General features: G+C 44.5%; 2 protein-coding genes, 1 non-coding gene and 1 pseudogene across 3 annotated transcripts; 1 reads left to right on the plus strand and 3 right to left on the minus strand.

The window, feature by feature from the left end:
- The first annotated feature begins 1,731 nt into the window (after positions 1 to 1,731).
- Rab1a (RAB1A, member RAS oncogene family) lies at positions 1,732 to 29,826 on the plus strand. Its single transcript, XM_038323430.1, has 6 exons — positions 1,732 to 1,961; positions 17,967 to 18,039; positions 20,003 to 20,098; positions 26,908 to 27,003; positions 27,289 to 27,420; positions 27,576 to 29,826. Exons 1-6 carry the CDS (start codon positions 1,939 to 1,941, stop codon positions 27,771 to 27,773), a joined length of 618 nt encoding a protein of 205 aa, XP_038179358.1. The 5' UTR covers positions 1,732 to 1,938; the 3' UTR covers positions 27,774 to 29,826.
- Positions 15,207 to 15,435, minus strand: LOC119810108 (annotated as a pseudogene).
- Positions 29,661 to 58,123, minus strand: Cep68 (centrosomal protein 68). The gene is made up of 7 exons (XM_038323417.1): positions 58,007 to 58,123; positions 46,018 to 46,375; positions 42,637 to 44,142; positions 41,852 to 41,974; positions 39,231 to 39,327; positions 33,214 to 33,387; positions 29,661 to 31,885 (listed from the first exon to the last, which is right to left on the minus strand). Exons 2-6 carry the CDS (start codon positions 46,330 to 46,332, stop codon positions 33,218 to 33,220), a joined length of 2,211 nt encoding a protein of 736 aa, XP_038179345.1. The 5' UTR covers positions 46,333 to 46,375; positions 58,007 to 58,123; the 3' UTR covers positions 29,661 to 31,885; positions 33,214 to 33,217.
- Positions 58,124 to 67,833: 9,710 nt separating this feature from the next.
- LOC119806130 lies at positions 67,834 to 67,997 on the minus strand. The gene has a single exon (XR_005284160.1). It is a non-coding gene; the product is annotated as a U1 spliceosomal RNA (small nuclear RNA).
- Between the last annotated feature and the right edge of the window lie 2,974 nt (positions 67,998 to 70,971).

Below are 70,971 nucleotides of genomic sequence, written 5' to 3' on the forward strand. Positions count from 1 at the left end.
ATGGCTTCCCATTTCCCTTGGGAGCACAGGTGTCTAATTAAACCTGGATATCTTTTAATTTGATCTGATTTGGTTTGATTGAAATTATTTTGCATTGGAGGAGTGACTCAGTTAGGAAATATTCCTAACAATCCTATCTACAATGGTTGGAATTTAGGAGTTTCCTTCTCATGGTCTGTTTCTGGGTGGTGCCTGGGTGGACTGTTTGTGGTCTTTCTTGGAATAAGGTTTACCTTAGGGTAAACTACTGAGACTCAGGTTTCTATTGAGCTTGTCATGGCTGGGTTCCATAGTCTATAGACAGAGTTCCAGGACAGCCAGGACTACAGGAAGAAGCCCTGACTCAAAAAGCTAAAACCCAACAACAATAAAAGCAAAAAACCTCAAAACCTATGTATAGTCTGATGAGGTTGTTAATCAAGGCATATTGAAAGAACTCCAGGGGGTGGGGGAGGGGGAATGTAAAGATGTACCAGTATCAGGTTAGAAATGAGAACAGGCTCTTTGGCATATTTTGGTGTCACGGAAGTTTAAAGAAAGTCAGCCTCGGGAGATAATATTCTTCCTTAGAAAAAGTTGGAAGATAAACTTTGGACAATATATTATACTATGACCTTTGTAATAAATAACCCAAGATAATGTGTTAACGTTTAGTCGAGATTTAAATTCCTGAGCTGATTAAAGGTCTAAAAATGTATTAATATTAGTTCTGTAGTCAGTAGTGAAGAATTGTGTGGCTTAAAAAAATCACTTATCACTGCCCAAATTTGCAGACCGATACAGAATTAAGTACTAACTAATAAAACATGCAAGCCAACAAACAACAGCAAGACAAAATCTCCAACAATTCAACTTTAAGTCCAGGCCTCAAGTAGGCAGACTGGTTTAGGCTGACTCTAGCCTGTGTCTCAACCACACAATGCGGATCCTTTGAAGGTTGGGAGGTCACGATGGAGGTGCAGTTTCAGAAAGATAAATCTGGCTGTGTGTGCAAGTGGACGAGTGGGGGGGCGTCAGAAAGGAGACTGAAGTAGGGTTCATTAGCAGCTACCGCAACGTCAAGTTGCTGGAGTAACAGGGTTAAAAAAAAAAAAAACAAATCAGAAAAGAACAGGAGGGGTCGGGTGAATGAGAAAGGGCAAGGTCTGTAGAGCAAGGTCTGTAGAGGCGGCTTGACTTTTCCGTCCTTAGAGCTGTCCGGAGGGATCGGGTGCTGATGGCCCCCTGGGGCGTGCCAGAGCAGGGTCCGCCAGGTTGTCCTCAGACCTCCCTTCCAGTCCCAATTGCCCCTCCTCATTCCGTGCTGGCGTCCCCAGGAGCCCCCACCCCCTCGGCTACGGCACCGCCCTCCTCCGGGTTCCTTCCCCTCCCCTTCCCGTGGGGCGCCGACTCGCCCAGCTGCCACGTCTCACTGATGACATCAACACAGTCCGCTCGGCCTTAGCCAATCCGCTAGGGGGAGTCCGAGCGAAGTCCTAGCCAGCAAGCCAGCGGGGAGGGGAGCAGGAAGGGCGGGGTGTGGGGTGAGGGAATGGGGACGGGGCGGGCGACAAGCTCGCGAGTGCGCATGCGTACCGTGTGCGGGGCCTAGTGGGAAACTGAGTGCAAGCTGTCCTCGGCCCCGTCAGGCTGCCCGGGCGTGCGGTGCGCTCACGACTCAGTTTCCCGGCGTGCCGCGCGACGCGGCCGCCCTCTGGGCCGCGACAGGCCCCTTGGCCTAGGCTTCCCTAGTTCCTGGTTCGCCGGCGGCCATTTTGGGTGGAAGCGATCACTGAGTGGCGGCGGCTGCTGATTGTGTTCCAAGGGTCGGAGCGGGGTCGACGTTTGTTCTACCGGAACAGCTTAGCTCACTCCTTCCCTTCCATAACCCGTGGCGCGGAGAGTTGGGGCGGCGGCTGCGTCAGCAAGGGCGGTGGCGGCGGCGGCAGCTGCAGTGACATGTCCAGCATGAATCCCGAATAGTGAGTGCAGGCGAACCGGGGCTGGCCGGGGGTGAGGGCGTCCGGCCGTGGGGTGAAGGCCGCCGGGAGGCTCGCTGCGCGGCCGTGGAAAGGTCGGCTGGGCGGGCGAGCGAGGCGGAGCAGCCCGAGGGCCCCATTGTCTGCCGGCCGAGGGCCGCGGCGGGGAGGGGTCGGGGCTCCGGGCCAGGGGCCGGGGCCGGGGCGCCGCCGGTGGGGAGCTGCTGGGTGTCGCGGCCCCGGGCGTTGGGGAGTCGGCCTCGGACGGCGGCCAGGAGGGGCGCGTCGCGGGGAGGCAGTGACGGCTGGAGGAGGACTTGTTTTTAAGGGAGGTAGGTGGGAGAGCTCTGCTAGAGGGCACTGTCAGACCCTGCGCCCGCTCTGCGGAGCTGTCAGCCCTGGCAGGGAGGAAACCAGCTTTAGGTGTAAATCCTGAGCTTGTTAGAGCTCTCTCCCCGGCAGGTGTCAGGCAGTACGGATGCTCCTCGGGACTGCGTGGGCTGGGGGGAATGAGGAGATGGCGAAAAGCTATTTCAATGTTCAGTTTCCTTTTGGGCTCCTCTCCTGGAAGAGTTCTTTAAGAACTGTGAGCCGTGGCCCTTCCAAAATCCTGAGCATTTGTGAAATGTTTTAGAGGACACCTAAGTCTCCCAGTCACCTTTTGTCTGCAGTACGTCAACAACAATAACAAAAAACTAAAATAAAAAATATCTTTCCGGTACCACCAAATTTAAAGTGTGCGTTCACTGACAAATTGGAAAAGAAACGAGTGGGACCTTTGATATAGCTGTAGGTTTTAGATTACCTGGTTGAAAGCCTGCAGATAGGGAATGAGGTTCCATGACGTGTCATGAAAAGTTAATGCATTCCTTTTTCTTGCTTACTCAAGAAGTCACAATTGCAGAAGTGACACACCTGGCACCTTTCATGGGAGCGGGTGATCTCTTTTCTTGGGTAGACTTTGTTGGGCTCTCCTGAACCTCAAGTCCTCCTTTGGTTTCCATATATGAAAGTCAATAGCTTGAAGAAATGTCCTTTTTTTTCCCTCTTTAGTGAGAAATCTTTAAGGGAGAGGGATTCTCTTTCTTTGATAAGAGAAATTAGTTTTGCTCTAAAAGCTGAATTTCTTTGTTGCTTTGGTCAGTTCCCGCTGTTTCCCCATGAAAGGTCCATCCATCAGTTTAGCTGACTTGTCGTCATGTGGGTGTCACATGGCTCTTGCAAAATGCATTCTGAGTTCAGGTTTTGTAAGACTGTGGTTTAATGCTGAAGTGTTCTTTTTCATTTGTGCTAAGCAGAAGTCTTGGTCTCTCGGTAGGATTTTACACTTTAATGTAGTTTTATTGTGTGTGTGATGCACGTGATTGCAGGTGCACAGGTGGGAGCCACAGCACTTGTGTGAAGGGTCAGGGGACAGCTTTGGGGAGTTGGTTCTTCTTCCTTTGCGACTTCTGGGGATTGAACTCAGACAAGCACTCTAACTGTAGAGCCATCTCACCAGCCCAGGCTTTTGTGCTTCTTGAAGAAGTTTGGAACAGTTCATATAGTGACATACTTGCTGTGTTGGCAGCCCCTCCCCCCCCAGCCATGGACTCTGCAGAACAAAATTTGTTTAGTTGAGCAAAGTTGAATTGGGGTTCCTAGTTAATTTTCCTGGCATCAGTAAAGAGCATGGATTTGCTAGCTTAGGGAGGTTTGTAAACCTGTACTATTTGAGGAGTTCCTGTATTCCACATATATTTAGATAAAGTTCATGCATGTGCTTGAGGTTAGAGAGTGGTTCTCAACCCTCCTAAACGACCCTTTAATTCAATTCCTCATGTTATGGTTACCCCAACCATAAAATGAGCTTGGTTGTTACTTCACGCACTACTGTTATGAATGGTAGGGTTACAACCCCCAGATGGAGAACCCCTGGTGTAGCGGCATCCCCTGGAGCTGGAGTTAGAGCAGTTGTGAGCCACTGGGAATGGAACTCGAGTTCTCTGCAAGAACAGTACATGTTCTTAACCACTGAACAATCTCTCCAGTCTGTGTTACTTATATTTTTTAATACTAAAGAAGAACTCGATGATAAAATTTGATGTTACTCAGACTTTTAATTTGTTTCTACTTTTGTAAAGCAGTATAAAAAACAGTCATTTTTACTACCTATTAAGGTAGCAGTGTGGCTCACGAGTATGTAAAAAACTTGGACAGCTATCCAAAGCACATTGTAGGTGGTGTAAATCATTTTTAAGTAAGCATTTTAGTTGTGCTGGGACTTAGGAGTTTAAGTCTCAACCTCAAGAGGCCTGTAACATAATATACAAATTAGATTTTATACATGTCAAATCTAGTAGAGACAGCTGCATGAATCAGAGCAGTGTGATTTCAGGGTCGAGTCACTTGTTGTGGTTGGCTGTTTTGGAAGACTGTTACAGAAGAGACGTGTAAGAAAATGACCAGTGCATCAGTGGGATCGCTCAGCCGCTACCTTGGTGAGTTCCCTCCCTGGGACCTACAAGGTGGAAGGAGAGAACTGACTCCTGTAGATTGTCCTCTGCTCCACAACCCCAAGAATTGAAATTAACAGTGTGAAAACGAGAGACCCGAAAAAGCTATTAGACAGAAATGATCCAGGGAAGACTTTTCAAGAGGAATGGCTAGTAAATAAATGGCAAGGAATTTTTTTCACCCCTTTTCTGAGTTTTGAGACAAGATTTCATTGTGTTGTTGTCCTGGCTATCCTAAAACATGCTGTGTGGATGAGACTGGCCTTGTGTTTATTTGTCCCAGTCTTCCTGTTTCTGCCTCCCAAGTGCTGACGTTACAGATTAGTGCCACCATGCCCTGGATGAACAATCATTTAGTCATTCTTTCTTTTGAGGTCTCAAATATGTCAATATCTGGCCTTTATTTACATTTTAGACTGTATAAAAAATAGTTCAGGAGTTTGGGGAAAGGATTTATGGGACTTGCATAAGATGAGAGACAGTGATAGTTTGTTGGTGGATATCACAGGTGCAACCAATATACCCATAATGATTAAGTTATAATCTGTCTCATTGCTCTGTGTATGCGTGTTTATGAAATGAATAAAAATCTATTTTTACAGCACTCGGGAAGCAGAGACAGACAGATCTGTGAATTCAAGGCGAGCCTGGTCTATAAGAGCTAGTTCCAGGACAGCCAAGACTTTTACACAGAGAAACCATGTGTCGAACCCCCCCCCCCCCCATTCAGTTTTTAGGCTGACTTGAGAGAAAGACAGGAATCAAGGGTAATGATTGAGTCTCTTGGATTTCAGCTAAACAAAACCCACTGAAAGTGTGATCCTAACACTGGAAGTGGCTGGAAGGGTCGGAACTTGTTCTTTTGTGGCGATCTGAAGAAAGCTCGACTTTATTACAGTTATTATTTCGTGTGTGGGGCGAATACATGAATGCTGCAGTGCATGTGTGGAGGTTAGAGGGCAGCTCGCAGGAATCAGCTCTTGTCTTCCACATAAGTCCTGGGGAGCAACTCTCTGTAAGCACTCAACTGTGGCTGAGATTTGATTTTCACAGATAGGTAGTGAAGTAGGCAGTAATTATTACAACACAGTGATTGGAAATGCTAAACAGTTTCAGGGGTGGAGGGGCTTGTACTCTGAGCACTTGAGGCAGAGGCAGGAGGTGTCACTGAAGGTTTAGGCCACACTGGCCTACAGTAGTGAAGAGAGAGGGAGAGAGTGCTAGCGCGTGCACACGCATGTAGATATTTCTGTGTGTCATAGAATGTGGTTGTGGAGGACAGTCTGTGAGAGTAACTTCTCTCCTACCATGTGGGTCCCAGGGATTGGACTCAAGTCATTAGGCTTGTTTGATTGTTATAGTGGCAAAAAGAGCAAAGCATGGTGCCTTGTGTGTGTAATTCCAGCACTTGGGAGCTGGAGGTGGGAGGACTGCCTGGAGTCTGAGACTAACCTGGGCTACATAGTGAATTCCAGACCAGCCTGGGCTACATAAGGTTTTGTTTCAAAGAGCTAAACCAAACCAAACCTCACTGTAGACGAGGATGATGCTCAGATTACAAGTGAGCAGTTCCTTTCCTGGCTTCTGCAGAGCAGTTCAGTGATGCTGTTCTTCTCTCCCTCCCTCCTACACTTCATGTTCACTTCCCTCCAAGACTCCATGTTCTCTGAACATGTTACTTTTCTCTAATGGTCAGAGCTGTTTCAAGTAAGTGGCCCCTTCTCCCCCTTGTGTTTGAAAATAAAAGAGTTAATGTTATCTGTCATGGCATTATATTAGTACCATTCTTGGCTTTCATGTAGTTTGTTATTTTTGTCTTTATTGTTGTGTATGTTGCTGGCAATCAAACCCAGGGCTTGGCACATGCCAAGCAGAGTCCTCTGTCACTCTTTACTCCAACCATTCTAAAAAAATTGGAGAAAGAAGAGTAATTAGTCCTCTTACTGTGTAGAATATTATTTTTAAGTGTCTAGAGAATCAGCTCTGTAATCATCAGGTAGAAGGTAGCCATGTAGAATCTTCACAAAATGGGTAGGCTTGCAAATCCCAGTCCCAGGAAGTGGAAGCAGAAGCCAGAGTGGAAGGGCAGTCTTGGCTCAAGGGCAGCCTGGTTATAGACTTGGCTTAGAGAAGGGGTAGAAGGGAGGAAGGGAGAGGGGACTTAAAAGAACAAAAACCTGGAGCCATTACGTGAGCTCTTTTAAATTTGACTTAGTTTTTCGTTACTCTATGTCTGAATTTTACTTTTGAGTTTTTGTAAGAGACACTGGCAGATTGCCCTCCCTCCCTTTTCAGAAAGGAGTGGTCAGCCTGTTCCTGTTTTCCTGTAGAAGCTGGTACTGAACTTTCTGCTTAGATACCTAGACTACGACTAAAACTTTTAAAATGAGTATTTTATGCTTATGGGTGTTTGGCCTTCATGTGTGTCTGTGTACTTAATGCATGCCTGGTGCCAGAGGAAGCCAGTAGAGGAATTTGAATCCCCCGGAACTGGAGTTGATGGGAACTGAACCTGGATCCTCTGGAACATTGTGCAGCCAGTGCTCTTAGCTGCTGGACTATCTCTCTAGCCCCCTAGACGATAATTGAAGGAGGAAACTTAAGTCTTAGTTTTTCTTTGCAACTAGCCTAGATTCTGTTAATTTGGACGTGAGGGAGTGGGCAACAAGCAAACCAAGCATGGTAACAAAGCAAACTCTGAGGCCAGAGGAGCCAGAGAATGTGCTTGTTGAGTGGTTGGCTGACTTAGCTATGTCAGAGATACAGCACGGAAGTAGGCATGGAAACATTGCATGTGTGTTTTTAATTTATTATTGTGTTTGTGAGTGTTTCCATTTTTATGTGGGTTCTGGGCTTTTAACTCACATTTTCAGGTTTGCATGGCACGTGCTTTCACCTGCTGAGCCTTCTTGTTGCCATAAATTAATGAATTTTTTTAATGGAATTGGATGAAGTCCAAAATTGAACCTTTCCAAGAACAGTGATAGATGTAACTTCTGATTGAATTTTATTTTTACATACTAGCTCCAGTTTCCCCTCCCTCCCCTTGCCCCACTCCTCTACTTGCCCCCATCCCACACCCCATCCACTCCTTAGAGGACTTAAGAGCTCTCCTTGGGGAGTCAGCAAAGTCAGGTATACCAAGTTGAGGCAGGACCAAGCACCTACTCCTGTATCAAGGCTGAGCAAGGTATCCCACCATAGGGAATTGGCTCCAGAAAGCCAGTTCATGCACACAGGATAAGTCCTGGTCTCACTAGCATTATTCTTAAGAATTATTCCCTATCCTTTCTACTCTGAACATAACTGTGCTTCAGAGTAGAAAGAACTCTGAATATAACTATATTCCATCATCTTGACTTAGGACAACTATTTTATCTTGTTTGTGTGTGTGTGTGTGTGTGTGTGTGTGTGCGCGTGTGCGTGCGCGTGCGCGTGCGTGCATACATGTGCTACATGTGTGGGAGTGCTTATAAAGACCATAGAGAGTGTTGCATCTATAGAGGTGGAGTTACAGGGATTTGTATGGCTCTTGACTTGGGTTCTGGGGACTAAATTCCTGACCTCTCAAAGGACAGTTAGCACTTAGCTGCTAAACTGTCTTTCCAAATCAGGTCTCTCACCCACGTTGTTGGAAGTGAAGCAACCGAACTGCCTCCATAGCTCTGATTTAGATTTTACAGAAAGCTGTAATTAATGTTGACTATTAACAGGAGAGAACCAGAACATTGAGGAACACACTTTAGAACTTTGGTGCTGATCTTGGAATTAGATCAATAATGGATAATTCACATTTGTGCTACCTGCCCTAAAATGTATGTATAGACATTATAATTTCCGTTAATCCTTATAGTAATTCTATGAAAAAAGGATCCATCCAGGTTTTTTTTTTTTTTTAAGATTTATTTGCTCATGTATACAGTGTTCTGCCTGCATGTATCCCTGCAGATCAGAAGAGGGCTGCAGGGCAGTGGTGGTGCACGCCTTTAATCCCAGCACTGGTCTACAAGAACTAGTTCCAGGCCAGGCTCTAAAACTACAGCAAAACCCTGTCTCGAAGAGGGGGAAAAAAGAGAAGAGGGTACCAGATCTTATTACAGATGGTTGTGAGCCACCATGTGGTTGCTGGTAATTGAACTCAGGTCTTCCCTCCAGCCCCTGTTTTTTTTTTTTTTTTTGTTTTGTTTTTGTTTTTGTTTTTGTTTTTTTTTTTTTTTTTTTTTTTTTTTTTATTTAAGACAGTGTTTCTCTGTAGCTTTGGTGCTTTGGTGCCTGTCCTGGAAATTGCTTTTGTAGACCAGGCTGGCTTCGAACTCACAGAGATCCGCCTGCCTCTGCCTCCCAAGTGCTGGGATTAAAGGTGTGCACCACCACTCCTCAGCTCCAGTTTTGATTTTGTTTGTTTGGGTGCTGGGGGTTGAACTCAGGGTGTCACTCCTGGCTGGAAAGTCCTGGTTTTAAAGACTAGGAAACACACAGGGAAGAGTTAAATGGCTGCACAAGGGTAAGCATCATAATTTAGAGTAAGCAGTATAATTGGAATTGTAACTAGGGGTCTTCTAATGTTTATTTACTTATTTATTTTAATTATTTACTTTCATCTTTATTCTGTGTGCCCATGTGTAAGTGTATATGGCTGTACACCTGTATATTTCCATACACATGTGTGAAGATCAGAGAGCAGGTCACAGGGCCAGTGTTCTTCACCTTGTTCGCGGGGATTGAGCTCAGGTCGTCAGCTGGTTATTTCTTTTAAAAAAAAATTATTATTGTGTGTGTATGGTGTGTGTATGTGGTCATGCATGCATGTTTGTGGGCATGCGTGCAGGCACATGTATAGAGGTCAGAGGACAACTTTGTAGAGTTGTTTTTCTCTTTCCACTTTTTCATGGGTTCCAGGGATCAGACTCAGGTCCTCAGGCTTATGAAGCAAGTGCCTTACCTGCTAAGCTGTATGGCTGGCCAAGACTTGTATTCTGACCTCCCAGGTATGCTATCACTTTCTCTATGTGGCTACTGATTTTTGTGCCACCAGGGATTGAATTTATGGCTTCTAAGTGCATCTCTCTCAAACCTTAAAATTTTTAAATTTAAGCCAGATAACATTTGGATTGACAGCTACCTTAAACATTCACAGAGAGATTTTTGTTATACACATCTGCACACTCAGACTCATACCCTTTTTCTCCTAGGGATTTGACTAGGTCGTTCTCCATGCCAAGCACATACTCTGCCTTGAGCTTTATCTCTAGTTCCTTTGATTTTTGTTTTTTTGTTTTTTGAGATAGGGTTTCTCTGTAACTTTGGAGCCTGTCCTGCAACTAGCTCTTTTAGACCACTCTGGCCTTGAACTCACAGAGATCCACCTGCCTCTGTCTCCTGAGTGCTGGGATTAAAGGCGTGCACCACCACCACCTGGCCTTCCACTGTGCCTTTTGAGAGATTTAAAAGTAGGAAAAAAGGATGTACTGAGTAGCGACTAACCTGTTCCTGCACTCTTAGAGAAGCAGAGGATGTTTGGGAGTTGAGACTTAGTCTCGGATACATAATAAGTTCTGAACAAGAAGGGTTTGTGAAGTTTGCATGGTGGTGCATGCCTGTAATTCTAACTACTCAGAAGGCTGAGACATGAGAATCACAAGTTCCAGTTAGTTCTAAGTCTTAACATTTAAGACACCCCTCTTTATGCAACAACAAAGTATGAAATATATAGTTAGGTCTTTGTGACCTTTGACTTCTATTTTAAGTGGTTTATTGGGTTGATCTTTAAAAGTTTCCCAAATGTTGAAATTAAGCACATCTATTCTGTTTTTCTCATGCCTATTCTTGGATACTCATTGTTGGGGCTTTAGAAGTTGTGGCCATCTTTCTGAGAATAAAAAGCCAGAGAAGAAAGCTGTTGAACTCAGAGCAGCTGTGCACACTTGCACAAGAGCTTCACAAGATGAAACCATGGATGCCGTGGGTTTTTGGGAGAGGCTCTCCAACATAGCCTTCCCTGAGTGTCTACAGGTTGCGGGGGGGGGAGGGAGTTACATTTTCCTCAGTGTAGCCACCGGTAAGGTGCCATGCTCCTGAGAATAACCCTAAAGAAATTTATTGCCTCCACCCACCTCCCATGAAAGTAGAAGGGGACTTGCTTAAAGAGGAATGGGATCAGTGATTTGGGAGTAGGACAAGAGAGGATAGTATGAGTGTGACCAAAATACATACATGTAGGAAATGGTATGCAATAATTCAGTATGTGTAATTAATATATACTAATAAATATTTTTGAAAGAGTCTGTGTCAGTTTCACAGACCTAATGTCAAATTTGTATTCCTAGAGTTTCTTGTAAAGAAAAGAATAATTTGGTTAGACTGACTGGCAAGAAGTCCCCGAGCTGCTCCTGTCTGCTGCCTGTTTCCCCAGTGCTGGGATTACAAGTATCTTGTGCTGTGCTCAGCTTTTTTTTTTGTTTTTGTTTTGTTTTTTGAAGACAGAATTTCTCTGTGTAGCCCTGGGTGTCTTGGAATTCCCTTTGTAGACCAGGCTGAGACTAAAGGTGTGTGCCACCATCACCTGGCTATTTCTGTTTTTTTTCTTTTAATTGAAAATTTTTTTTCATAAAATATATTCTGATCAATTATTTCCCCTTCCCACCAACCTGATTCCATGTCTTTTCTATCTCTCTCTAAAAAAAAACAACCAAGAAAACCCTCTGTCTTTTTGTCCGCCCACCCCCCCCCCCCAGGATGCTAAAACATAGAAACAAAAGACCAATAAGACAGAAAATGCCCAAACAAAGCACTTTGGGAGAAAAAGAAATGCAAAAATACCATTGGGTTGGTTTTGTGTTTGTGTCCAGCTTTTTATGTGAGTGCTGGGAATCTGAACATGGCTTCCCATGTTTGCACAGCAGGAGCTATCCTTACTGAGCCGTCTCTTCAACCCCATGTATATTGTTAGTACAACCTAAGCCACTGTCTTTTGGCAGCACTCAGGATTGATTCCAGCGTGCTAGGCAAACAGTGTACCATTGAGCAATAGCCTCATCTGAATATTTCTTTTCTGGTGCTTACTGCTCTTCCAGAGGACTTGTTCAGTTCTCAGTACCCACATGACAGCTTACAGCCACCTGCAACTCCAGCTTCTCCCCTCCCCTGCCCTCTGTTTTCTCCTCCCCTCAGATAGTCTTAAATGCTTGATCTATCTCCTGCCTTAGCTTCCAGGATGCTGGATTATAGCTGTGTGCTACTATTCCCAACTAGGATTTAGTTCTTTTTAAATCTTTCAAAAACATTTTATGTGTATGAGTGTTTTGCTTGCATGTATATATATGTGTGTGTATGTGTGCCATGTGCTTGCCTGGGGCCTGCAGAGGCCAGAAGAGGGCATCAGATCTCTTAGAACTGGAGTTAACAGCTAATGTGAGCTGCTACGTATGTAGATGTTAGAAATTGTACCCTGGCCCTTTGCATGAGCAACTAGTGCTTTTTAACTCTTGACCTGTCTCTCCTGAAATTTTCTTTTTTATTATTTTTTAAGTGTCGCTCTGGCTGTCCTTGAAGCCTTTTTTTAAATTTTTTTTTAAATTTTATTTTAAAGGATTGATCTCTGCTGTTTGCTGATTTCTTCCTCATTAGTTTTTCTTTAAATCTTTTTTGATACAGGTTTTTTGTTTTGTTTTGTTTTTCAAGACAGATTTCTGTATGGCCCTGGCTGTCCTGGAACTCACTCTGTAGACCAGGCTAGCCTCAAACTCACAGAGAACTGCCTGCTTCTGCCTCCTGAGTGATTAAAGATGTGCACTACAACTGCCTGGCTAATCCTTTTTTAAAAATAAAATATGAATTAAATGTAGATTTACTAAAGAGTTGGAAAAATACAGAATACCAGTGCACTCTTCATTCAGCTTCCTCAAATCTTAGCACCCTGAGTTCCTGACACTGACCACATTCAACATGGAGCCAGCCAGACGTGGTAGTGCAGCACTCTGGAGGCAGAGACGGCGACAGCAGATCTCTGAGTTCCAGGCCTGTCGGGGCCACATAGTAAGAACTTGTCTTTAGATAAACAAACAACAGTAACAACAAAACAGCTCCTATACTTTATTCTAATTGATTAATGTTTCCACTTAACGTGTCCTTGTTCTGGTCCAGGATTCAGTCCAGTTACTAAGGTGTGTTTGTACCATGTTGGTTCCTTTCATTCTCTGAAATCTCTCCTTTTTCATGGTCTTGGCACTTGTTTTTTTTTTTTTTTTGGCGAGACAGGATCTTGCTTACATAGCCATTGTTGGCTATGTTGGAGCATTCTGACATTCTGATGTTGATTCCAGAACACTTGGCTTAATGATCTTGACCAATTATTATTTGTTTTTCTTTTGTTTTGTTTTTGAGACAAGTTCTTCTTACCTATTTATTTTTCATGTGTTTAGGTGTTTTGCCCGCATGTATGTCTGTATATTAATATATGTGGCTGGTATCCATGGAGGCCAGAAGAACTGGTCCCCTGGAAGTAGTTATAGATGATTTTGAGCGACCATGTGGGTATTGGGAATTGAACCCGGGTCTTCTGAAAGAGCAGCTGGTGCTCTTAATATTCGGCCATCTCTCCAACTCTTTCAGTTTAATAGTTTATCTGCATGCACGCACGCACGCACGCACGCCCACACACACACACACACACACACACACCCCTCTACCTCTGTATGGGTATTTGTATGTGAATGCTAGTGCCCATGGAGGACTGAGGCATGGGATCCCTGCTGGAGCTGGAGTTAGAGGTGGTTGTGAACCAACTGATAATGGCTGCAGGGATCCAAACTCAAATCCTCTGAAAGAGCAGTATGTGTTGTTAATCCCCGAACCATCTCTCTCTCTCTCCATCCCCAAAACAGTTCTCTTGTATCCAGGGCTGGCCTCAAGCTCACTGTAGAGCTGATATGTCCTTCAGTTTATGGTTCTCCTTTCTCTACTTTCTGCTGGCTAGGATTACAGGATGAGGATGTGTCTTTAGGCTGGGTTTATGTGTTAATGGCAAGCATTTTGTCTGCTGAGCTATCCTCAACTCTGATTTGGATATCTTTGAAGTGTGCTTAGTCTGTTTCTTTACAGTTGTCTGAAGCTTTTTCTTTATTTTTATTTTATGTGTATCTATTTTGCTTTCATGTATGTATGTTTACCACATGTGTTCCTGATGTCAGCACAAGCCAGAAGAGAGTTTTGGATCCCCTAGAGGAATTGGAATTACAGATGGTTCTGAGCTGTATCTTGGATGCTGGGAACAGAAGCTCAGTCCTCTGCAAGAGCAGTCAGTGTTTTTAACTGCTGGGCCACCTTCCAGTCACTCCCCCCCTTCTTTTTGAGACAAGGTTTTACTATGTAGCCCTTGCTGATCTGGAACTCATTTTGTAGGCAAGGTTGTCTTTAAATTACACCAATCTTTGTCTCTGACTCTGTAGTGCTAGAATTACAAGTGTAATTAATTCATCTAGTTAATTCATTATTAGATTAGGGGAAAATGCCACAGAAATTACAGAAGTCAGTGGTCTGTTCCTTGCATTGTATCAGAAGGCATATGATAGCAATATTTTACTCATCACTCTGGTGATGCTATTACTGGAACATTGTTGCTGGATTTATAACTGGCCATTCTGGTGGTGGCTTTGTTTTGGGAGAATTATTAGCTCCTTTTAACACTAGTGCCCTTTTGAAGTTGCCTTTTTTTCTTCCTCTGCTTTTAGACACTAACTACCAGATTCTTAATATACAGCCCATACTCAAGTTTATGTGCCAACTTTCAGGGGAAGATGGATTTAAAACAATTACTGGATGGAGTATTTTAAAACCATCAGTGTAATGCCAGGTGTGGTGCATGGCTGTAACCCCAACACATAGCAGGGTGATTAAAGTTCTTCAGCCTTTGCTACATATTGAGCATTAGAGACCAACCTGGGCTACATGAGACCCTGTTTCATAGAAGTTCCTCCCAAACAACAACAAAACCCACCACTGCAATAAATACTTGGGGGAATATACTTGAGACCACCCAGATACCTTATTTTTCTCTTTAAGTTCTATCTACTAATTTTAACTTGATTTGCAATTTTTTCTTCTTTGATGATCTCATTTTCTGTTTTTCTTCTATATGTGCATGGAAATACTATAAGGAAGAGTTATTTCTCCAATTTGTTTACTTACCCATTTATACCAGAATGAAGCAATTTCTATATTTATTATTTGAGTTATAATCCAAAATGTGGTTATGTATACTTTGTGACTCAAATTTTTCTGTCTTTGCCTTGGAGAGAGCCTTAAGGTTAACTCTAGTGTCCCCCCTCCTTTGCCCTTCTTTTTAAGCAGAGTAAAGTTGATTGTAAATTTTCTTATTCATTGCCACTGTTTTGCTAGTAAAGTGATGGTTTAGGAGCTAGGCTCTTAAATATTACCTCCATTTTTGATTGGTTGTTTTTTGTTTGTTTGTTTGTTTTGTTTTGTTGTCTTGAGACACAGGGTCTCCAAGGTAACTTAAGCTGGCCTTGAACTGGTGGCAGTCTTGCTTCCTCAGCCTCCAGAGAGCAAGAGGCTCTCTACCAACCTTAGCACTACCAACCTTAGCTTCTCTAATGATTTTGAATTGCTTGAAACTCTATGCTTAAAAATAACTTTTGCAAAACTTTAGACTATGTTAGATGATTTCTTTTTTTTAAATATATATCCAAAATGTGTTTATTGGGCTGGTTCCCACTCATCTCGAATCAGGTGCTTTTCAGTGCTGCTTGCTCCTGAAGGAGCATCCTTCTGTCAGCCTTGCTTTCCCGCCTGTAGGCTGACAGGACAGTGGAGCGGCTGACACACAAGACTACCGTCTGTGCATGGCTAAAGACCGTGGTGATTTTATAGCATCCTGGGCACTTCACATCCATAAAGTAGGAATTGGGGATCTGCACCAGGCGCTCCTCTGGAGAGGGATGAAGGAGATCCTTTGCGAGAGGCATGTTCTCGTAGGGAGGTCGTCACCGCCGGAAAGCGATTTCTTTTTTTAAAAAAAACATTTATTTTTACTTTATATGTATTGGTATTTTGTCTGCACATATGTCTGCGTGAGGGTGTTGGATCTCCTGGAATTGTAGTTACAGACAGTTGTGAGCTGCTGTGTGGGTGCTGGGAATTGAACCCCTGTCCTCTAAAAGAGCAACCCATGTTCTTAACTGCGGAACTATCTTTCCAGTCCAACTCTTTAATTTCTTGATGCTATAGCTAGAAACACAGTTAGGTGTTTATATATGTTCCATCCTTGTGATTGTGCTGAAATAAACTAGAGTAGCAGTGATAGATACCTCAGGCATCATTTGTGGCCCAGTTCAGTCCTTCATGATAACAGTACTCAGTACAGTTTGGGGAGGGTGTGCTTTTCCAGAAATCTCAAATTGGAAATCTCAGATTACTAAATCTCAATTTTAGCAACCTGTTTGCCTTCCTTCCTTCCTTCTTTTATTTATTTATTATCTATCTATTTACTTATTTGTTGAAAGGTCTGCCTAGACATAAAATTTAGGGTCTGGCATTTGCCAGGCAAGTACTCTATTGTTGGGCTATACATATCCAGCCCTCCTATACTGATGAAAAATTTTTTAAAATTATTTTTATGTATGTGGGTGTTTTGTCTGCATGTATGCCTGTTCACCATGTGCATGCAGTACCCTGGAGTCCAGAAGGAAGTGTCAGATCCCCTAGGCCTGGAGTTACAGATGGTTGTGAGCTGCCATGTGGGTGCTGGGAACCTAACTTTAGGTCCTCTGGAACAGCAGCCAGTGAGTGCTCTTAACTCGTAACCACCTAGCCATCTCCAGCCCTGGTAGGTTTGTTTGTTTGTTTTATTTTTTTTTAATCTTCTTGCCTCCACCTCCCAAGTGCAGGGTTATAGTCATGTACAACTATGTGTTGAGTGCTGGGGATTGAACACAGGGTATGTGTGCTAGACATGTATTCAGCCAACTGAACTATCATGCCCCCAGTTCCGATTTATTTGTTTAGAAAACTTTATTTCCTTCTGTGACCTCTGTTTTGTTGATGACTAGCAGTTTGGCTTTATCTTTTTAATTCTTTTGCTCAGATATATTTAGGAGTTAAGTATACTGTGCTAATTTTATAAAACAAAAAAGGTGTTTAAATAATACCACTGCAAGTAGAGATAGGTAATAATTTATCAATAGTCACAAAGGTAATTGTATTTAAAGTTGTGTGTCTAACTTACATTGAAATTATACTTTCTATAATAAAAATTTAATAAATTAGATATTCATTTTTGAAATTAAACCACAAAGCTAAAAATCAGTTGTACTTTCTAAAAATATGTATGTAAGGTCTTGATTGGGAGGCTCCTTTTAAAAGTGCCTAGATTATGGAAATAGTCAGAATTGCGAAGAACTGAGAGGTTCCTTTGGGAAACAGTGGACAGAAACTCTGTTGTCTTCAGGTCATTGAAGACATGTTTTAGTGATGATTTTTAAGTTAGGAGTAGTGGTGGTGTTACTGGAATCAGAATCCCTGTGCCCTGGGTAGCTCCAACAAGCCAGGTTTAACTGTTCATCTTGGGCAAGCCAATTAAAAGAGCCAAATTAATAGCAGGAAACAGAAAGGGGGACATTTATTCAATGCAATCACACTGGGAAGAGGTATAGAGAGATCCAGGAACACCTTAAGATGCCTGTGCACCATGTTATAACAGTGCCCTGAGAGGCCAGAAGAGGGCATCAGATCTCCTGGAACTGAATGGAGTAGAGATGGTTATAAGCATCCTGGGAGTGTTGGAAATCAAACCTGGATCCTTTGCCTAGGAAGCCAGGGCTCTTTATCTTTGAGCCATCTTTGTAGCCCACATGCTTTTCTGTTTTCTAGGAAGAGGGGATGTTAGACTGGATTCTAGGAAAGGGTCATAGACATTATTTCACTGGAGGACTGCTCTGCACCGTGAGTAGTTTGCTCCTTGAATTTGAGGGAGAGGCTTTTGCTGTTGATGAAAGAGGACCTCATGTTTTCAAGCCAGCCCTATTAATATGTTATGTAGCTGAGTCTGGCCTTAAAGTCAAGATTTTCCTGTCTGCACCTCTCAAAGGCTTGCTGAAATCACAGGCATGGGCCACTGAGCCAGGAGAGACAATTTTACTGGCTGGAGCATAACCTTCCCTAGTCTCATAGTGTAGAGGACTGGGATTTAATTAGCAGAAGTTTCCTCAGCCCTCTCTCTCAGAATAGGAATCACGTGTTTTCCTTGGAAGAGGAAGTTCACTCCTGAGAGATTGATCTTGGGTGGCACTGCCTCCTTACTTGACTGGGTAATTCACATGTTCGTTCAGCTACGCATCAAAGGGCTGCTGGTGGATCTAGTTTTGGCTTCTGCTAAACCACATACAGTCCTTTTCAGGAGCTGTAGTCTTCATAACAAGCTGTTGTTAGCTCTGTTTTCTTGTAGAACTTAACAGTACAACATACTGTTTATTAATATGATTTTCTTTCTGTTTTGCAGTGATTATTTATTCAAGTTACTTCTGATTGGCGATTCTGGAGTTGGAAAGTCTTGCCTCCTCCTTAGGTTTGCAGTAAGTTGAAATTAAAGTACTTTTTATAATTAATGGTGCACTTAACTGTACAATTAGTGCATGCTTTCTAGTTAGACAAAAATCAAACTGTTTTATGTCTATTGACTTAACTCTTTCAGAATTTGTACATCTAAGAGCTCCCAAACCCTGCCCTCTGTGGTATCTTGGACTGTTAAATAAGTGTTGTAAGTGCTGTTCTTAAAGGAAATTCATGGGAAAGCTGGGTGTGGTAGTGCATGCCTGTCATCTCTCCACCTGGGAGGTGAAAGGGGTGACCACTTTGGGCTTGAAGTCAGTCCAAAAAATACGTAAGGAGAGAGAGAGAGAGAGAGAGAGAGAGAGAGAGAGAGAGAGAGAGAGAGAGAGAGAGAGAGAGACAGACAGACATGGGGGGGAATGGGACAACAAAGCCAAGAAAGAAATGCAGTGAAGTGTGGTGATAACATTAGCATCTAATGCTCATTGTAGAATTCTGACTGATTCCAATGGAGGTGAACAGATAATGTGGGATATTTGGCCTTAGTGACAGTGACATGGAAAGAAATCTTCAAGCCACATTTTAATAGAATAAAGAGAAGCATCACCAGCCGCAGAGTGCATGGTATCATATGTACTGATAGTCATGTGCATTCAGTAACTCAGATTAAGTTTTACAACCATAGTAACCTAGTTCTCTAGCTTTTTTTTTTTTTACTTTAATTGAAATTTGAAAAAGATCATTGTATTTTAGTTCCCCATTTCATAAGCCACTTGGCTAGTGGCCACCACATTGGCTAGCAGTTTATGTCACAGAAAAGTTGAGTTTGTCATGCTGCTCTTAAGTTCCTACACCAAGGTGTCCGTCATGGTTGTCAGAGAACTTCCCAGGTGTTGCTTTGCAGTTCAGGGATGCTTAGTCTCCATTCCTGTTTTTTCATGAAAGCTTCTTTTGAAACAGTTACTTGTTTTTCTGTGTTTGTGTACACGGGGCAGGTGTGCACATGAGCACAATAGCAGGTGTGAAGGTCAGACAACAGAGTGCATGACTTGTTTTGTCCTTTCACCTGTGGGTCCCAGGGGCTGGACTCAAGTCATTAGGCTTGGGGGCAGGCACTTCTATTCTCTGATCTGTCATAAGAGCCCTCATGAGGTCATGTTCTTTTCTTTTTTGGGGGGTGTGGTGGGGAAGGGAGCTTTTCAAGACAGGGTTTCTCTGTAAAGCTCTGGCTGTCCTGGAACTCACTCTGTAGACTAGACTGGTCTCAAATTCACAGAGCTCCACCTGCCTCTGCCTCCCAAGTGCTGGGACTAAAGGCGTGCGCCACCACCGCCTGGCCAGAATGAACCCCAGGACCAACATGGTGGAAGGAGGAAGCTGACTGTCAAAGATTGTCCTAACACCTCTACATGTACATACTGTGCATACTGTGCTATGCACACATCCACACACATACATACACTAAATAATTTTTTTAAAAAAAAACAAGGTCTCACTATGTACTCTTTGAACTTACTATTGTAGACCAGGCTCGCCTCGAACTCACAGGGATTCACCTGCCTCTGCCTTGAAGGAGGGATTCTTATGTGTATTGTATTTCAATTAAAAACTTCCACCAGGATATAAACTAGATTTTGGAATACATCCCTAAGAGGAGAATGAAATGAGCATTGTTTGTTGGTCAGTGGATCGGGTATTTAAGGAGCAAGAGTTTTACTGATAAAACTCAGGTATCTGGTTGGGTGAGCTCTGACAGTTACAAAATCTTCTTGACATAATCAAAATATTTACCAAGAGATGTATACAAAACAATAAAGAACACTTGAAAAATATTTCAAGGAAAAAAGAAACTTTTTTGCTTTAGAACACAAAGCAAGATGAAATTAGATGTTAAAAACTTCGTTTATAAGCTTTGACTATAAAGCAAGTGAATTTAAAAAAATTTTTCTCTGTTGAACATTGATTTTATTAACTCTTCCCCTTCAGGATGATACGTACACGGAAAGCTATATCAGCACAATTGGTGTGGATTTCAAGATACGAACTATAGAGTTAGACGGGAAAACAATCAAACTTCAGATAGTAAGTGGTCTTGGAAATTGTTTTGGTAAATGTACGGTGTATTTATATATATTTACTATTCTAACAAAGTTGAATATAAAGGTTAAGAGCCATGCATTGATGATAGTTTTTAGACCAAAAGGCATTTCCTAGGTTCACTTTTCTCATTGAAATGCCTTCCTTCTTCCTCATTTTTTAAGAATAAAATTATTTATTTTTATGTGTATTGATATTTTGCCTGAGTATGTTTCTGTGTGAGGTTGTCAGATCTCCTAGAACTGGAGTTACAGACAGTTATGAGCTACCATGTGGGTCTGGGAATTGAACCCAGGTCCTCTGGAAGAAGGAAGAGCAGCCAGTGCTCTTAACCACTGAGCCATCTCTCCAGTCCCTCCTTGTTTGTCACCTGTGTCGAGGATTGAACCCAAGGTCTATAAATCTGCACTGTCAGCATGGAGTTATATCCCAGGTCCTCCGTGTTAAAATTCTACCTGTAAAGCAGAGATGCTCATATTAAGTCAGCCTTAGGACTGATCTCCTTCTCCAGTGAAAGTCAGAAGTTTGAGTTTTTCTTGCCTCACAGTGGATATTTACTTGGTATCTTCTCTATGTCTTTTACTGTGCTAGTGTTATGTTTATGTTAGAAGGAACCTAGGAGAGGCTAGGTACATTCATTAAAGAAAGACAACTATTAGTTCTCTGGGTGTTTCTCCTTTAAGATCATATACTCCAGCTCTGTGGAAACACAGAATTTTATTGGAAGGAAACTTAGTTTTTCTAATATTCTTGTTTTACTCTCAGAAAATGGATGCTGAGAGAATGATTTGCCTAAAGTTACTGGCAAAACCAAGTGATATATAGCTCTCCATCTTCATCCGGGGCCCCTGCGTTATCTCAACTACCTTATCCATCTTTTACCGCTTTAGCATGGGTTTGTGTACGCCAGCTTGTCTGTGATCTTAAAAAAAAAACATCATGGGGTCAGCAGGATAGCTCAGCAAGTAAAGGTGCTTAATGTCAGTCAAGCCTGCTGACCTAAGTTTGATCCCCAGGGCCTATGTGGTAGGAGAGAACCAACTCCTGCAAGTTGTCCTCTGACTCCATGTGTGTGCCATGGCAGGGTGTCCTCAGTGTGAATATCAGTCTCTCTCTCTCTCTCTCTCTCTCTCTCTCTCTCTCTCTCTCTCTCTCTCTCTCTCTCTCACACACACACACACACACACACACATGGTGTGGCGGGCAGAAAGTAAGTAAATAGTTTTGTTTTTTAAATTGGGTTTTAGTTTTTAAAAATCAGTATGTTGTAGAATGGACTTATATAGTATGCAGTAACACTGAAGATTAGTCTTTGTACTCTTTCTTTTCTCCTTCCTTCCTTCCCTCCCTCCCTCCTTATTTTTGAGGCATGATACTCTGTGTAGTCCTGGCTGTCCTGAAAGTTGCTCTGTAGACCAGGCTGGCCTTGAACTCAAAGATCTGTCTGCCTATCTCTGCCGCCCAGTGCTGGGGTTACAGGTGTGAGCCCGGTCTTTTATGTTGACTTAGAATAATAACAAGTTTGCTGAGCCCCAGCCCCAGCACTGTTTTCCGGCTTACTAGTTTATAAGGTAGTTTTGAGGATCACATGATGCTTGCTGTGTGTTTACCTTTGTGACCTTGGAGAAAGCATATCAGTGGGCTCTGTGATGTGCCCTATGAAGGCGAGAAGTAAACACTATTATGAAAAGAGCCACTCCAGCCTGCCACCTGGGTACCAGTTGCATAGGTGGTGATTATTCCCTACAGGATTTCAATACTTGAAACATTTTAATTTTGTCATTTCCTTTGTCTGGAAAGGATCTTGCAGATTGCTCTCTATTGGCCTTTCATCTTCAATAGGAATTTTCTTCCCATATCTGATGCTGTTATGTAAACATATTTGGGGAATTCACTAATTTCCAAAGCGGCTGCTTCCATTTATTCGGGGTTTTAGCTATCTTTTGTTTGTTTTTATTTTTTTTGAGACAGGGTTTATCTAGACCTGACAGTCCTGGAACTTGCTTTGTAGGCCGGGCTGACCTTGAACTCACAAAGATCTGCCTTGTTTGTGCTTCCTGAGTGCTGGAATTAAATCTGAGCAGGAGCCAGTGTGCCTTAATGTCTATGGAATTCCTCTGCATTTTGAAACTGCGGATCAGACTAACTTCTTTCTGTTGGCATCTGCTCTTCAGATTGATGTCATCACATCATCTTCTTGCTCAGTTGATCATTTCTTTTTGGAATTGTTTTTTAGATCCTTTTGAATTTGGGTCAGTCTTGCATTTTAAAGTGCCTTTTCTAATTTCTTAAAAATTTTTCACCCTTTCGTGTGGGGAAACGGCTCAGTGCAGTGATTAAGAGGCAGGGAACTCAATTCCCAGATCTCATGCTGCACAACAGCACTGTAATTTCAGCCCCATGAGGTTCAATGCCACCTTCTTGCCTCTGTGACCAAGAGGCATGCATGTAGTGCACAGGCAAACTGTAGTGTGTGTATGCAGGCAAAACACTCACACATAAAAATGAAATTTCTCTCTCGGACTTGAGGGACTGGTGCTTATATTGTTAACCCACTGCAGAATACAAAAGCAAAGCAATGTAAAGGGTACATATGGTCTGGGGAGATGGTTCAGTAGATAAAGTATTTGTAAATGTGAGAACCGGAATTCACCCATCAAAATGCCATGTAGGCACGGGGTCACCTCTAATTCTAGTCCATGGAAGGCAGAGACCGTGGATCCTTGGAGCTCAGTTATTAGTTGTATCAGTGAGCTCTGAGTTCAGTTGGGAGATCCTGCCTGCTTCAGTGAATAAGGTGGAGAGTAATCCAGGAGGACTTTATTCAGCCTCAGATCTCCACATGCATACACCATACATACACACACTTAAAGGGTGCACACGTGTGTGCAATGTGTGTGTGTCTTTATGAGTGACACAGAGAGAGAGAGAGAGACTTCTGTGAATGAATGGATGTTTTAAAATTTTAAATGTAAAATTGTGTCATTACATTTCAACTTGCTAGACTTCATTTTCCCTTCCAAGTGTTTTTTCCTTTCACTGTTTATATTTAGTGGTGATGGCCAGGTCTTCAAAATTAGTGCTTATACCATTGAGCAAGAGGGGCACGCTAATAGAGTCATGCTGGAAGATCCAGATGATACCAAGTTCCTTAGTGTTGACAGTGATCTTCATAGTCTGGAGTTCACAGTCTCAGTTTGGACCCAAAAGAAAGGAATGAAGCCAGCATTAGTTCTGTTTTTAAGATAAGCAGCTGCTAAACCTTGTATATTATTTGCTTTCTTTTTCTCTCTCTTTTTTTTTTTTTTTTTTCAAGACTGGATTTCTCTGTGTAGCCCTGACTGTCCTAGAACTCTCTTTGTAGACCAGGCTAGCCTTGAATTCAGAAATCTGCCAGCTTCTGCCTTTGACTGCTGGGGTTAAAGATATACACTTAACACCACGCCTGGCTGCTTTCTTTTTCATCTGGAAGTGTGTTAATGTTACAGACTTTGGGGCTGTACTGGAGACAGAGCTTACTATGTAGCCTTGGTTGGCTTTGAGCATGTTGTAATCCTCCTGCTTTCTGCTGGGACTGCAGGCATGCACCACCATGCCCAGTTTTACACCCCCCCCCCAAAATTCATATGCATCTGCATATTATTATCTATTAAACCATTATCATATTTAAAAGAATATTAATGCCTTATCTAGTCTCTCATTTCTGAGAGTTAAAGAACTTTGCTGGGATTGAATCTTACAGTGCAAGGCATTCGACTACCGCTGAGCTGTGTACACAGCCCTACCATTCATTATCTTTTAGTGGAGTAATTGAGTCATCTGGTTAGACAAACCTTTCTTAACAAGAGGTCATTGGGGACTGAGAGGTGGCTCAGTGACTGCTCTTTGAGAGGACCCTAATTTAATTCCTAGCACCCCCATGATAACTCAGAAATGTTGAACCCGAGTTCTAGGGGATCTAGCTTCCTTTTCTGGCGTCCAAGGGTACTGCACATACATGGTACACAGACACATGTGCAAGCAAAACACTCATACACATAAAATGGAATGTGTGTGTGTGTGTATGTGGCTGTTGCTTAGAAATTTAAACAAAATTCTCATCCTCTTGAGCTACATTCTCAACTGCAGCTGTCTTTATTAGAACTAAGACTTTTTAAATTTAAAAAGTGAATTTGACTAGTTATTTTTCATTTTTTAAAACTCAGAACAATAATACAGTGATGAAGCATTTCTTTTTGGTGTTAGAATCTAAGTGGTAAGTGTAATGATCTGTACTGTCTCAGCAGGGGTGGAGGGTGGGTGGCTTGTCTCTCAAAGAGACCAGACAGATCATTACAGTAAGGTGAGGTTTTTTTTTTTCTTTTAGCAAAGAACTTTTTTTATTTATTATGTATACAATATTCTGTCTGTGTATGCCTGCAGGCCAAAAGAGGGCACCAGATCTCATTACAGATGGTTGTGAGCCACAATGTGGTTGCTGGGAATTGAACTCAGGACCTTTGGGAGAGCAGGGAATGCTCTTAACCTCTGAGCCATCTCTCCTGCCCTTTTGTTTGTTTTTCAAGACTGGATTTCTCTGTAGCTTTGGAGCTTGTCCTGGAATTAGCTCTTTGGCCTTGAACTCAAACTCACAGTGATCCGCCTGCCATTGCCTCCCAATTGCTGTGATTAAAGGCTTGTGCCACCACCCCCCAGCTGCAGTAAGGTGTTCTTAAAATGAGTTATGTATTTTTGTCTTTAAAAATTTATTACTATTATCAGACAGGCATACTGGTGCACACCTTTAACCCCAGCAACTTAGGAGGCAAAGGCAAACAGATCTCTGAATTTGAAGCCAGTCTGGTCTGCAAAATGAGTTCCAGGGCTACACAGAGAAACTGTGTTTCAAAAAACCAAAACGAAAACTTATCATGCATGTGTGTGCGTGTATCACTGTATGTCGTGGCACATCTGTGGAGATCAGAAGACAACTTTTTTTTTTTTTTATTTTTGAAAGAGGTCTCTCACTGTTTATATAGCCTTAGCTGGTCTGGAACTTGCTTTGTAGATAAGGCTAGTCTTGAACTCACAGAGCTCCACCTGCCTTTGCCTCCCCAGTGCTAGGATTAATAGGCATGAACCACCACACCTGTCCAGAGGACAACTTTTTATAGTTTTTTTCCCTTCTGTCATGTGTTCTAAGGATCGCTCTCGGGTTGTCAGGTTTGCAAATCGTTTTTTTGTTGTTGTTGTTGTTTTTGTTTTTTGAGACAGGGTGACAGGGTTCCCTGTAGCTTTAGAGCCTGTCCTGGAACTAGCTCTTGTAGACCAGGCTGGTCTCAAACTCACAGAGATCCACCTGCCTCTGCCTTCCGAGTGCTGGGATTAAAGGTGTGCGCCACCACTGCCTGGCTCAGGTTTGCAAATCTTTTGCTGAGCTTTTTTGCCTGCCTTTCCCCACTTTAAGTGTTTAGAAACATCTTCCTTATATTATTTTTTGCTCAGATTAAAATAGTACCTACTTGAACTGGGTGTCATTCTGATTGGTAGGTAACATTAGATCTTTCCATCGCTTTCTGGTATTGTAAACTGTATTAGCCTTTTGTCCTCTGTTCATAGGTCGTGGGGCACTTTTTCCTAGCCCTGTCAACTGGTGTGTGTATGTGTGCGTGCGCACCTAAAGGGCTCCTGGTAGGAACTCTGGTGCCTGGGGATAAGGCCTGGCATGTGCCCTGTGGGTGGGAGGTTTCTACAACCTGGGTCTACTTGAAAATGTGACTTGCAGCTTTACCTTTCCCAAAGCCTTTGGGCTTAAACGTGGTTGAGAAGCAATAGGACTTGCCTGCGTGTCCAGCATGGGCCCTGCCAGGTGCTATCTCTTCACATTCCTAAGGCTTTCGACAGGGTTAGTGCCAGTCCTTGCTTATCGGTCTCTCATTAGTGAAGTGCACCTCCTTGTCGCGCTAGGGCTCAGCAGAACACCCTGGTCTGGGATGAGTGGCTGCAGCCAGGAAGGAGTAGGCTTTGGGCTCTGATTTTTTTCTGACTGCCTGGCATAGCTTCAGTTCTTAAAGAATTTATAATTTTGGTATCAGTACCACCAGCTAAATTGTAGGCATTATTAACATTATGAATAGGGAGGCAGAGGCAGGTGGATCTCTGAGTTCCAGGTCAGCCTGGTCTATAAAACCAGTTAGTTGCAGAACTATCTTAACTACCTTAAGTGAGATCCTGTCTCAAAACAAAACAAAAATTAACATAAAAACTGGTTATGAATAATAGCAGTGTTACTATCAAAAACATACTGTTGGCCTGGGGGTACAGCTCAGGGACTGACAAATTGCCTGGCATGCAGAGAGCCTCAAGCTTAAACCCACTACAAGGTAGGGGGTAGGGAGGAGAGAGCTAGTAAGTAACTTTTGGTGAGGCTTTTTCCCTGTTTATTTTTTTCTCTCATTTAAAAATATTTATGGCCAGCAATAGTGGTGCACACCTATAATCCCAGCACTTGGGAGGCAGAGGCAGGCAGATCTCCATGAGTTTGAGGCCAGCCTGGCCTACAAAGCGAGTTCCAGTACAGTCAGAGCTGTTACAGAGAAACCCTGTCTCAAAAATAAACCAAAAGAGAAAAAAAAAATTCTGGTCAGGAGTAGTGGTGCATGCCTTTTGTCTGTACTTTAACATATTTGATACTTGCGATGCATTTTAATAATGTAAGCATTAAATACTGTTGTTTCAGATCCTAATAATCTGATTTTCTCCTGTACTTTTCCTGCTTTAATGGAATTGTTTGCCTTCCTGATTGTTTCTAATAGTGGGACACAGCAGGCCAGGAACGATTTCGAACAATCACCTCCAGTTACTACAGAGGAGCCCATGGCATCATAGTTGTGTATGATGTGACAGATCAGGTAAGTGCCTAGAGAGTGTGTTGTCAACAAAGCAGGGAGTTACTTTGTGTGTATGTGTACATTTTACACACTCACTGTGTACTTCTGGTTGACCTGCTACTCAATATGTAGACAGGCTGCCCTTGAATACTTTTCTTTTGATCAGAAATTTATTTTTACCATTAGAGAAATTTTTGTAATACATGAGTTTGTTTCTTTCCTTGCATTATAGTTATGGCTAGGGTTTCACAGGAGCTGTTTATCAATCGTTAGTTGCTCCAGAGCTGTATCATTCTTATCTTTTAGGAGTCCTTCAATAATGTTAAACAGTGGCTGCAGGAGATAGATCGCTATGCCAGTGAAAATGTCAACAAGTTGTTGGTAGGGAACAAATGTGACCTGACCACAAAGAAAGTAGTAGACTACACAACAGCAAAGGTATGTATGAGGTTTGACTTTTTAAACTGAATTTTAATTAAGGGAATGAATGGGTCACAGTGGCTAAGTCAGTCCTTCATTGCCATTTCAGAAAGCACTGACAGATCAAGTTAGGAAGGTTTTCCAGTGTTCACTGTTCCTTATTACTCTCTCAGGAATTTGCCGATTCCCTTGGAATTCCATTTTTGGAAACCAGTGCAAAGAATGCAACGAATGTAGAACAGTCTTTCATGACGATGGCAGCTGAGATTAAAAAGCGAATGGGCCCTGGAGCAACAGCTGGTGGTGCAGAGAAGTCCAATGTTAAGATCCAGAGCACTCCAGTCAAGCAGTCAGGTGGAGGTTGCTGCTAAAATTTGCCTCCGTCCTTTTCTCACAGCAATGAATTCGCAATCTGAACCCAAGTGAAAAACAAAATTGCCTGAATTGTACTGTATGTAGCTGCACTACAACAGATTCTTACCGTTTCCACAAGGTCAGAGATTGTAAATGGTCAATACTGACTTTTTTTTTATTCCCTTGACTCAAGACAGCTAACTTCATTTTCAGAACTGTTTTAAACCTTTGTGTGCTGGTTCATAAAATAATGTGTGTAATCCTTGTTGCTTTCCTGATACCAGATTGTTTCCCGTGGTTGGTTAGAATTTATTTTGTTTTGATGTTTATATTGGCATGTTTTAGATGTTGGGTTTAGTCTTCTGAAGATGAAGTTCAGCCATTTTGTATCAAACAGCACAACCAGTGTCTGTCAGTTTCCATGCATAAAGTTTAGTGAAACGTTCTATGTAAGATCTGATTTGCTAGTTCTTCCTTGTAGAGTTATAAATGGAAAGATTACACTATCTGATCAATAGTTTCTTCATACTCTGCATATAATTTGTGGCTGCAGAATATTGTAATTTGTTGCACACTATGTAACAAAACTGAAGATATGTTTAATAAATATTGTACTTATTGGAAGTAATATCAAACTGTATGGTGATAAGTATTGTTTTAATTCTTATGGTTAAAGGGAAATAGAGGTTTGCATTATACTCAACAGCCATTTGTGTGCAGCAAGGGCACTGTAGACCTATCTTATAGCACAGCATCCAGTATTTGCTTTCTAGTAATAGACCTGCTAAGTGACCTAGAGAAGCTTCTGTGCTGTGTAGACTGAACCAGCTTCATTGGTTCAAGGAGCTCAAACTGTATGGAAAACAAGTTTAGAATGTACGCTCCCTAGCGCTTCATCTCCAGTCCTAAAACCATCTGAAGTGGCTTCACTGGCAACACTTTTTCCTGTGTCTGTGGTAGAGCTGGAGAGCAGCACATGCTTCCTCACAGGCAGTGAGTGATCTGGCAGTATGTGCTGGTGCTCCCTCCATGCTCTGAGTCAGATGTCACACATTTTTATTATTATTGTTATTTTTGCTTTTGGAGACAGGGTTTCTCTGTGTAGTCCTGGCTGTCCTGGAACTTGCTGTGTGAACCAGGCTGACCTCGAACTCAGGGATCCACCTGTCTCTGCCTCCAAAGTGCTGGGATTAAAGGCTTGTACCATCATGCCTGGCTTTTTCTCTTTTTCTTTCTTTCTTTTTTTTGAGACAGAGTCTCACTATGTAACTCTTACTGGCCTGGAAGTTAGTATGTGCAACAAACTGATCCCTCACAGTGACCCACCTGCCTTTTCTTTCCAAATGCTGGGATTAAAGGCATGTACTACATACAATACCCAGACTGCACCATTTTTTGAGACAGTGTCTCATGTAGCTCAAGAGGCCTCAAAATCACTTGTAACCAAGGATGGCCTTGAACTCCTAGTCCTCCTGCCTCCACTTCCAGGTGTCAACTTGTTATTCTTTCCAATTGTATAACTCATGTTGGAGGAGAGTTTAAGCATTAGAATAGAAAACAGGAAATGTTGATTGCCCTAATTGTAGAAATTCTATCCCCCGAAAATGAACTCAAAACATGAACGGTAGATGGGAATGATGGGAGAATAATATATTTCGGTGAAATTTTTGCATGTGTAAAAGTTTTGTTAACTAGGAACTTTGAGATCCTAGACTTTGCTTTTGTCTTACAGTGGGAAACAAAGTCTCTTAGGGACACTAGCATTGAAGGTGACAGAGGTCAGAGATTGTTTCCTTCGGTTTAAGCAGCAGCCAAACATTCTTCAATTGGGGGCTTAGGATGTGGCTGCTGACAACACATTTTATTATGGGGTCTTTAATGATAAAATATTAAACTAAAAATAAGTCAAAAATTACAGGTTTCTTTATTTTTCACTAAACAGACAATTGAAATACATGGTACAAAAATAAGTGGTAAGATTATTGTAAAATGAAAAATGGACAGAATATTCAATTTAATTTTCCATCTATGAGAATTTCACAATAAAATCATAGTTTACTTTGTATTATAGATGTGCTTGTTGGGTCTATTCGTCCTTATATAAGACAACTGGAAATTCCTGAAGCCATCAGTATATATGGGCCAAAATATACTTGACCCATATACGTATATATATTTTGTACACTGTTGGGTTTTTTCCTTGTCAATACAAAGGGAGAAAGAGTTCATAAACTGTTTTCTACAATAACTAAATGATACAGAACAATGTAAAACAAAGTGATGCCATGCACTTTAATTTTACAATAGCAAAAACTGTTCAAACTTTTCATTCATTCTTTGTTAGCAGAAAACATTTATTTATAATATAAACAAATTTACAGACTTTGCAAAATTCTAGTTTTCTTTCACCACTGGCAGCAAGATTAGGGCTTACAACACCATTTCAGCACACTTAACTACTATTTGCTTTGATGTATGCACCAATAAATGCAGTTTGGGGGTGTATATCCCACTTTTCAAGTATAAACACTTCAAGACTATTGGGAACTCTAATTGTGCACATAGTAGAGAAATACCAATTATACTAAAAATGAAAAGTGTCTGCTACACAGTAACTTGAAGAGCATTCTGCCACTGCATGGAACCCTTAACAAACAGTAATCACTGGACTCATGCTAACTTCCTATGCTTACTTGAGAAGAAGTTCCCTCAAGCACATATTGGCCATTCAGCACACCACTCCTTTTGGGTTCCATTTAAGTTTCAGAACAACCTGTCTTCCAAGTCTCTGTTTTGTGCTAGAGCTTAACTCTAGACCGACAAGAACCCTGCGTTGAGATGCTACTTTATTGTGGACTCAAATGAACTTTAAAGGACCGTATATAAATTCTAACATGGCCATGTGAACCTACCCTGGCCACACTTGCACATGGAAATAGTGGCATCATCCTAGGCTGAGATAACTTCAGCTCAAAAGTTAACACAGCAGAAGATAAAATTAACAGCTGTGTTGATATTCTTAAGTGGCATTCACAGCCAAGGTCAGAGTTTGCACCCTTTAGTTACAAAAAAGCGTATCTTTTTGTTACAAAGAGGATGAACAAAAGCATAGACCATCTTCAGGCAAGGTAGTACTTTGTTGGGAAACAGTATATTCCAAACTAAACATTGTCAGTTGAAGCTGGTTGTAATTACATTTTAAGAGAACAGGAGCGCTTCATTCTGCATTCAATTGGTGTAACTGGTTAACTCTTTTCTGTAAGGTTCTGCCATCTTCAGGTTTTTTTTTAAATTTATTTATTATGTATATAGTGTTCTGGGCACCAGATCTTATTATAGATGGGTGTGAGCCATCATGTGTTGCTGTTTTGAACTCGACCTCCGGAACAGCAGTCAGTTCTCTTAACCTCTGAGCCATCTCTCCAGCCCATCCATCTTCAGTTTTTATGCTGACTGACTTTCATCCCTGCCAAATGGATTTAATTTCTGAGGGCAGCTCTAACATTAATGAGAAGGCAATTTAAAGTCACACCAGAGAGGTAAAATGTACTGATTTTTAACCAATTCTCATTTGCTAGAAAAGCATTTTCTTTTGCCTTTTGAAAGCACATTATTCACCACGTACAATGTAAGAATAAGCTTGACTTAGAGATGGCAGAATCAAAACAGTTTAATTTGGATCACACCCATAAGCATTGTGGTAAGCCATACTGGGTTGCAGCAGGCATGTGAAATACTGTACTTTATGTCTAAAAAATTATCAGGTACACTAATTCCAAGTACTTAGAACCTTTCTTGAGCAGCTTTCTGTAAATGGCCTCAACATGTTTTATCTGCTAGTTTTTTAACAGAAGAGGTACATGAGACCCACAAATCCTAGTATTTTATCAAAATTGTAAAGCCACGTACTTTTGGTAGAGAAGCACCAAAAGGAAAAGCCTTCGTTTGGAGGGATTCATAATGAGAACAGTGACTCAAGAACCCTTCAGAGATGGGATCGGCATCTTAAAGCAAGTTTGTTCAAAGCTGTGTCTCTCCCTTACACCTTAACTGTTAAATGGCTCTTCCAAGAAGTTCTTGTTTTCTCCCCAAGAACCGATTTAGCTGATGAGTCAGTCTCTGCCTGTGCCTGAAACAGAAAGCAGCAAGGGTGACAGGCATCTGCTCACACTGCTTTGATGCAAATCTGAGTCCCCATTTACTCCTATTATGTTTTAAAGATGTCTTGGTATGTAGCCCAGGCTGGCTTCTGTCACTGAATCCTTTCTGAGATTACAGGTCTGTACAGCCACCCCTCCCACCCTGCCCCAGAGTCTCTGCTCTTGATGTGTTTCCAGCATATGCTCACTGAGACAACTTTATTGGTAAACATTTTGTAAAAGAGGCCATTCCAGAAAAAGTACAATAGAATTGTGTGGTTCTAAAATGCTAGAGAGTAGAGATCCTAGGGTAGGCACCAGGTAACCCTCTTTTTCTCTTGGCCTCTCTTTCCTATTATTCATTCCCAGTTTGACTTTCTAAAAGGTAAGATGAAAGTTGTAGTTAACGAGCAGTATTTGTAAAGTCTCTGGAAGTGCTATTCCCCAGGTCTTTGGGGAAGATATGTGGTATAAGATTTGCAAAGATACTTTGTGGGAAGGGGGTAGGGTAGAGAGCTGGCAATTTATTGGATTTTTGTAGATGTTTGTGTTGTCAAAGATGCTTGGAGACAAGTGCTAAATGAGCTGGGTGAGAAAAGCCTACAGGCCAGGCAGTCTGATTACAGCCCCTTGTAGTGATTGCTTTAACAAAATTTGCCTGAAGATCAGAGTGCAGAGCACAGGAGAGGCCAGAGAGTGGTGACAAACACTTTTAATCCCCAGGACTCAGAGATGGAGATGGCAGCCTGGATCTGTTAGTTCAAGGCCACTCTGGGCTACAGGAGATCGAATCTGTCTAAAGGAGAAACAGCTCACACAAAGGTGACCACACTTGGGAGTCCTAGACCTTTGTTCCCAGCATTAGGGAGATGGAGACAGGAGCTCATTGAAGTCTGAGGCTCACCCCTACAATCCGAGGATTGCCCCTTTGGTCTGAGCATTGGTAGAGGTAAAAAGTCTCTCTAGTGGCTGGCCTGACTGCTTCTCTGACCCTTCAGGCAAACACCAAATACCACTGTAGCCCCACACTGGAGAAGTGCCTGTGGGAAATGAGCACTGGTAAGGGTTACCGTTCCTGTCTGAAGATGGAGTCATGGTGAAGAGAACACACAGAAATGGGGTGCTCCTCAGCAAGCACATGAAAACAGTGGAACCAACTTGAGTTCCACCACAGGAAGAGCCACGCCCCTGGCAGGGTAGCGAGTCCCACAGCACTCCATTACCCCGACTGAGCTGCTCAGAAGTAATCCTTTACTAGGACAACCCTGTGTCCTGGTTAGCAGTGGTTGGACAGCAGGTTCTGGGTTTTTCTACTTACCGAGTTAAAGTCTTTCAGGCGGGTGTTCTTTAGCTGCTGTTAGCCTGTGGTCAGGGATGAGGGTGCAGCCGGCCAACATGTCCAAAGAGGCTAAGATGGAGTCATAAAGGTGATCTGCACAGCTCTCCAGCTCACCAGACTGCTCTGCGATCCTCCCAAGGACATCCTTCAAAACTAGTGGTGGTCAAGTAATAAAAGGAATAGCCATTTGCTCAGACAGGGTTGAAGTAGTTCACAGTTCCTGCTCCCCTACCCAAGTAGGGTCTCCTGTAGAGCAGGCAGACCTCTAAACTTTCTACCTGAATAAGACCTTCAACTTTTGTATACACCATTACACTAGTTTATGTAGCTGTGGGGGCAGAACCCAAGACTTCATGCAAGATTTCATGTTTGAGTAAATACGACCAATTGAGCCACATTCCCAGTCCACCTCTCTCCTTTTAAACAGTGATGCTCCGAGGGGAAATCTGTAGATTTTTAGGGGATAGAGAATCAGTGACCAAAACTGGAGCAAAGGAGTGAGAATAGGCTAAATTCACTCCTACAGGTCAGAATGAGAAGAGGGGTGTGCTGCCGTCAGAGTATGCAAATAGAAGACAGTTGTTTCCTTTTGTTACACACAAATGCTACTTCCTGTGCTTTATCAGCTGTGTTTAACTGCTCCCTAGCTTCCTGCCTTTGGGAACATCTGCCAGCCAGGATAAGAAAGGGGAAGCCTTTGTTCTCTGCACAACGTGGAGTAGATGGGGCAGAAAGGGAAGGAACTGCAGGCTGGGTGTGTTGAGGTTAGGGGGAAGCCACGTGAGGGCAAAGTGCTGTCCTAACAACTCTTGAGAGCTGGTGCCATAGGAATGCTGTAGGGTGGCTGAGCCAAGCTCGGTTCAGTCTTCCTGTGGGATTCTAGGGGCCTTTGACTTCAAACTTTACTGTAAACAGGTCATGGAGGAAAGGCTAGAAAGGTTTGTTTTCCTGGTGTGATTTTTGTGTTGTTTTAACATATGCATATGGGGCTTCATTTGGCTTAATTCCCATGGGGTTCAGTCATGTGACTCAAGCAGTTTGAGAATAAGACAAAATGTCCACCTGTATTTATGTAACTAGGTCAAAATGCCTTTGGCGGGGTGCTGGCATAGGGGCCTCTTGGTAGAGTTAAGGTGCACTCCCAAGGTTATATTTGTAGCAAGTAAAAAAGCAGGATCTGAAAAGGCTGTGTGTACACACTGACAGGATGCTGCTTATGGGAGGAGGAAGTAGGAAGTGTCAAGAGGAACTTGAACAAAACAGCTAAATGATCCAATTATTCCAGGCAGAGGACTGGGAGGAGTTAACTATCATTCTGAAGGAACCTGGATTCACGTCTCAGACTCAATCCAGAAGCCTCTCTGGCCAGCAAAATATCCCTAAGTCTTTTTTTCCCCAGAGTAGGACAAAGAGTAATGTCAGTGGATTTATTTCCAAGTGAAAGTCCAGTCAGTCAGTTTTAGGATGTCTTTTATTACACATGGCCTCCATGAAAAGATACCGAACTCTTCCTGCTCATCCCTGTTTCTTTAGACCCTAGGACAGCAGCTGTAAGTTTCTTCAGCCCCATGCTAAGTGTGTTTGGTTAAAAAACAAAACAAACAAACAAACTGGCTTAGTCAGAGGCAGTAAAGCCTGTAGACCAAGTTCCTGCACCAATATAAAACCTAAACTTGGGGCTGGTGAGGTGGCTTAAGGAGTTGAGGCATTTACCACATAAATCTGGCAGCCTGAGTCCGATCTTTAAAACCCATGTAAGGGCAGTTAACCTGATCTCTACACACACGGTATTGGGCATGGACAGGGATGGACACACCCCCATTCATGCATACAATAAAACAAACCATTCAGGCTTAGCCACAAAATACCTAAAGATTCTACGTAAGACAACATTGGAAGAACTTCAAACAGGCCTTCTGAGAAGCAAGGCTTCACCAGTACACTTTGCTGGAGACCTGTTGTTAGTGGCTGCTTTCCTTCAAAACTTCTCCATGTGTTTGTTCACTTTCCCCAGAGTACAACTGACACTATCTGGAAATGTCTTAGGGCATCAGCACTGTCGGGATGTGAAGCCTTCTGTGCTGCAAAACATCTTGCAAAGCTTTATATGGCAGTAGCACCAAGCCTGAGAAACTTTGTTTTGTAACCTTTCTCCAGTAGGTAGGTACATGGCCATCAGTTCATACAAGGTTCATCATGGCTGTGTTGATGCCATTTGATTCCCCTGTAAGTACTATCTCTCTCTGGAACTAGGCTCTTCAAGCACCTACCTGTGTAGTACTACAGGACATTAGTGTTCACTTTGGGGCCCATCAGTTCAAGGCTTTTGCAGACACAGATGGGATCAGTTCCTGGCATGAAGGCAGTTAGAAATACTCTTGAAGTTCTCACACTTTGCTAAATTTGGAACCTATCCTGCAAATGGGTTTAAGTTTGGTTTGTATGGAAATGCAACCCTGTCCTCCCATCAGTTTAATTCGTTTTTTGTCTTTCAAAACAGGGTTTCTCTGTGTAGCCTTGGCTGTTCTGGAACTAGCTCTAGAACAGGCTGGCCTTAAACACAGAGATCTGCTTGCCTCTGCTTTCCAAGTGCTAGGAGTAAAGGCGTGTGCCCCCATTTCCCAGCTTCAGCTTAATTCTTAAAATATATTTTTAATTTTGTAAATTTCACATAATGTATTCTGATCATATCCCCACTCTTTCCCCTAATGAATTTAATCCTTTTAACTCATCTGTCCCTGAAAACAGACTGTTCACATCTTTTTCCTTTTTTTTTTTTTTTTTTTGACAAAGGAGCCAGGTTGATCTCAAACTTTCTAAGTGCTAGGAAGCAGGCTGGGCAGTAACTGTCTATAGCTGATACGATCTTTGCTTTTTTGACAGAAACCCTTCCCTAAATTAGTAGAATATAAAATAGAGAAACCTGCCAGTTAAACTTGAGCTAAACAGGAAATTTGAGGGCTTCCACTGACTACCCCACCTACAACTAAGGACTGCCAGATCAAATTCTAGTTTCCTTGGCCAGGGAAATGGCTCAGTGGGTAAACCTGAGGACCTAATTTTGAGAGAACACACTCTCAGAAGCTGCCCTCTGATCTCTACATCTGTGCCATGCACACACACACATCTGAACTCACACAATACACACTTACTCAGAACATTGCCAGAGACTTATAAAAGCAAAAGAATGAGCAAAATGGCTCAGAGAAGAAAGTGCTTGCTGGGCTACCCTGACAGTCTCACTGTGTAAAAAGTTCAGCAAGATGGCAGGCAGAGAGGGGAAGAGTCCAGGGGAAGCAAGCCTATGCCCTTGCCTCAAAAACAAGGTAGAAGGGGCCTCACCCGCTACATTAAAAAAAAAAAATCTTTCTGGGCGGTGGTGGCGTAAACCTTTAATCCTAGCACTCAGGAGGTAGAGGCAGGCGGATCTCTGTGAGTTCCAGGACAGGCTCTGTAGCTACTGGAAACCCTGTCTCGAAAAACCAAAAAATAAAAAATAAAAATATAAAACAAACCCAAAAAACAAGTCTCTTTTTCTTGTAGGCTCAATGCCTAGTTTACCTGGGCTTACATCTATGCCCATAACTCTCTCACCATGGGTCTGAAGGGTCTGGAGGATCAGCGATGTGAGGAGCCAGTAGGTGTTCTTTGTGGAAGTCTCTTGGGCAGTGTGCACGTTTTTTCACAACAGAAGAGCAAAACTCTAAGTCTGAAACCTGAAGCATACGGCCGGAGATGCAGCTCACTGGCCGCGTCCATCTTACACCCCAAGGCCCTGACGTGACCTCTCAGCAGTGGATCCAAACAAACAAAAGACCAAAACAACACTCGAGACTGGAGAGATGGTTAAGAATACTTAACAGCTCTTGGAGAATACCAGGTTTGGTTCCTAACACCTACTTGGAAGCTCACAATAACTTTTTAATTCCAGTTTCAGGAGCTCCAACACCCTCTTCTGACCTCCACATGTTCTTGCGTGCATATGGTGCATATACACACACTCAGGAGCACACACACATTTAACAACCAAACACCTCAAGCAAATACACACAGACATCCAGGCTCAGTGATGAGAAGCACACACAGCTCCTCCAGAAGACTTGTTTGTTGCATTAGGCTGCTCACATGCAGCTGTAGCGCAAGGGGAGCTAATGTCCTGGCCTCCAAGAACCTGTTTTCATATCATTACCCTCACATAGAAACACACATAATTGAAAAATAAATCTTTTATTTAAAAGGGCATTGAGCTGGTCATCCCAGCATTCAGGAGGCAGAAGCAGGCACGTCTCTCTGAGTTCAAGGCTAGCCTCAGCTACCTAGTGAATTCCAGGACAGCCAGAGAGCTCCGTAGTGAGACCCTGTCTCAAAACCAACAAAAAGCACTATAGGGCTTGTGAGGCAGCACAGTAGGTCGCACCGAGCCTAAAGACCTGCCTTTGACCTCTGGAGCCCACATAATATATAAGAATTCAAATAAGCCGGACCGGTGGTGGCACGCCTTTGATCCCAGCACTCGGGGGGCAGAGGCAGGTGGATCTTTGTGAGTTCAAGGCCAGCCTGGTCTACAAGAGCTAGTTCCAGGACAGGCTCCAAAGCTACAGAGAAACCCTGTCTCGAAAAACCAAAAAAAAAAAAAAAAAAAATCAAATAAACAAACACAGCAACGCGACCAGGAACTAGGATAGGAGACCTTGTCTCATAAAATAATACTGCAGACGTAAACCTGTAATTCCAGGACTTAAGGCAGAGGCAGGAGAATCCTTGCAGGTTCAAAACCATCCTGACCTATATAGTGAGTTCCTGCCTAGTCAGAGCTAAATAGGGAAACTGTCTCAAAAACTAAGCAACAAAAACAAAACTTCTAGAGTTACTATTAATAGTCACCTGATTAAAAAAATGGATGAATGACCTAGATACTTCAGAAGAGGATATTAGGAAAGGGCAGCAAACCTCTGAAAAAGGGTCACTATTATTAATCAGGAGGGAACTACGTGATATATAATCTTCAGGTAAGATGGCTTAGCTGAAACAGACAAAATGACAGCAAGAATGACAGAAGAGGGATCTCTTACACACTGCTGGTGGGAAGCAGTATGGAGGTCTGTACAAGACTAGAGACAGCAGCAGGACCTGGGAACCCCTCTACTGACTATGAACGTCTGGGAGAATGAACACCACTCTCTTCTTTGCTGTGCTCTAGTCACATCTCTGATGAGATGGAACACGGATGTGGGATGGGACCAATCTGAAAATCCCTGTCCGTCGAAGCTGATGAGAATTCCACATTGAGAAGATAGTGTCACCACATCTAATTCAATTGCTGTAATAGTGACTAGTTTTTTAAATTTATTTTTAATTACATGTATATGTATGCATCTGTGTATGGGTATGTGTGCACAGGCGAGTGGAGAAGATGACACTGGATGTCTTAGAGCTGGAGTTAGTGCTCACAATAGCTAAGCTGTTTTTCCAGTTCCTGGCTAGTTGTCACCTTTGTTTTTATTTATTTATTTAGAGACGGTCTCATTATATAGCCCAGTCTGTCCTGGAACTATCACACCAGGCTCTGCCAGAAATTTAAGAAGCAGCTCTGCCTCCCAAGTACTGGGATTAAAGACATGTACCACTATGCCTGGCTCTTCATCTTTCATTTTACATTGACTAATTCAAACTTTTTAATTATGTATACAGTGTTCCTCCTGCATGTATGCCTGCAGGCCAGAAGAGGGCACCAGATCTCATTATAGATGGTTATGAGTCAACATGTGATTGCTGGGAATTTAACCTCTGAGCAGCCACCTCACCAGCCCAATTTAAACTTTTATATTAAAATTCACTAGTAGGTGAATGGGTTGAATTCCTAAAGGCTGCTCTAAAACACTCAGTGGAAAGGCATGCCTCAATTATAGCTACATACAGTGGATATGTGTACCACACTGGACCCACAGATACATTATGTGTCAATAAACAACCAAACAAAGCTCTTGCTTACCCACCTGGGGTGTTATCCATCAGGCACTGAAGAAGAATCTCCCCCTTCTCCAAGACACTCTCTGTCAGGGACTGATGTTTGTCTACATCTTTCTTAAATTGCTTAAGACATCAAGAAAGAAAAAGAGCTTCAATATTATTGCCTGTAAAAGTTGTCTAGAATGAACTTGACCCAATACTTGACTTCTCTAACATGGAAGACAGCCATCATGCAATAGAATCCCTCAGTGGACCAGTCTAGTGGCAGCTTCTTTGAGTCCATGGGGAATATATTCATTGATTTTCTTTTGTTTTGAAGCAGGGTCTTAATTTAGCTCAGGCTGTTCTAGAGTCCTCCTTCTTACCCTCTCCAGGGCTAGAATTATAACCCTGGGCCATCAAGCCCAGCTCAACAGACTTCTCCCCCCAGACGCTGGCTCTTGAACAGGCTGGAATGGAATTTAATTTTGTGTCCTACTTTATGGTGCTCTCTAACTCAGTATGGGACTGATCACTAGGATGAACATGTTAGGTAAGAACTACAAGCAGAGTTTGCTGCTACACTGACTCGCGGAGCTGTGGCCCTCACCTTTATTCCTCCTCTATGGACCTCTACAGCAACACCTTGGCATCAGGGAAGCTGATGTTTTCCCAAAAACTCTTCCCAAGTAGGTTTTCCCTCACAACTACAAAACAGTGTTGCTGATTTTTATTTTCTTTAAAAACAGTCCTGGCTGTCCTAAATTACTATGTAAACTGGGCTGGTCACAAACTCAGAGCTATGACTACTTCTGTCTCCCGAGTGCTAATTTAAAGGCAAGTGCCACCACAGTTGGCTGTAGCTAATTTTATTTGTAAATCTTTCTTTAGCAGGTAAAAAATTGTATAAAATTAAACTATGACATGGGGCAGACCTCACTGTTTAATATTTTGAGGGTGCTTTTTTATTCTTGGATTTGTTCTCCTGTCATCACTATTACTCGGCCCCCAAACACTTTATTTTCCTGGGCAAGAGGACAGGGGAGGATGAGGGGACAGGGGAGGATGAGGGGACAGGGGAGGATGAGGGGACAGGGGAGGATGAGGGGACAGGGAAGGATGAGGGGACAGGGGAGGATGAGGGGACAGGGAAGGATGAGGGGACAGGAGGATGAGGGGACAGGGGAGGATGAGGGGACAGGGGAGGATGAGGGGACAGGAGAGGAGGAGGGGACAGGGGAGGATGAGGGGACAGGGGAGGATGAGGGGACAGGAGAGAAGGAGGGGACAGGGGAGGAAGAGTGGTAATTAAAATGTAAGCACACATAAATCCAAGAACTCAGTCTGGGTCTAAGTAAGAGCCAAGAGAGCCCATTCCTAAGTCCTGTCCCATTCTGAGGAGGGCGTCAGCAGCGTCATCTCACTGACAAAGCTGTGTTCATACAAGAGGTCTAAGCTTGACTAATATGCAGGAATAAGTCCTGGCTCAGAGCTTAGCTGTCTACAATGTAAGATGGTTGCATCTGGCTACTTCTAAGTTGAGTTACAGAGGGGCTTATGAGGGCTCAAATGCAGAGTGGAGTAAATCTACTTTCACTTGTTCAGCCAGGCCAGGAAAGGCTACTGGGGTAAGTCAGAGAGCAATTTCCTCTTATTGGACTCTCCAAGTACACTCTCCAGGCACAGGCACACTGTGTTTGAACAGAGAGAACCTCCAGGTTCAGCCTTCAGCTCTTTCCTTAAGTTTTTCTCTATCTCTACACTGTATCTAAGAGCATCCCTGCCATGGCGGGACAGCTGGCTAGCCCAGGCTAGATTTTAGTAGACTGCAAAGGCAGAAAACAAAGGCCCTCCTCTCCAGACATGCAGTCCCCAGGATGCTGAGTCACAGCTTGGTAGTAAATCTCACGTCTTCTGCTGACTCAGTGTTAGGGTATATGATCTGATATGGGTTCCCCATTCCCTGAGAGACTAGCAGCAGGTCTGGGCTACAAACACCACCACAATGTGATCAAAGTCAGCCAAGCTACCCAAGGTTAGCAGTTACAGGAATTACCCTCCATTTCAATATACTTTTAATCTGGTATCACTAGCTAAAGTTCATAGGTGTGAAATAATAGACCTTAATAACAAACAGGCGTAAAATAAAATTCATAAAACTGGTGTCAGATTTTGGGCTAAATTTGGCTTAAATCTGTCCTACCACACAGCCCCATCTATGCCTGGATTCAGTATAGTTTCAGCTCAGCTTCATAAACACCAATATAGTCCAGAAGAACCGTGGTGATGTTGATGTGTTCTGTGTCTGCTGTGCCCGTGTGACAGCCACTGCATAGCTGTGGTGCACACCTGACTTAACTGAACTGTCATTCGATTCCCAGGCCTAAGGATCCAATCCTGAGACATCTGCCAAAGTACCATGCAAATCCCCTCGAAAATATTTCTGATTTGAGACAAATATCATTTTCCTCTATCTGGTCTGGAAGTTCAGTCATATTTTATAGTTTTCAAAATTTGGAATTTAAAAAAGGTGTCTTGATTAGATATATTCAGATAAAATAGTCAGCTGAGCTACAAGATTCCAGTTATTTGAGATTTTATTTTGTAAGAAGTGATTTAACCACCAGTTTCATGGGTGAGCAAGCCAGGAGCCAGGACCACACATTACCCGGTAAAGCTGCAGAGAAGACTTGAGACCCGTCAGAGTGGAACTGGGTGGAGCACTGAGGTCAGCAACATCTGTGACATTATACAACCAGCAGATGAGCTCTTCCAGCTGACAACAAAATGTCTGTAGAGATAAGAACACACGTAGCTGGAGGAAGTCTGCCTACCATGCTCAGGGCCCAGTACCACAAAGTCCACATGGTGCATCTGAGTGAGCTGCTGTTGTCCTTGTCCAAAGGCTACAAACAGCAGCATGTTAGGATACAGATGTCCTTCTAGAGTTCTCTCTCACAGGGTCATTTGTCTTCACCTCTACCCCATGACTCCATACTTCTCCCGGCCAGGACAACGAATGCCATACTTGGCTGTGTCTCCCCTCATTCGGCAATGACACCAACACTAACAGGCTCAGAACACAGTCCTGAAGGTGAGAATGGAACTGTGGAGGAACAGGGTGAGCCCAGAAGAACAAGCATGCCATGTGGGCTAGTTCTCGGACCAGAGCTGTTGCCAACCACTAAACTTTCTATTCAAAACAGCTGTTACATGATCAGGATTAGAACTACCTGACCCAACTGAAAACTGCATATCAGCTTCGTATCACCGAGGCACACATAATATTGGTGCTTCATGTTACCTAATTTCTCTGTCACTTTCTTACAACCACTAAAGGAGAACAATACCTCTATTTTGGAGATATGTGTGTTGGAGGTGCTGAGACATGCTGGTGGTGGGCTGGGGAAATAACACTTATTCTAGAAGCTTCTTCTTGCTGAGCATCTTTACCTGCACACATTGCACCAGTGACGCTTTCCCCTGCCCTGTGTTCCTGGGAAGCCTCTCTCCAGCAGCTGGCTCTGAGAACGACCACCTGTCCGACGCAGCTTGCATGGAGGGGTGAGTTTTCAGCAGTCCATAAGAGACCCCGAGGGCCTGGCTGCTCATCACACTATTTTTGCCTGAGGAGTCTTTGAGATGGATAGAGTCCACGAAGCAGGGGTTCTGGACCACAGGCCCTTGGAAGGTAGCACCAGAAGGATGCTGCCTATGGCTGGAGTCCAATGTGGGGGAAGCTGACCCATCACTGTCTGAGACTTCCAGTGAACTGTGCTCCTCAGCAGCCCCGGGGGGTTGGTTCACGAGGGTGGGCATGGAACCTAAGTAGGACATCAGACTAGAAGCCTGAGTCAGCCTCGTGGGCAAGGCAAGGTACTCATCCTCACTTTCTATCTCCTCTTCTGATGTCCACCCAGGCTTCACAAAGGCGGGATGCCCAACGTTCCGGCAGGCTCTCTTCTCCCTCTCTAGTCTGGGAAAGGGCGGGCCCCTCTCCTTTGTTCTCAGCTGGGGAGAACCCACACTGAGGTTCTTGCCTATAGGTGGATAGTTCTTTGTGTCCCTTGGGGCTGCCTCTCTGTTCTCACAAGAAGTATCCTTGGTACCTGAGGCTCTAGGGGTTGATGCAAGCTGCTTCCAAGATGCCAGGCTTATGCCATCCTGTTTCTGGGATACTCCCAAGGGCCAACGCTTAAGGCATGGCTCCCTGGCTCCAGAAAATGGCAGGGCAGGCACTTCTGCTGATAAGCAATTGTGTGAGATGTTAGTGGGTGACTTGAGAGTACTTGCTGCAGAGACAGAGAAACTGTCCAGATCTACACCTGAGTCCTGCATGACAGGGTCAGCCAGTACATGACTCTCAAGTTGCTTTGGGAGCTGAGGCCCAGGCCTCAGTGGGTAAGTGTAGTCAAGCAGATCTTCATACTCTTTATTTGGGTTCCAGAGTGGGGAATCGCGGTTGGGAGAGGGAGGTAGAGAGTTTGGCAGCACACAGGCCCAGTACTCTGCCTGAAAGGAGAGCTGTCTCTTACCCAGGCCAGTAGCATTACCCCCAGGGACCCCAGGCTGTGGTGACCACAGGGACTGAGGCTCTGACCCCACCACAGAGGGGGCTCCGTGGGGTACAATAAACTCCTGAGAGGAGATCTTGGCAAAGGAGCTACTTTGAGGCTCTGCCTTCTCCTGGTGATCTTGGAGACTGTTGCCCACGGAGGAGGCAGAGATGCTTCCGCTAGAGAGCTGAGGAGCACCTGGGCTCACCGTGGTCTTCCATTGTGATAGGAGAGGGAAACTTGAGACGTGAGGTTGCTGGCTAAGGCCCAGAACTTGAGGTGACTCAACTGGGGACTGGTTGTCTTCACTGTCAGCATCATGTCCTGAGCACACAGTTATAGTTCCAAGGACTTTAACCCTCTGATACAGGTCCTGGGAGGCAGGAAGTTTGTTTTCCTCTGTCTACAACAAGGGGAAAAAGCAAAAGCTGAGGTGAAAATAAGCAAAGTTTTTTTTTAAAGACCAGTTAAGGTAGAAGGAGGAATGTGTGTGTGTGTGGGGGGGGGGAGATATCAATGAAAATAAAGTAGGTCTAAGGATCCTATGGTAAAACCTATTACTTAGTATACTTATCTAAGAAGACAAAACAAACAAACAAAAATGGAAAGAAAGAAAGATAGATGGATACACAGATTTGCTTGTGTGCCCAGAGGAGTATTCAGGCAAGATTTCAAGGCTCCTGCTGCTAGTGGTTAGTACCAATACTCATCCTACCCTGGGAACTCTCCGACAACTGATCCTGAACCCATCTTTTCAGAAGTTAAGTCATTAACTTTGTGAGAGCAGAAACCATGACAGTTTTGCATGCTAAGCTGGAAATCAATGCCTCTTCTCTGATGATGGGTCCCCATCAAGCGAATAAGCCCTCCATCAATCACCATCACTGACAGGAGATCCAGCAGGCTCCACCAGGGGGCACTCTTACAAAATGAGTCCCTCCGTTTCTTTACTCCGGACTTTTAATCTCAGGGAATAACTCACTCCAGAGGAAGACAATAACTAACACAAGGACTTCAGAACCAGACTGAACTCCTACTTGTTCCAGAAGTACAACAAGAGCCTTCCCTCCCTGCCCTGGGGAATGGACATAGCACCAGCACTGCCTCCCTAAGGAGGCATTGAGAAAACACTAAGAGCCCCTCATTAGCAGGCATAAGAACAGAAACCACAACCTCTTTTAAGAAACACGCACTTCTGGGCTTGCTGATTTGCTTCTTGACCCACCAAACATGATTTACAGGTGCCAGAGCCCCCTCTTGACCCTTGCTATCAACAGGTGTTGTTCTCTCACAGTCATGCGCAGAGCCTTCTCCCAGGACAGGGCTCCAAGGAGAGAGAGCAGCCAGACACAATGCACAAATCAAAGCTGTCCCTGGACCTCGGTAGATTGAACATGACGTTGCCAGAGGCAGGAGGAGCAGATCACTGATCGTTCTCCTACTACAAGGACTTAAAAGATTCAGAGACTTCTGTGAGTTCGAGGCCAGCCTGGTCTACAAGAGCTAGTTCCAGGACAGGCTCTAAAAAAGCTGCAGAGAAACCCTGTCTCGAAAAACCAAAAAAAAAAAAAAAAAAAAAAAAAAAGGAAAAAAAAAAAAAGATTCAGAGACTTGCCTTTGGCCTTAGAACATGGCTCTCATATAATCTCCAGTCATGGAGGCCAGAGGCACTGCTGCCCATTAAAGGAGCTTCAGGGTTCTGACAAGTCCCAAGAGGATTTAATCTGGGAATCCCCTACCAAGTCCCCTAGAAGCTTTCAGATTACCAAATCAGAAGCAGGATGAGGGTCCCTCATTAAGAGAGCCCTGATCCTAGTCCTCTGGTCAGCAGGCTCCTGATGAACCTCAAACTGTCCTTAAGAAGTCCCCAGTGGGGCTGGAGAGATGGCTCAGAGGTTAAGAGCATTGCCTGCTCTTCCAAAGGTCCTGAGTTCAATTCCCAGCAACCACATGGTGGCTCACAACCATCTGCAATGGGGTCTGGTGCCCTCTTCTGGCCTTCAGGCATACATACAGACAGAATATTGTATACATAATAAATAAACAAATATTTAAAAAAAAAAAAAAAAAAAAAGAAGTCCCCAGTGACTCTGAACAGGAGAGACACAGCACAAAACCCCCTGCTGACTTCAAGGCCCAGCCCTCCAAGTGAACCTGTGAAACAGGATCCCACGACTCCCACCTTGTAGTGGTGGTCAGGGAGTAACCGTCAAGAAAATGCGGTGCACACCCAAAGGATGCCCTGGCTCAGTTTCAGCTTCAACTCCTCAGTACTTACGTGGCCTCCCGCTGAGTGAAGGTCTCCAGTCCCCATGCTGGCAGAAGGAAGTGGGCCTCTGAGGGTAGGTTTAGACCTATCTGCTACTGGTTCTCTGCTGGCAACGTGGGCCTGTGACAAGAAAACTCCAGAGATGCAGTCAGGGCCAGCCTCAGCCCTCCACAGTGGCCCTCTCTCAACTTCCAGATGCAGGGGTTGCTGTGGCTCGAGCCCTGGGGGCAGCAGCTCCTGTTCCCCAGAGTTCCACCTGCCACAGGATGGGACCTTCGTGTTGACAGAGGCGTCTGTCTCAGCCACATCTTCACCTAGAGCCATTGAGTCTTCCCTAAATTGGGTTTCCCCTGAAGCCTTCAGGAACCTACAAAACAAGGAAAGCAGAGAGAAAAATAATTTTTTTCATGTGTCCTGAAAAAAACCTTGACTTTAAGTAAAGACAGACTTTTCTGGTCAAAAGAACAGTGACCACTTCCTTGGGGGAGTGTCAAGGTATGGATTTCCCTCAGCCGAGATCCTTTCACAGAGATGCCTCAGTAGAGACGGGAAAGGTGTGACCAAACCAAAGGCTTGTACAGGCTACTGCACAAGGTCAAAACCAAGGCAACAGAAGACAAAAAAAGTGTTGTAAGCCAGCTGACCTGGGTGGAAGGCACACATTCCTTGCCTAAAAGCTGACGGGAGAGGAGACTTACACGGGAGAAGGGTGAGTGCAGGTCAGCGGGCTCCTTCTCACAAGTGACACATCTCATCCTAACTGCCTGCTCAGGAGATACTTGGTTCTGCAAATCTCAGCACAGGGCATTATTTCCTAGGGCCATTCTTTTCACTGACTAGGTTCCCATGTGCTGTTCTGGACATTACACATGGACAGACCAGAGGGAAGGATGGCTTCACAAAGCCCTCTTGTGATTACCAAGCTCACCCAGGTGAAGCACAAGGCCTTGCTTCAGTGTGCAGCACAGATGTAATTTCAGAGACAGGACTTGGGCCCTGCATATGCTGCCTCTCTACCCAACCTCACTGAGGTGTTCAGCTGGTCTTTGCCATGCACACCCTCCCCTCAAGTGGTTCTTTTATGTTAATGGCTTGTCAGTCAGCAACTTGCGTCTTGTCCCTTCTACCCTGGAGGAGACGAAGTTCAGGTACGCCTGGGTTTCTACTGGGCTCAAGAGGATGCTTTTAACTATTCTTGGTGGGAGGAGACTGTGGGAATAGGAACCACACCCAGACTGTGGACCAGGTGAGGCTTTTGATCCAATGATGACCAATGACCAGAAACAGATCAGCACCCCTTCTCAGGCTGTCTTGGTATAAGCTGATCCTGGCAGCTTCAGGAAGCCATGGAAAGCCAGGTAATAACAAGTTCATGAGAGAAAGGAGAGAACACCAGGCAGAGTCATGGTGAGGGGGCAGCTGAGGAAAGAAAGGGAAGAACCAGCTGCATCTACAGAAGATCTAAGGCAAGCTGGCATCAGCAGGCTTGGGCACTGGTGGGATGATAGACAGAAGTCTGACCTGAATGGACATGGAAATGGGGACAAGTGGACAGGGAGCCACCTGCGGAGCACCAGGACCAACCTCAAGATTCAAACCTGGGCAGGAATAGCCTTATTTCCCCCAGAGACTAGAGGCAAAGTGTGGAAAAGGAAGTTGTGGTGGCAGCATAGGAAGCTCCCAAGTGGGGTAGAGCGGTCCACATCAGGCTCGTCCTGCTTGGTTTCAATACCAGGAAATGCAACCCAGGTAGAATAGGACATTTCTACTCCTCCCTAACCCGGCACATGGGGCTCCGGGCCATTCTAAGGTGACTTCAGAGAAAAGCATGGACTGTAAACGCAATCAGCTTGCTCTTCTAAACACCAGCTCCTTCACTGGTTAATCGGGCTCTGCCCTGTTTTCCTTTTCTGGTAGAAACAGCACCTAACCTTTCATATAACAAGGAAAGTATCGCCTGGCGATGGTTGCGCACACCTTTAATCCCAGCACTTTGGAGGCAGAGGCGGAGGCGGAGGCAGATGGATCTCTGTGAGTTGGAAGCCAGCCTGGTCTAGAGAGTTCCAGGACAGGCTCCAAAGCTACACAGAGAAACCCTGACCAAAAAACAAAACAAACAAAAAACAAGCCAAGTATTTACCACTGAACAGTCCTGCAAACACAGGCAAGCAGTGCTGTTAGTTTTCGAGTATGACTCTTATCATATGCTACATATACAAACACAAATATCCCCACACATACACCTTTGTTATTAAAGTGCTGAACAGGGCAGCTTCTGGTATATCCTGGATCAAAGAGCAGTCCTCTTGTTAAGAGAAATGCATTTTCTTTTTTTTTTTCTTTTTTCTTTTTTTTGGTTTTTCGAGACAGGGTTTCTCTGCAGCTTTTTTAGAGCCTGTCCTGGAACTAGCTCTTGTAGACCAGGCTGGCCTCGAACTCACAGAGATCCGCCTGCCTCTGCCTCCCGAGTGCTGGGATTAAAGGCGTGCGCCACCACCGCCCGGCTGAGAAATGCATTTTCTTTAACCATGATGGACACACGAGGCAGTGAAAAGGGGAGACTAAATCCACTAAATCAGCTCTATTAATGGGGTGACAGGTAAAGCCAGACTGCCCTCATAGCCCAGCCCTAGAATCTTGTGCACGCTGTGGAGTCAGGTTCAGACCCAAGCTCTTGAGGAACCAAACAAGGATCAAGTGAGAAAACAAACCAGAGGGCACCCAGAGCAGTTGAGGGTGGAGAATAGGGAGCAGAGTGCTCAAGTTCAGAGGAGGATTTTCATGGAGCCACATCCTCCCCTTGTGGCTCTTTGAAAAATTGCACATATTATTTTTGTGTACGTGCATATGTATGTGTGTGTATGTGTGTGTGTGCACAAGTGTGGGCCCACAGAAACCAGAAGACATCAGCTCTCCTGGAGCTAGAGTTAAAGGGTACTGGGGATAGAACTTGGGTCCTCTGAAGATTAGCAAGCACTAACTGCTGAATCATCCATCTCTCCAGCCCCGCATCAGTTCTGGTAACTACAGCTGACCCTATCAGCTGGAAAATTTAGGATGAAGACAACCTACCTATCACTTCTGACTGTTACTTCTTCCTTCAATTCTAGAAACTCTCAAGGGTCACAGCTCCATTATGCCCCTAACAAGAATGGTGTTAAGACTTGGTTCTGCAGTGAAATAAAGCTGAGTAAGGCAAGAATCAAATATCTTAAAAAAAAAAAAAAGTACTTCTGCATGTATGGATGCATCATGTATGGATGTGTACAGATGCATATGCCATGCCATGCCATACATGGAGGTCAGAGGACAATATGTCAGAGTCTGTTCTCTCCTTCTGTCGTGTGGGCTTCCAGGGATCAAACTCAGGTTATCAGACTTGGCAACAAATGCCTTTCTTTACCGGATGAGGCATCTCAATGCCCCCACTTTGGTTCAATGACAAGTTTTTAAAATTTCTGTCTTGCCTGGAAGTCATTATTCACAAAGGGTTTCAAACTTGCTCTAGGGAGGGCAGCATGGAGAGCTACGAGAGCTCTCAAAGGCTGCTGAGGAGACGGCAGGAGGCGGAATCCTAAGCAGGCTAACTAAGTAGTCAGAGGCCCTCTGTTATCCAGCTGTGGGGTCTGACTGAGAATGGCCCTCACAGAAGGATCTGAGTGCTTGCCTCCTAGTTGGTGTAACCATTTGGGAAGGATTAGGAGGTGTGGCCTTGTTAAGGAGGAAGAATGTCACTGGAGGTGGGTTTTGAGCTTTCAAAAGTCCATGCCAAGTCCAGTCACACTCTTTCCCTGCCTCCAATTTCTGGTTCAGATATAAGCTCTCAGCTGCTGCTCCAGTGCCATGTTTGCCTGCCTGCTACATGATTCCCACCATGAGAGTCATGGATGTACTTTCTGGAACAGTAAGTAAGCCATCAATTAAATGTGTTCTTTTATAAGCTGCCTTGGTCATAGTGTCTCTTCATAGCAATGGAACAGTAACTAAGACAGCAGGTAAAGTCTGACATTCGGAGCAGAGTTCAAGCCCGAACCACATGGTGGGAAGAAAGGAACAACTGTAAAATGTCCTGTGCCTCCGCACACCACCATGGCATGTGAGCGTTCACACCCACCTCAGCAGTGCTGTCTCACCTTCAAGAGGACCCAAGTTCTCTTCCCAGTACCAATGTCCAGCAGCTCACAACTACCTGCAACTCCAGCTCCAGATCTGATTTCTTCATGTACATGTGCATGCTCTCACACGCAGACACATATACATACATACAAATAATAATATGTGCAATTTTTCAAAGAGCCACAAGGGGAGGATGTGGCTCCATGAAAATCCTCCTCTGAACTTGAGCACTCTGCTCCCTATTCTCCACCCTCAGCTGTTCTGGGTGCCTTCTGGTTTGTTTTCTCACTTGATCCTTGTTTGGTTCCTCAAGAGCTTGGGTCTGGAGTCACACAGCTCTGAGCCTGACTCCACAGGGTGCACAAGATTCTAGGGTTAGGATGTGAGAGTGATCTGGCTGCAGAAAATTAATGTTTAAGAGTTTTCTTTTTAAAAAGGCCTGATGTTCAAGATTTTCACCGAAACAGCACTGTATGGGTGGTTATTGTTCCAGTTTGCAGACTCAAATTCTTTACAACTTCATTTATTAGTCTGCCCAATAAACCATGTTCTCTCCTGCGTTAGTCACTTGTCTTGTTGCTGGGACAAAATGTTTGACAAAAGTGGCCTAGGAGGTTGGGTTTATTTTGGCTCAGAGGTCAAGAGTGTGGTCTGTCCCAGTGGGGCAGGCGGTGCAGGAGAACCCTGGGCTGCTGCTAGACTGCTCCCGCAGCAGGGAGTAGAAAGGAGGAGCAACAGCAGTCCAGTTCCCTTCCTGCTCATCCATCTGGTACCTAGCCATAGTTAAGGGGGCACCCCACCTCAATTAGCCTTATCTAATAATCCTAATAATCCGTATAGGCACACCCAGAAGACTGTTTTCTACATGATTCCATATCCTGTCAGGTTGACCACAGTAACCATCCTAACTCACAAACACACTTAACTGTTCACAGCCATCTCATTATGCAAAATACATTCAGTCCAACACACAATACCCACTCTAACAATTCCAACAGTTTTTAACCGTGCGCCTGCTAGGGCGGAGGGATGGCTCCTCTGCTGAAGAGCACTGACTGCCCTCTTTTATTTGTTGTTTTTTGTTTGTTTGTTTTTTGTTTTCAAGACTGGGTTTCTCTGTAGCTTTGGAGCCTGTTCTGGAACTTGCTCTGTAGACCAGGCTGGCCTCGAACTCACAGAGATCTGCCTGCCTCTGCCTCCCAGGTGCTGGGATTAAAGGCATGCACCACTTCTCTTAAAGAAGACCCAGGTTCAATTCCCAGCATCTATGTGATGGCTCACAACCATCTTTAACTCCAGTCCCAGGGATCTGATTATCTTTTCTGGCCTCCACAGGCATGCATGTGGTATACAGACATACATGCAGGCAAAACATTCGTGTGTGTCTATGTGTGTGTTGATTCTCTTCTGAAACTCAGCAAATCACCTGTAAGCTCCTGTACGACTAAAACCGATGTTCTATACTTCCAGTACACAATGATATAATATACACATTCCCATTCCCAAAAGAAAGAATTGGGGGACAGCAAGGAATACGATCAAACAAAGACCAAACATAGCAGGGCAAACACCAACTCCTGCAGCTAGCTTCATGGGAGCTGGCATCTGGAGCCCATTATGAAATACTTCGGGTTCCAAAGGCTTGAGTAGCCTTGCCCCTCCAGATGCCTGCACAGCCTTTCTTGAGTAGGATCCAATCCACACAAGCAGCTTTCCTTTGCAGGGGTACCATGATCTCCGCCACTGCCAGCATAGAAAATAAACAGTGAACTCTGCCCCTTTTTCTGAGAAAGTCCTGTACAACACAGAACTGCCAACCGAGGGGCCACCCATGCTTTAACATCTTCCAGGGCCCACTAAAATTCACCACTCAACTCCTCAATTAGTCTCCGGAACCTGTAGAGGTCATAGGATCTGCCAGATAGCATTAGGAGTAACCCAGTGGCTTTCTCTTGTCCTGTCCCATAGTAAAACTATGTTCAGCACCATGTATATGCTAACACTAGGGGACACCTGATCTTTCCTGTATCTGCTGTGTCACCCTCAAGCAAGCTTGTTCCAGCTGTTTGGCTTCTTCCCACTCATTCCTGTTTAGAGCAAATAGGCGAGGACTGGCAAGTGGGAGATGGGGCACTGTTTCACTTCTGTCTAACTTATTCAAATAGATGAATAATTCACCAAGAGCAATTCTCTGAAGAAAAAAAGAAGAAAAGAAAAAAATTCCTGCAATGGTTCTTCAAATCACAATTCCCTTGGAAACAATTACATTTATCCAAAGTGTCAGCAGTTCCGCTCTGACAAGTGCTACCCCTGCACCTATGGGCCCTGACAGCCACCTGTGCTGGCACAGATGCCCCTTTCAGTCTGGGGCCTCCGTGAAACCTCACAGGACACACAGGTACAGAGAGAAATACCACAAATACCAGTGCAGATCGTGTCTAACGGGCAAGAGAGGAAAACCGGACAGCAGGGCTCGTGGCTTCGAGGTTTAACACTTATGGATTACTTACTTAGGTTCTACTTACATGATGCAGACATACATTGAAGCAAAATACTCACAAAACAAAAGTAAAACTTCTACAATAAATTTTAAAAAGGAAAATTTCATAGGCATATTCAGTATCTGTTGCTCATAGCCATTCCTCACTCTCCCCAGGGATCGCCATCACATCAGCCATTTATTTCGTGTGGGGGTCAGAGTTGGTGCATGTGCCTATGGTGGTAAGAGAACGATTTGTGAGAGCATTTCTCTCCTTCCTCCATTTGGGTCCTGGGGATTGAACTCAAATCATCAGACTTGGTGACAGGCCTTTACCAGTTGAATCAGCTTGCCTTGCTCCCTTTGCTGGCCTTGAACTTAGTGCTGTGATTACAGAAGCCTGGTGGAGTAGGAGCAGGTCCTGTAAACCACAGCCCCGTAGCCTGTGGGACCTGCTTCAGCTAACAGTAGAAGCAGTTTTTCTGCTTTGCTCCAGGGGCAGAACTTGAACCTGTTGATGAGATGTCAGCCCTCAGCATTGTTGTGTAGGTAGTCCAGAACTCAGCGAAGCTCATTACAGATTGGTAGTTTCATGTCTCCAAAGCCACTGCAGACTTCTGATAGGACACCGACTTTGCTGTGAGACTTGGGTAATTCTAGTCTGCCAGCCAACAGGCAAGTGAGAAAGTGAGGACAAACATTGAAGTACCCTGACCCCCTGGCCTCCCCATACAGTGATCTGTAGAGACCCGCAGGTTCCTCTAGGGCCCTGGAAACTCTTCCATTCTGTCCTCTTTCAGAGAAAGTCCCACCTAAAAAACTGTGCTAGACTCTACTCCCTTATTGTGTTACTCTCCAAGCTATGTGGTTTCCTTTCGATCTTTCTGTCTCAATTGCTTTATTAGAAATCCTGTTACTGGAACGCTGATGAGGTTAAGAGTACTTACTGCCCTTGGTTGTGAGCTCTGGTGGGTGCTGGGTGCTGAATCTGTGTCTTCTAGAACTACGATACAGTGCCCTTAATCTCTGAGCCATCTCTTTAGCCCTGATTCCATTAAGAAAAAAAATTTGAGATTATAATATTACCTCATTTCTTATTTTCTGAGAACTGGGTTCAGTTCTCAGCACCTACATGGTGGCTCACAACCATCCAGCTGTGAACCGGAACCAGTTCCAGGAGATCCAATGCCCTCTCCTGGCCTCCATGGGCACTTGGCATATACTCAGCAAACTTACAAACATGAAGGCATAAATCTTCAAAATGGAATCTTGTTACAGGGGTTGGAGAAGTGACTCAGCGGTTAAGAGAATTTGCTGCTCTTGCAAGAGGACCTGGGTTTGGTTTCCAGTGCCCACTTTGGGCATCTCATAGTGGCTTGCAATTCCAGTTCCAGAGAATCCGACACCCTCATCTGACCTTGATGGGCACCTGTACTCACATAATATTCATACAGACAAGCAGACACACACATTAAGAAAAAAGTCTTAATCCAAAAAAAATTATACACACACACATATGAAGGCCAGAGAAATAGTTCACCAAGTAAATAGTTGTAAATAAGCCTGGCCACCAGAGACTGGACCTTGGAACGCACATAGAAGCAGGACATGGTGGTGCGTGTCATTCTAGCACTTCTGTGACAATGGAAAGAACAGACAGGAGAGGCCCTGGAAGCTTATGGGCAAGTAAGCCTGGAGTAGGTATGCTTCAGAGCAGCCAACTAGAGAGACTGTCTTAAAGCCAAGGGGAAGGTGAGAAGCAACATACCAGGGTGTTCTCTGACCTCCACATGAACACTAAGGTATGCACACACACAGAACACAAACACAAATAAAAACATATTTAAATTTTATTTCTTATTTATGTGTCTATATGTACTCAAATCTGTGTGTGCCTATCAAAGCTAGAAGATCCCCTGAGGTAAAAGCGTTGTGAGCCATTTGACACAGGTCCCAGGAACCAAACCCCTGTCTTCTAAAAGCATTCCTAACTACTTAGACATCTCTCCAGGCCCTATATATAATCCCAGTACTCAGGAGGCTGATGCAGGAGGATAGACTTGAAGGCTAGCTTGGCCAATTTGGCTAGTATCTTAGATTTCTCAAATAATTTTTAGGAATAAGACAAAGAACCTAGCTGACCATGGTAGAACAAGTATATAATCCCAGAACTAGGGAAGCAGAGGCAGACAGATCTCTGTGAGTTCAAAGACAGGCCAGTCTCGTCTACACATTGATTTCCAGGTCAGCCAGGGCTACATATAGAACCTGTCTCAAAAAATAGATAAACAAAGAACATAAGCCAGGTATGGGGCCACACACATTTTCCCAGAATTCAATAAGGCCAGAGAAGTGGCTGAAACTCAAGGTTAGCCTGGGCTATATAGTACCAGACTAGCCAGGGCTAAAAAATGAAACCCTGTCTCACAAAAAGAAACCAACAAGAGCAAGATGACTCAATGGGTACTAGCACCTGCCATGCAGGCCTGAATCCCAGGAACTCACAGTAGGAGAGCTGACTCTCAAAAGCTGTCTTCTCCCTCCACATATGCACTGTGGCAGATACTATCATACACAGACACACAATAAAATAAACTTTTACTATAGCTCAGTGTAGAACACATGCTTAATACACACAAGGGGACTGGGTTCGAGCCCCAACAATAACAACAATAAATAAATAATCTATTTACCAGTAATTCTAAAAGTTAAACACAAAAGGAAAATATTTTATGGAATGAAGCACTGTTCAATCCCAGCACTGTCAAATAAAACCTATCTCCTGCCCAAGCGTGACCTACAGCCACAGTGGCTCATGTTTATAATTCTGGCATCTGGAGGCTGAGGTAGGAGGACCACTCTGAGTTTGAGGTCATACTCAGCTGTAAAAAGGAAAACCAAAACAAAAAGTGTGAAATAGGACCAGGTGTCCACATCACCTCAAAGTTTGTTGGTCTTAAGCCCTCAGAGGCTGGAATCAAGAACCTACACAGTAGGATCTTCAGATAAATTGCTAAAGGCAGGTCTGTTTCTCGAGCACCCCGGGAGTAAGCAGGCCTGTCTCAGCTTCCTAGAAAGGATCAACTACAATGGTTTTATGACTGCAGACTACACCCTAGTGCAGGGCAGCACAGACATGTGTGTCCTGTGCAACAGATACCTCAAAGAGCTCACCTTTGCGGCAGGTGTTTAATGGCTAACTACAGAATGTCAAAGTTGAAAGAGAACCCCCAGGAAGAGTAAGAGTCCTTAGGAGGATTCAAGATAAATTTTGGAACAGTAAGAGCAGAATTACATACTTGATTTTTTTTGAGCTACAAGTAAGGAAGGAAAAGATAATTTAAAGAGAAACAGGCATGTCAAAGGGAATTACAGCTGAAAGGAAATACATGTTTCAGTGTTTCCTGACACAGAAAACCAAAGTGAGGCAGTACTTCCCGGGATGATGCTCCACATCTGTCTGCCTAGCAAACAAAAAGGGTTCTTTCACTTTTCATGCTGCCTGGGAGAAACTCTGAAGACAATACGGCAGTTTCTCCATGAAACAGACTAATATAAGGCAACAAGCTATCCACAACTCTTTCATGTGCTATTTCTAATTTTTTTTTTTGTGACTCTCATCCTCAAGACTTTTTTCAGTCCTATTAGGCTCTCTATACATTCAGTCCTATAATCGACCTTAACCAGAAGGCAGACAAGTGATCTAGCCCATCCCTTTGCTATTACATGATGACAAGAAAGGGACTAAGAGCGAGTATCTGAAGCTGGGCACCAGGCCTATAATGCCAACACTCTGGGACGCCGAGGCAGAAGGATCAACTCTAGTTCCAGACAAGCCTGGGTTATATGATTCACCAAACCAGGCAATGATGGTCTATGCTTATAACCCCAGCACTAGGAGGATGCCAAATCAGGCCAGCCTGGGCTACTTAAAAAGACTCTGCCTCAAAAATAAATAACACCTCTGTAAAGCTTAACCACTTAATTTGTTTCCCACTTAATTGAGCTTGAATAGATGTTAAGACTTTAGAAGCATAAATCTATACTTTTGGCAGGGTGACACTTTTTTGGGGGTGGCTACCTTGACAGGGTCTCTATGTTATGAAGCTTTGGCTATCCTGTACTATGTAAATCAGACTGGCCTTAAACTCAGGGATTCACCTGCCTCTGTCTCCTGAGTGCTCTGATAGGTCTCTTCAAATATTCTTTTTATATAAGGTATTTTATGTCAGTACTTTATAACCCATGGGATTGATACTATTATTCTACCTATCCACCTTTTCTTTCTTTTTTTTTTTTTAGGTCGTGATGGGGCCTGGATTCCACTTTATAGATGAGGAAACTAGGGCACTGAGAAGTTAACTTATTCAGAATCAGTAACGTGAAAGGGACTGAAATCTGATTCTATTCAGAGAGCTCGGTTGTTTCCCTAACCTGTAAAAATAATCCAACAACTTAAAGGCTTTTAAAAAGTTCCTGTTTTCTCAACTTTTGGCTTCACTTGCTGTTCTTGTTTTCTTTTGGCTGCCTTCCCTTACAGACCTTGCATCCTGCTAGGGGGCTGGGGTAACCACAATACAGCGCCATGTGTCGGTCGAAACGGAGGCCCGTAAAGGCTACTCAGAGAAGGTTATGTTTTTTAGTTGTGGGGGTAGCGAAAAACTTTTTAAAAGCTCTCCTGACGTGAAGCTAACGCTCCACTCTTCCTAAGTGATCGAGAATTGAACACAGACCGCCGGAGAGATTAAGAAGTGACTTGTATTTATTTTAACCAAGTTCAAACCAAAAGTGTCCCAACCTGTCGGGGGTTGGGGGGGTGTACCACACTATCTCCTTTCGCGTCTCCGACCCCATCAATTCCCAGTGCTCTGAAACTGGCCGTTTTCCGCTCGTTTTTATTATAAACAACACACTGAATTGAACCTGGTCATTATAAAGGGCTTCTATTAGGTTTGGGGCATGTGCCCCTGAGCTGAGGAGACTGGTTTACAGGTGACAGATCTTCGAGATAAATTTTTTAAAAAGAGAGAGAGAGAGAGAGAGACCCCTTGCTTTCCTCCTCGGCTGCGTTCACTGTGCCAGGGAAGCAGTGGCCGCCCGACTGCGAGCGCCCGTGACCGGCCGATTCCCCGAGACCAAGGTCGACGCGCGCAACAGCTGCGCGGCTGCCAGATGTGCGGCCCCGCGCGCTCTGCAGGCCGCACCGACCCTCCGCTGCCTGCCCCACCGCTCCCCATCGCAAGATGGAGGCGAAGGCACGAGGCGCCCCCACCCCGGTCAGCCTTTGTGCCCTCCAGGCCGCGAGCCTCGCACAGGGCCCCACGCCGAGCCCCAGACACGCGCGGGATGTCCCGGTCTCGAGTCTCGGCGTCGCGACACTCGCGCCGGCTACGGCCTAGTTACCTCACTTCGAAACGAACCGTCGCACGTCCCGAGCGGCCCGGAGAGCTGGGCCGGGGTCCCAGGCGGCCACTGCCTACCTCCCGCGGGCGCCCGCACTCTAGCGGGAAGGAGAAGCGAGCGCCCGCCGCGCCCTCCGATCGCACCGCCCCTCCGCGGAGGACGCCCGAGGTAGCCGCCAATCGGAACCCTCGGCGAGGAGGCATCCCCAATCCGCAGCCCGCTTCTGCTGCGAGAGCCCGCCCCTTGAGCGGCCCTGGCCTATGGGAGGCCGGAGCTTCTTTCGCCGCCGCCCCGACGCTCGTGCCAGCTGGGTGGTTGGCGGTCCCGATGCCCACGCCGATGGCTGGGCGCGCGAGCTCTCCTCGTGTCGGCTGCGGGCGGAGGGCGCCGTGGGTTCAGTCGTGCGCGCGGAGGCAGGGAGGGCGGTCCCAGGCCTCGAGCTCTCTTCTACGTTCACGTGGAAAACTCGGGGGCGTGGCCTGTGCGGCGCGTGGGATTCGGGCTGTGGGTGGTGCGTCCCGCTGCACGGTGACCCCGGTTGGTCGGAGACCCTCAGTCTCAGGGAGAGGCCCAGCCTGCCACACCAGTGGTTGGAGAAGAGCTTCCCCCCAGTCGGCTTCCACGGTGTCCTGCCGGTTCCCCAAATGGTCCGCGGATGTCGGAGCCCAGCTGTGGGCAAGGGCACGCGGACCTGTGAGGTTAGAGAAGGAGCCGGGCTGAACCTGCCACGACAGCTCAGAGGCTTGGTACGACCTTAGGGAAATTTGACAGCCAGGCTGGCCTCCAACTCACGATCATTCTCCTGCCTCGGCCTCCCTAGTACTGGAAGTATGGGCAAACCCCGTCACGCCCAGCTTTTTATCTGGCTTTGTTTTTTATGAGAGTAAATTTTATTGTAGCTCAGGCTGATTTTGAATTTCTGATCCTTCGTCTCTGTCTCCTAAGTACTGGATTTTTTTTTTTAAGTCAAAGTGTATTGCCATATGCAAGCCCTTGAGTTCACTCTTCAGCCCAGAAGGAAAAAAGTGAGAACAGAAATATGTCAGATGGGTAGTTAGCATTTACCAGCATGTATCCAGTTACTTGTTTAAAGGAAAAAATAAAGGGCCTAAGAAATCGTTTAGCAGTAAGTGTTGTAAATGCAATTGAACATCAGGATAACCTCAACCAGATGTGTTCTGCTACCTCCTTTGCCCGTGGCCCTTCTCATTTTTGTATTGAGTGTGCTTTACTTATTATTATTATTATTATTATTATTATTATTATTATTATTGACAAGGTCTCACATAGCCTGGACTAATCTCGAATCACTTTGTAGCCAAGGATGACCTTGAATTCCTGAGGTCCTCCTGCCACCATGTCCCCATTGGAGATGTGTGCCACCATGCCTGGTTGATGTGCTGGTGGACAGTGAGCCCGGGGCCTCATATGTGTTCAGCAAGTACTCAGCCAACTGAGTTACATCACAAGACTCTTGTTTCTAAACCTCACCATAAGAAGAGCCTATTGCACTTTTATTGGTTGTCTTAATATAAGTAAGCTCTTTTCTGAGCCTTTCAGACACGAATGTGGACAGTATTAATGATGATCAGGATTTACACATGATCACACCCAAAACAGTAAAGTGAACCAACGAATGAAACTTTGAACATCTTCCAAAACAGGAAGTTGCAGTTTCTTGTGAAACGTTTATTCCTGTGCTATATTCGTCTTAGCTCTTATGTATTCATGGATCCTTTCTGAACAAAAGCAAGTCATATTTTGCATTATCTTTCAAGTCTTTTAAAGTTTTGTTTTAGTTTTTATTTACATTTGTTTACTCATTTGTGTGGGGAGGGGCCGCACACAGCACAGTGTGAGTGCAGATGTCGGGACAGCTCGTGGGAGTCAGTTCCCCTTTCGGCGTGTGGCTCCCAGAGATGGAACCCAGGTCATCAGGACTGGAGCAATGGCCTTCACTTTCTGGACCGTCTTGGTCCTATCTTCCAAATCCCACAGTCACTATTTTTATTTCAACTGCATGTTTGTTTTTGTTGTTTGATTCTTGAGACAGGGTCTCACTGTGTAGCCCTGGCTGGCCTGGAACTCGCTTTGGATACCAACTGGTCAGTTACATTTTTATCATTCAACTCGGACTTGTGTGTTAAGCCATATACTCCAGAAACTTCATGAATGAAATGTCGGAGAATTAAGAATTATTTATAAAGGAAATTTGATCCTTGTGTAATTTCAGAAGAATCACTTATTTCCTTAAAGCTGAGCTCACCTTATAAAATTTGCAGGGTTTTTTTTTTTTTTTTTTTTTTTTTTTACTATAGGGACAGTCTGGCTGGTCACGCTGTTGGCAGCATGTGCTGGACACTGTGTGCTGCCACTGCTGACATTTGATGCCGCCAGAGTAAATGACATCCTTCTTGACTCGCATCTCAAATCAGCATGTGCTCAAGCCTGCACGACATGGAGACAAACATGCAGCGCCTGGACCTGAAAGCTTCCGCAGTAAGAGTTGAGGTCCTGCAGTCTGCCAAGATTCATGCAGTGGACATTACTCTCCAACAGGGGCATTCTGCAAGCACTGGGAAAACCACCCAGATAGTACATAGATAGATGAAAGATGAGAAAAGAAGGGAAGGAACAGAAGAGAGACATCTGTATTCACCGTACTTTCTCCTCCACCCACCTGGAAAGCCATCTGCCAGCTCCAGAATAAGGTCACGAGAGTTCCTGATGGCAGTTCAGCTGTTGTCTCTGTTCTGTCCCCGGCCCGTGCCCACCTCCAGGGCAGATCTGAATGCTGGGCTATTGGTCCCTGTGTACTCGTAGTTTGCATTCTGAGCGCTGTCAGGTCCAGATTGGCCAACAACTTGGATACCGTTGCTATTAATGCTCGCTCCAACAGATTTGACCTTTGCAGAGCAACCCCATGTTAGGAGCGTTAGCAGGTATCCGAAGCCTCTAAGGGCCCGTGTGGAGGAGTTGACTTGGCATGCGCTTCACTGCTGTCTCCCTGACAAGGAATTGTGCTCTGAGTGAGGGGCGGGGTTAGGATATGGAGTGACAGATGCCCAGATGGCACTGTCTTGTGTCCTTCTGCACCACAGACAAAGGTGAAGTTAGAAGTTAGGGCTGGAGCAATGGAGGCCGAGTTGTCTGTCATAGATACTAGAGAACTGTACACAGGAAGGAGATTCCGTAGGTGTAGAGAAGATGGAGCTGGAAAAGTCAAGATCAGGTGCTGCAATGTCTGTTCAGCCATCTTGTTGTTTTCTAAAGAAATGTATATCTGTTTACTCTGTGTTGTGCCATTACACATGTGGAGATAAGAGTTGGCTCCCTCTTCCTATCCCGTGGGTTCCGGGAAGTATTCTCCAGGCATCATCAGGCTTGGCAGCAAGTGCCTTTACCCACTGGCTGGCCTTAGTCAACCATTTTGACAGTAACTGTAGAAATTTAAGTCTGGAACAAATTGAGTTGGTTTTTCCAGCTGTGCAGCGTCAGACTGCCGGAATTCGTGTGCAGGCCACAGACTGCGTGTCGTAACGTCCACACTCACAGTACCATGTTATTAAGCTTCTTGAGGTTGGGCGATGTTTTTGACTACAGATGTGGAATTCTCCCTTTCAGAAGTTTTCCCCTTTCCTCTCCTCAAGCAGGTAGCAAGTTTGTTTTACTTTCTTCAAGGGATGTTTGTGGCAGGCTAAAAGCTAAAGGCACCTGCAAAACACCTTTCTTCCTGGCTCTTCTTCCTCCTTCTCTCCCAGTCCTTCCTCCCTTTCTTTTTTCTTTCTTTTCTCTCCCTTTCTCTCCTCTCTCTCTCTCTCTCTCTCTCCCTCTCTCTCTCTCTCTCTTTCTTCTTTCTTTTTTCTTCTCTCCCCTCTCTTTCTCCCCTCTCCTCTCTCTCTCTCTCTTTTTTTCTGGAGGGTTTATTTTGCCTAATGGTTTTAGAGGTGTCAGTTCGTGGTGTGAAGGGCTTGTCAGAACAGGACAGTTCACATCCTGGTAGCAGAAGGGAGAAAGGGAATGGTGGTGCCCAGCAACTTTTTGCTTCCCCCTTGTATTCAGCATGAGCCCCAGCCCACGGGACAGTGCAACCCACATTCAGGGTGAGTCTTTCCCCTCAGTTAATTCCCTCTGGAAATCCCTCACAGACCCACCTATAGGTATGGGATTCTCAAGCCAGTCAGGTTTATAATAAAGATTAACCATTGTGGGCTCAGTTGGTAACGTGCCTCCCGTGTACACATGAGGATCTGAGCACAACCTCTAGAACCCACATTCTAAAAAAAGTTAAAACCAAACTTGGAACTGCATGCTTGCAGTCCCAGCAGTGGGGAGACAGAGACAGGCAGCTCCCTGGAGCTCACTGCCAGCAGCCTAGTGCAATCAGTAAGCCCCAGGCCAAAGGACATTGTCACAGTAAAAAACAAAGTGGGTGACTCTTGAGGAATGACGCTTGAGGTTGACCTCTAGCCTACACATGTACACATACATGTACATATACCCACATACAAATGAACATGCATACACACACACACGAAATACCATAATGAAATCCATTTTTAAAAAATTGCGATCACACCTAGGCATGACACGTGTAACTAACTCATGCCTAAAATATCAGCATTCTAAGACTCTGAGACAAGAGGATTGCTGCAGTTTGAGGCCAGCCTGGGCTATGGAGTAGGTTCTGGGCCATCCTGGGTGTATTATGCCTTCCAGATATAAATTTTAAAACCAGAACCCTCTCGAGTTTTCGGAAGATCTGGAGTTCGAGACCAGTCTAAACTACATGACATGATCCAGTCTCCAAAAGCTAAAATGACAAATATAAATAAATAAAACTAGAATACTCTTTGGTGGGATCGTGACAGGCAGAGGAGAGCCTGGGAAGCTGTCAAGAGCTATTTCGTGTTTTGTGTGACTCTGGAGTGGTAGCGCTTGTCTGTAGTTCCAGCCCTGGGAGGGAAAGGCGAGAGGGGTAAGGAGTTCAAGGCTAGCCTCAGCTGTGTAGTGGGTTTGGCATCAACCTGGGCTATATGTTCATACTCACGGGCGTGATGGCGAGATGGTTAGGTGGGAGGAGACACTTGTTGCCAAGGCTGACAACTTGAGTCTGATCTCTGATTTAGGGGGTTTGGTTTGGTTTGGTTTGGTTGTTTTGTTTTTTTTCAAGACAAGGTTTCTCTATGTAGCTTTGGAACCTGTCCTGGAACTTGCTGTGTAGACCAGGCTGGCCTTGAACTCACAGAGATCCACCTGCCTCTGTGTTTCAAGTGCTGGGATTAAAGGTGTTCGACACCTGGCTCTGGTTTAGGATTTTTTTTTGGGGGGGGGGTGTTTGAGACAGGGTTTCTCTATAGCTTTGGAACCTGTCCTGGAACTAGCTCTTGTAGACCAGGCTGGTCTTGAACTCACTGCCTGGCTTCAATAGATTTCTTAAGTAGTGCACACCGTGGATTTCAGCACTCCAAATACTACCTGAGGAGTCTTTAGTGACCATAGGTTCTATCCCGCTGAAGATCTAGTTCTAGGTACCTCTAAGCCCGTTAGAGAAACTCATCCTTAAAATTTTCTTTCTCGATAACAATAATGACTTTTAGTACCAATTTGTTTTAGCCAAGCTTTCTAGAGGAACCTAAAGGAGATGAATATGTGTGTGCATTTGTACATGCATGTGTGTGTGTGTGTGTGTGTGCTTGTGCATGTACTTGGGCTTGTGTATATATTTGTAAATGTGTGTATGCGATGCATATATTTGTGAGCATATGTATGCTTGTATATATATGTGTGAGCATATGTATGCTTGTGTATATATGTGTGTGTTTATGTATGCTTGTGTATATATATGTGTGTTTATATATGCTTGTGTATATATGTATGTATATGTATCTTGTATATATATATATGCAGATGGATGGGACAAGTGACAATCAAGGTCCCTTTTGAAATGCCCCATGTGTAAATCAGAGTAGAGGAAAATCCTATTAGCTAAGAGGCAGTGTGGCTTAATGGAGCCTGGTTTATGAATCTAATTGATTTCTCGGGCCAGTGAGATGGCTCAGCAGGTAAAGATGATGTCATGCCTGATGACCCGAGTTCTGTTGTAGGAAACTTAAACGCTGGACAGAGAGAACAGATTCCTGAAAGTTGCCCACATGAGTACATGTGATAGGCAGGCCCGTCTCATATATAAATAAGTTAATTAAAAAGATACTGACCTGGCCGGGCGGTGGTGGTGCACGCCTTTAATCCCAGCACTTGGGAGGCAGAGGCAGGCGGATCTCTGTGAGTTCGAGACCAGCCTGGTCTACAAGAGCTAGCTCCAGGACAGGCTCTAAAGCTGCAGAGAAACCCTGTCTCGAAAAACAAAAAAAAAAAAAAAAAAAAAGATACTGACCTTTCTCAAAGTGCCACCTCCCCACTAAATGGACATGTGGTCGTGAGCCTGCTGCCAAAACTCTAGCCTGTGGGTGCGAACGTCCTTGTTTGGGAATAAGGAGAGTAGCTTTATCCCCCCAGGTTACAGAGAAGATTAAGTTGAAAACGTGTTTAAGAAACTGTGCTGGTTGGCTTTTGTTCACTTGACACCAGGTAGAATCATCTGGGAAGAAGGAACTCCTATGGAGGACTTGGCCTGTGGGCAAGTGTGCGAGGCCTTTTCTTGATTAGGAATTGATGTAGGAGGGCCCAGCCTGCTGTGGGCAGTGCCACCTCTGCTTAGGTGGTCCTTGGTTGTGTATAATAAGACTCTCTGAGCAAGCCAGGAACCAGCACTCTTCCATGGTCTCTGCTTCAGTTCCTGCCTCGGGGTTTCTTGTCTGGCGTCCTGCAGTGAGCCACAAGCATTATACAGTAACAGTACAGCTGAGAGATCAATAGGCAAACCCACAGGAGCAAGTTCTCATGCAGATTTGCGAAGCTTTGGGAACACCTGTCTTTTGAATAGACACTCATTTCTGTACAAATCTTGTGAAGACACAGCCTTCCTCCATTTCATAGTGGGATTCATCCTGAAATTTCCCAGCAGTGCATACATCACTGAGCAATAACTTCTTTCTGAACTGGCAGCTGGGTGACCTTTTCCCACACTGTGGGGCCCTGGTGTGTAGGTATTCACTCGGTCAAAGAAACCTTTGTTCTTATAGTCAGATCTACATAACACTAGTCTCTCATAATTCTCCCTATTGACAGGACTTCCAGCAAGAAAAGGAGCCCTGAGCAGGAGGCACTGAACAGGAGAGATAGCATGTCTGGTCTTTCTGATAAACAGGTCTGGCGGCCTTAAATTCTCTTGTGCCTTTATCCATAAAAATACGAGGAAAAAAAAAAAAAAGCTTAGATTGCTAAACCAGCCCCAGAGAAAGGAATTTCTTCTCACCTGGGTGCCAGCAGATACAGCACCCCCATAGCACCCTGTTGGCCCTGGGGATCAAGCACCATCTGCCTTTCTTCCACAGGGTATACTGACTGGTTGCCATGGCTACCACAAATGCTATGTTCCCAGCCGCTGCTGGAAGTGCTTAGAGAATACACAGTCCTGTATCGTTCTTCTTCCCTTCTTTATCAATTACAAACTCTAGCTTAACTAACCACACAAATGTAGATAACACACAAAACTCTCTCAGCAATCATAGCCCTTTATTTACCCCTTCTCAGATGTTCCCGCGAGCGTCACTGCCACACCCCCTTCCGAGACAACAGTAAGTGAACTGGAGCCTGCTTTATCAGTCTTAATCCATCTCGTTAGCACTAAGAAATGCATGTTTGGTATCACTGCTATTGTTAATCATGTCTGTATGGATATATAAACTGGAACCCTTGTGGGATTGGAAGGAACATCGAGGAGGGAGATGATCAGAACATCGAAAGAGCATTGAGGAGAACATAGGAGGAATAAATGGGACATGATGAAAAGATTTATGTGCGCTAATTTATTTACCTTCAGGTATCATCAGCCAGTTTTCCCCTGCTGTAGCGGTCCTTTTGAATTCGGGAGAGATTTAGGGGAACTACACCCCAACATAAATCTCGATAGCTTCTCTTAGAGATGGACTGTATCCTGTAAACCCAAACAAACCCTTTTCTCCACAAATTGCTTTGGGTCATGGTGTTTATTACAGCAACAGAGAAGTGAGCTAGGGCAGTGGTCCGTAGGGTGTTGAGGAAGTTAATGAAAACATGGGGTGTTGAAGAAATCAGTGAAAATGTAATATTAGAAGATATCTAGAGCTTAGAGTGGGGTGGATGCCTATGATCCTACACCAAGGAGGCTGCAGCATGAAGACTGCCGAGGATTTGTGGCTAGCCTGGGATATATAGAAAGACCATCTATCTATCTATCTATCTATCTATCTATCTATCTATCTATCATCTATCTCTCTCTCTGTCTATCTATCTATCTATCATCCATCCATCCATGTGTGCACACATTTGGTTCTGGGTCAGTTTTATTTGAAGTGCATGTGATTCCATGAAATAGGCTTTATCTTTTTAGGTATGAAGGACTGGCAAGTAAAGGAGTTTGAACATGCTGTTCTTTGGGGACATGAGGGAACTTCACTTGAGAAAATGCTCCTGTAAGATCTTGCTGTAAAGCATTTTTCTTTCTCTTTATTCTTCCTTCCATTCTTTCTTTTTACTAGACAGAGTTTCTCTGTGTAGCCCCGACTGTCCTGGAACTTGCGTTGTAGACCAGGCTGGCCTCAAACTCAAAGATCCACCTGCCTCTGCAGTGCTAAGATTAAAGGAGTGCCCTACCAACACCTGACTGAAAGGTATTTTGTTAGTGATTGATGGGGAAGGACCCAGCCCATTGTGGGCGGGACCATACGTGTACTGTTGGTTCTGAACCACAAGAAAGCAGGTTGAAAAAGCGATGGGGAGCAAGCCAGTACATAGCACTCCTCCGTGGCCTCTGCATCAGTTTCTGCCTCCAGGGTTCCTGTTCTGAGTTCCTTAGATGTGGAAGCATAAGCCGAATAAACTCCTTTCTCCCTAAATTGCTTCGGTCATAGTGTTTGATCACAGCAATAGAAACCCTTACTAAGACACTCAGTCTACATATCTACTTCATGGCCAGCCAACAAATAAACGAAAATGCAAATCTAAACCAAACAAGACATGGAAGTAGAGGGGTACTGGAGAGACTCAGCTGTGTTCCCAACATCAGTCACATGGTGGCTTATGTCACAAGTGTCTGTATCTCTGGTTCCTAGGGAATCCAACACCCTGCCCTCTTCCTGGCCCCTGTGGGCACTGCAGAAACACAACACAGACGTACTGACTTATCGTTTTCCTTTCTATACTGGCAATAACGATTTCCAGAATGTCTTAGGGTTTCTGTTGCTGTGGTGAAACGTCGTGACCAAAGGAAAGTTGGGGAGGAAGGGGTTTAATTGGCTTACACTTAGGACGACAGAAACTGAAGCGGAGGAGGAGCTGACGCAGAAGCCATGGTGGGGCGCTGCTTACCCACTTGCCCCTCAGGACTTGCTCAGCCCCAAGTTTACAGACCACCAGCCCAAGGATGGCACCACCCACAGAGGACTGGGTCCTCTCCCCTCAGTCACCAATTATGAAAATGCCCTGCAGCCGGATCTCAGGACGTGTCTTCTCTTTAAGGTTCGTTCTTTTCGCAGAACGGGCACAAACCAACAAAACACGCAGTAGCTGTTTTGGAGCCAAAAACTCAATATTTTATACCGTAATTAGCTAGTGTGAAGACGATGGCCTGCTATTATCGCACAGGAAATAGCAGCCGTAAACTCTACAGAAAAGAACCATTCGGATACCAAGCAGATTTTAAGTCTTATTTTGAACCTTAAGATCAGGGGAGAGCGCGAACGCAGTCCCCCACTACCACAAATTATGCAGTCGAGTTTCCCGCATTTGGGGAAATCGCAGGGGTCAGCACATCCGGAGTGCAATGGATAAGCCTCGCCCTGGGAAAACCACCTTCGTGATCATGGTATCTCCCCTGCCAGGTAAGTATGAGTTGCAATGGCCGAGCGCACGCTCTCCCTTACAACGCATACTCTTTCAACACACGGTGATCGTCCTCGTGCAACCGCCTCACCCGCATGCCATAGAGACCGCAGGATGTGCTCCTCGTTCCTATGAAAATCACACTCACGACACACGGATTATTCAATATACGGGAAGCGGACCTTCGAGTCCTGCGGGACCGGCAGCCCCTGCGCTCGAACTCATCTGCATACGCCCTGCCCCATTTTTTTCTTCCTTTCCTTTGCCAGGCGACCGGGCCGCGGACCGGATATCCCCCACGCTGGGCTCTCCTCCAGAGCTCTAGGCAGCCTAGGGTGGCCCTAAACTTCTGGTCTTGGGTGTGTGATATCCACTACTGGGGATCACACATTGCCTGTTATTTTTAATTACCTCTAGGTTCAGATCAACCTGTCTACTTAGACTGGAAAACATCAGAAGGGGCATATTTAATCAAAACAATAATATATGCCCACCAAACAGTCTCAGGAGCTCGGTAATGTTGTTGTTGTCTAGATGAACTAACACATAAAGCAGAATAGCAGACATCAGAAAAAGGGGAAGTGCCTGGGTTAAGGGTTTTGAATACTAAACTAGTTTCAGCCCCTTGTAAGCCCTCTAACGTTAGTTTAGGCTGCCGCCAGTCACAGTGAGTTTTGTCCGTCAATGGGCTGACAGTCTAGCTTTTTCCTATCCTGTGTGGTCCAGGGGCTGGGTATCTAAGCGTAACCATCAATCCTGGCTGATTTCTGCCTGAGAACGATTAACTCTATTCCCAGGGTTCCTTCCTGTGGGGTAGAATCTGATTCCCTGGGTTTTTCCTGTTCCCTAAAGGCCAGAATCTTTTAAAGGAAATTTTTAGAAAGTCTCAGTTTGACAACCCCAGTTTTTATAATGGAGACTCCCTTGTTTCTGGCAATTAGAAAGTTCAGCTGTAGGGTGTGCGTGCATAGAATTGTAAATTTTGTATTTTTAGTTCAAAAGATACATATATCTTTTTTTTTCCCTTTCATATAACCAACCAGACACTTCAAGTGGACATCAGTAGGTAAAGGTCAAGATGGAAGGTGGTTGCTGGTCTATAGTCGTACTAGCTAATATCTTCTCTTGTATCTTCTTCCTCAGGCCTGAGCAAAACACAAAATTCAGGAAGTGGTAGAGGGCCAGGTAGTGGAAGGCTCTAGAGCCCAGTGAAACCCCAGTTTCAATATAGGACATACTCCAGGAGGCTGTTTTTGTTCTTTTACTCTTTTGGGCAGCGAGGGGAGGAGGTGTCTGCCGCCAGGTTCCCAAATAAATCACATACGAAGGCTTATTATTACTTATGAATGTCTGCCCTTAGCTTGACTTTTTGCTAGCTAACTTTTCTTATCTTAGATGATTCCATCTATTTTTTTTGCCTCTGGGATTTTATTTTATTTTTTTCTATATAGCTTTACTTCTTTATTTCTTTCTCCATGACTTGCTGTATAGCTGGGTAGCTGGTCCCCAATGTCCTCCTCGCCTTGTTTTCTTGCTCCTTTTTCTTTTCTTACACATTTCTCCTCCTGTTTATTCTCTCTGCCTTCCAGTCCCGCCTGTCCTTTCTCCTGCCTTGTTATCGACTGCTCAGCTCTTTATTAGAGCAATGAGGTGTTTTAGACAGGCAAAGAGTCACAGCTTCACAGAGTTAAACAAATGCAACGTAAGAGAATGCAACACGTGTTTGCATCATTAAACAAATGTTCCACAGCATGAACAAATGTAGCACATTTTAACACAACAGTCCATAACAGGAGACAGTTCATTTGACAGCAGTGTCTGTGACTTAGTTTTCTTGGCCTTGGTGTGATGGATCCACGGTGTAATGCCAGCTCCCGTCACAGCCATAGCAGTGGAGAATCACTATGTAGGTCCTTTCCAAGTTGGCTCCAGGGCGCCGCTGACTACCTGTTGACCCAGACAGTATCACCTGACTTGAACAAGCTGAAATGGGTGGTGGACTTGGAGGCCGGCTGAGTCTCTTGGATGGTCCAGGGACTAGCCTGTCTGGGGGACTGGAGGGCCTTGAGAAAGGAATGGCCAGAGAGTTCTACCAACTGCTGCTCCCTGAGCCTGGGAAGCAGTGGGGGAGGTCCTCCAGAACTAATCTCGTTAGGGGGAAGTCCCTCCCTATATAAAGCAAAGCAAAGGCAGGAGGCCTATCCACTCTTTGCTGAACTCTAATGAGAGTTTTGTTAGAGCGTTTATTTGTTTTGTTATTGTTTTTTGTTGTTTTTAAATGCCTTGTTTATTCTTTTTTTTACCTGGCCAGAACTCTGCAGTCTATATGCACAATGAAGTTTTTAATCCACGTCTAAAGCTTTAGCTATTAAATGACAGATTTTAGCTATGAAAGCCAGGCCTTTAAGTCAAATCAGGGGACTAGTGCCTTTGGAAGAGCTTTTTAGCTACTATTTGAGCAGTTTCAGTCCAGGTGGAGAATGCTTCTACCCACCCAGAAAAGCTATCTGTAAAAACCAGCAGGTATTTTTTTGGTTTTTTTTTTTTTTTTTTTATATTTAAAAATTTCCATCTCCTCCCCTCCTCCCACTTCCTTCCCCTCCCCTCCACCCATACCCCCCTCCCTCCCTCTCCAGGCCAAGGAGCCATCGGGGTTCCCTACTCTATGTTAAGACCAAGGTCTTCCCAACTCCCCCCAGGTCCAGGAAGGTGATCATCCAAGCTGAGAAGGCTCCCACAGAACCCGTCCATGCAGAAGAATCAAAGCCCAGCGCCTTTGTCCTTGGCTTCTCAGTCAGCCTCCACCGTCGGCCACATTCAGAGAGTCCGGTTTGGTCTCATGTTCCATCAGTCCCATTCCAACTGGAGTTGGTGATCTCCCGTTAGTTCTGTCCCACCGTCTCCATGGGTGAACGCACCCCTCACGGTCCTGACTTTCTTTCTCATGTTCTCTCTCCTTCTGCTCCTCATCAGGACCTTGG

This window comes from Arvicola amphibius, chromosome 1 (assembly GCF_903992535.2).
Source record: "Arvicola amphibius chromosome 1, mArvAmp1.2, whole genome shotgun sequence".
NCBI lineage: Eukaryota > Metazoa > Chordata > Mammalia > Rodentia > Cricetidae > Arvicola > Arvicola amphibius.

Excerpts from the sequence above, each read along its gene's own strand:
- Rab1a (XM_038323430.1), top strand. The coding sequence starts at position 1,939 with ATGTCCAGCATGAATCCCGAATA. Across the intron at positions 18,040-20,002 it reads GCCTCCTCCTTAGGTTTGCA|GATGATACGTACACGGAAAG; the intron begins GTAAGTTGAAAT and ends CTTCCCCTTCAG. Across the intron at positions 20,099-26,907 it reads AAACAATCAAACTTCAGATA|TGGGACACAGCAGGCCAGGA; the intron begins GTAAGTGGTCTT and ends TGTTTCTAATAG.
- Cep68 (XM_038323417.1), bottom strand. The coding sequence starts at position 46,332 with ATGGCTCTAGGTGAAGATGTGGCTGAGACAGACGCCTCTGTCAACACG. Across the intron at positions 39,328-41,851 it reads CTTCTCTGCAGCTTTACCGG|CAATTTAAGAAAGATGTAGA; the intron begins GTAATGTGTGGT and ends TGATGTCTTAAG. Across the intron at positions 33,388-39,230 it reads CCTGATGGATAACACCCCAG|TTTTGAAGGATGTCCTTGGG; the intron begins GTGGGTAAGCAA and ends GACCACCACTAG.